At 45.2% G+C, this 63,971-nt stretch overlaps 1 protein-coding gene across 2 annotated transcripts; it reads left to right on the top strand.

The window, feature by feature from the left end:
- The first annotated feature begins 47,001 nt into the window (after positions 1 to 47,001).
- LOC122687602 lies at positions 47,002 to 50,089 on the top strand. 2 transcript variants are annotated; one of them, XM_043893199.1, is made up of 2 exons: positions 47,002 to 47,416; positions 49,183 to 50,089. In XM_043893199.1, the coding sequence occupies exons 1-2, from the start codon at positions 47,076 to 47,078 to the stop codon at positions 49,502 to 49,504; spliced, it is 663 nt and encodes a 220-aa protein (XP_043749134.1). In that variant the 5' UTR covers positions 47,002 to 47,075; the 3' UTR covers positions 49,505 to 50,089. The 2 variants fall into 2 exon arrangements, with proteins under 2 accessions (XP_043749134.1, XP_043749135.1); XM_043893200.1 differs by having other exon boundaries at positions 48,623 to 49,183.
- Positions 50,090 to 63,971: the final 13,882 nt, after the last annotated feature.

The following is a 63,971-nucleotide window of genomic DNA, read 5'->3' as shown; positions in this document are numbered from 1 at the left end:
GAGGTACCTATGGGAGAGCAAATGTTAATTTCATGCTTCTAGTGAAAACATTTAAAAACAAAGATCTTTATTGGGTGGACTTCTATTTGATGTGAATATTCAATCACTTAAAACGTTTAAGAAGTTCTAGGTAATTTGCCAAGCTTTTTGACTGCTCACCAGTGCCCTCTAAAAATACTGGTTTTTCTTCCTGTTTGTGTAATAAGACATTGCTATTTGTAGTTGCATTATTAGTAGTTATTTCTTAGTCCACTGAATGTTCCCATGTACCTTGTTTATGCCAAATTACTTGTCATATTTTACGTTGGGACCAAGAGGTTTGCCCATGGCAAACCAAAATTTATGACCTGCTGATGCCTCTCAGAAAAGTGAACATACTATGAAAACAGTTCTTTTTGGAAAAAAAAAGAAAAATAAATGTTCTTCCCTAATTGTGTTCCTGTCCAAAGTATTAACATGTAGAGGGAGCTGTATTCCTTTATACAAATTTCATGGCTCCCACTGCTCTTCTTCCTTCTGAAAACATTTGTATTTTACTAATATAGTTTGTTAATTTAGAAATCAATTCTGATGAAAGGAGGAAAAAAGCAGATGGACTTGAAAAAGATCCAAACTCCTGTTCTCTATATGAAATCTTATAATAAACTTTTTTATGAACCAGAGTTGTACCTTTTAATATGTAGTCAGCTCTCATTTCTTTGGGGCTCAGTCTTGGGACTTACCGTCCTTTGCGTTCTCTTTGACACTCCCTGTCTTTGGAGGCAGTCCCTGCCCTAGACAGCACACAGAGGTGCCAGGAGAAAGGCCAGGTGTGTTACTGTTACCCTCACTATTGCTGGTCAACTTCTCTGGAAGAGGGACCACAGCAGCCGGCGCCCCCTTACTTGGGCATCGTTGGGCCAGTTCATTCTCTTTAAATTAGACTTCTAAGGACAGTGAGTTTTCTGTCACACCAAATTAAAGTTGTCAGCAGTTTTGAGTATCAATATTATCTGTTACCCCCATAATATGCTGTTTTAATCAGTGATCCCAATTTTTGCCGTCGACTTCAGTTTTATTTACTGTATGTTCTCAGAGTGACAACATTTGTCATTTTGGCAACAAATCAAATTCTCTCTCCTTCAAAACGTTATCTTCCCACCCGTCCTCCCCTCTGGCTCTCCTCTGCGGTCTGCGCCTATCTGCTGCCTCCCATCTCCTACCCACCTTTCCTGGTCCTTCATGTGTCTCTGCTGGGTGTTTGTCTTGCCCCTCTCATTCAGTTTTAAAAATTCCACCATAAAGCAAGAGCCTTTCCCCCCTTCCTTTCTCTTCTTGCAGTGTTGGCATACATTAGATGCTCACTCTGTAAATTTGATGATTGAGTAGGCTGTATTTCAGTTTCCCCATATTGTTAATAGAGTGAGCCAGAGATTTTTCTTTTTAGACAAATTTCACATGCTCTGAAAACCTTCAAAGGTGATCGTTTTTTCACCTGGAAACCCTAGGTCCAACCTGTTAATTTTCGGAGAATGTCAGAATGAAAATAATGGGGTTATCCCATTGTTCTTTTCAAGATGTTGTAGTTATTTTAGTAAGTGACCAACCAAATTGTGATCTGAGTTAAAATAAAGCTGAAAAAGTTGTGAGTTTATGCTTCCTTCTCGTTAATAAGGATCAAGCTCTGTATCACCTAGATTTCTCTTGTCCTAACATGGGTATTCAAAAACAGACATCTGTGGTATATGTATGGAATGGCACACCCCTTTTTCACCTGTTATTGGAAACTAGAGAAGTGATTGTTGGGCAACCCTTTATCATTATGTTGTGTTTAATTTGATGAAGATTCTGTTTAGAAGCTGTTTTTCACGTGTCATGTTTTCAGCCACTAACTGCCATCACCCACCGGGGTCCTTTGTTATCTTCCATGGCTGATAGGGATAATCCAGGTAACTTTTCAGAGATGAGCAGTGAACAGGAAGCTTTCCTGCCTTTGGCTTTTGACAGCCCTTCCTTAATATTTAAGAACAGCTTTCCCATAAATTTAGTCTTTTGAAAAGAAGAGAGCATCTGTAATGAACTTCTCTGTAAGGCAGTATCAGTGGAATCTTAAATGTTGTTATCAGGGTTGGTGAGAGACGGAAGCATTTTTGTTTTTATTAAACAGAGCATTATTTACAAAGAGCCATTGTTGACAATTAGATTCCACACCATATAAATATCCATTAACCATTCTAAATAAAGGAAACTCTGGTGTTGCTATGTGTGAGATCCTCTCCTGGGGGCTTTTTTCCATAGCAATTAAAGGTGTGCTGTTTGTCAGTAGCCATTTTTTGCAGTGATTTAAAGACCAAAGTTGTTTTACAGCTGTGTTACCGTTAAAGGTTTTCTTTTTATATGTATTAAATCAATTTATCACTGTTTGAAGCTTTGAATATCTGCAATCTTTGCCAAGATACTTTTTTATTTAAAAAACATAACTTTGTAAATATTACCCTGTAATATTATATATACTTAATAAAACATTTTAAGCTATTTTTGTTGGGCTTATTTCTATTGCTGCCTCAGCAGGCCACAAGTGCATTACTGAGAAATTTTAGTTTATCAATGTATTTTCAGGTCCATATCCTACGTACCAATGCAAATGATGACTTAAAATATTAATTTATAAGTTCTTTTTTTTAAAGTATAACAGTATCCAATAAGTAAATGTTTGATCAGAGCAGAGTTTTAATTGAAAGTTCCAAGCAAGTCTAATGCATTAGTCTTCCCCGTGGTAGAGTGAATACTTCACTTTCCTAATCCTGGGTATACATACTCCGGACTAGCAGAGGACCTCAGCAAGCCAACTGAGCTGCCTCTGTGTCCCACCTTATCTGTAGAATCAGATCAGCCTCTTTAAGACTGAAATGCAAATTGAAATGGTTCTCCATGTTAATTGGTTATCAGCTAGGTCTAGTTTGATTGCAAGTGAAAGTAAAACTAAACCTAAGAAAAGTGGGATTTATTGGCTCATATAACTGACAATTCACATGTCCAGCTAGAGAGGGCCTCCCAGCAGTGTCCTCAGGATCAGAGTCTGCAGCTCTCAGCTTCAGTCTCCTTCCTGTTGCCTTCTTCAGAGCGTGTGTGTGATGGCAGAATGGCTGACTGCAATCCAGTACCCACCTTCTCCTGAGTTCAGGGAGGGGAGAGGGGAGAAAAAAACAGTGTCTCTCCCTTTCTGAATAGTCCTATCCACCCAAGGTTGCAGCTCGGAGCTCTGCCTGGGCCATGGGCCTCTCAATCCCTGGGGCCCAGCATCTCTGACACCCAGGTTGGGCCAGTCTGAACCTCATGTCTGTCTGGCCCGGAGGGAATGGAGCTGTGGACTCCATCCGGGGTAGGGATGGGGGTCAGAGAGGGAGTTAAATGAAACAAAACCGGGATTGTAACCAAACTCAGATGGCATTAGATTTTAGGCCTGTTCCTTGCAGATATGTGCTGTGATTCTGCATTGTATGTGTGATTGTAAACCATTTGAACAGGAAATAATATTTGGCAGTGAAGTACCATCTCATTCCTTACCTCATAGGCAATTTAATTTTCCTGCATTTATGAGGACTTTTTTCACTCAGCGGGAGTAACTAATGGAGTTCAGAAAGCGTCTAATAGCCTGCCTCCAGTACAGAAGGCGGTTCTGTGTAGCCAGAGCAACACTCAACTTGTTTCAAACTCCCACGGAGGTGTAGGCTGCCAGATGCAACTGGATTTCGTTTTTGTGTGGCAACCCTTCCAGCTCAAGGCCTCAAGTCTGACAGCTTTAGAAAACAATGTATTATGGTAACACCATCCATGGAGGACATGATTTCACCAGTAGCTCAGAGATTTCCACACAATTGACAGAGTTGGGTGTTAGAAGTGAGACTATACTGGGGCTCCACCCCTGGTGTTTATTTTGAGTATTTAAGCTTCATGCTCAAGGACCCATTCATCAAATCAGAGGGAAATGAAGTATTTAAGTTATGGATAATTGGATTGATTATTTAATGCCAAAGACAGCACTGGAGACTGCATAGAAGTGATCGTGGATTAAATGATTAGAACTCCACTTATTCAGCACTTATTTATTTAGTCATTTGGCGATAAGACAGCAGCTTTTCAACTCAACTCTGTTCATAGTCACTTGTGGAAGACCAGGTATGTCTTCCCAATTTGGAGGATGAGAAATGTTTGGTAAAGAGTCCGGTTTGGAGAGAAATGATTTATATGTCCGAAAACCCATCCGATGTCAATCTGGAGGCCAGACAGCAGGCAAATCTGGCGGATTCATGGATCTGCCACTGCTTTTCCCTTACAGATGTTGCAACAGCATGCACGGTACCGGGCGCCCAGATCCCCCTCTTAAAATGACCTTATTTAATCATAGACTTGTCTTCCAAAAAAAGACCCACTATCGTTTGCTTCCTAATTTTCTTTGAATTGCCTGCTAAATTCTTCAAGGTCAAACTGACAACATAAAACCTGGTGGACTTCCATTCTAAACAAATGTATTTTCAGAGTTAAAGAGCATTTGCTTAAAACGTGGATTATATCTTCCATGGATATACTCTCTGCTTATTAATCTCTTAAATAAATGATAATTAAGCTTTTTAAGCCAGTCCATAAAGGCCTTCTGAGTCATTTTTATTTAAAAAGTGTTTGTTTTGGGGGTGCTGTGGTTAGGTTGCATTCTGGGTGAAGTTTTTGTGTGCATAGCAATCACTGTGTAAATTCTGTGGGGTAATTTTTCGCTCATGCACTCATACTGAGGGCAACCAGGAGGCACTGAACACTTTGCCGTCCCCACTGCTACATCTCTTTCTCCAACAGTTGTGTAGCGGTAGCTGGCCCACCGCCTCCGTGGAAGCCCTCTGCTAGAATGACTTACCCACCTCCCAGGTAAGTCGTTCTAGGAATGCTGCTCCCTCTCCAGGGAGTCTCCACCCCCAGCTCCACCAGACATTTTTAGCATGTAATGTTCATAAATCTCTCTGCAAGTTAGAGGATGCAAATATGGTTATCCCAAGAAACGTTTCTTTATTGCAATGTTAACAGTCATTTAATTCTTGCAGTTGAATGGGTAGGCATATATATTGGGTTTTTTTAAGTTTTATTATCCTTGATTCAACAGAACTCATGCCTCCTCATATCTTTAACTATATGCCTAACTATCACCTGGGGTTGCTGCTCAACAACTATCACTGAGTGGAACAGAAAATACTACTCTGGGTCCTGTGCAGGGATATATTTGAAAGCATCAACAAATATCAGTTGTTCTCACTCCCATTCAAGGGAAGTTGTTAAAAAAAATTATTGAATCTTTATTCTTTAAGCTGATTGACAGACAGTGGTTTATTTATTAATGGCCTTAAAACCATTGTGCTTGAAATTACACAAAACATTTTTTTCAACTTTTTCAAAAGTAACAAGTTTGGTAAAATTAAACACTCATATGATTTTATGCCTCTGAAAAAGTCTTCGATGCAATCTCCCAGAAAACACTTGGTTGAAATGTGTGGCTGGAATATTTACCAAATCTCTTCCTTGGGCCTTCTGGCTGGAATCATTTACTGTGTGAACAGACCAGACTTAGTCAAGAGAGACCAGCCGGCGCTTTGCCTCCCTCCTCAAAGGCACCAGGGATTCTCCAAAGGAGTCATCATATAAAATGATGAGACGGTCTCAGAACAGGTTTTTCCTGAGTGACTGGGTCCCCCGAGAAGCCACTCAGTGGCTTTAACACACATTAATGAGGCCCACGATCCCCCACCTGAGCCAGCTTCACATTTGTGTGGCTTTTCTTGCTCCTCCAAGGATTTGGAGTGCCCCATTTGGGTCAGATGGCTGCTTTCTATGATCACAGCCACTCAAGCGCGGTTGCAGATCAGCGTGGGAGGGGAGGAGAGCAGGGCAGCGTTGGGTAAACAGCAAGGCCCCGAGGCCTGGCTCAGAGCGACCTCGCGCGAGGCCAAGATTCATTTGTTCATATAAAAAGCGGTTTCATATTTCTCCCCCTGAGGAGCAAAGCCGCCGCCACAATTTTCACATATATGTAGAAAATGTATAGTTAAGACATTCCAATAGCCTGGATGCTACCCCAGTGAGCCTCTCAAAGACACAGGTACTGATGGAAATGACATTTGATGAAGCTCCCTTCTCTGGTCCTCCTGGGGATCTTTGGTCTTCAAATTGGAGATCAAAATAAGATTTGATCTCTCAAGGTGAGGAGAGAGATGGTAGTGTGTGTTCTTCAAAAGACTCAAATAGATAATAGATTTTTTTTTTAAGCTGTGCCTGAGTGTAACTTATAGCTTCAAAGGGCTTTTTTTTTTTTAAATGAAATCTTTACAAGCAATAGTAAAGAAATCTAGAACCCCCTGGGGTGGTGGTTAAAGTCCTGTCAGGGATTTAGATCTAATTATTAGCCTGAAAGGAAAGAAGAGAGAGCCAGCCTAGTGTCAGCTGGAAAACAATAATAGCTCGTGGAGTTCAGCAGCCCAGTCATTAGTGCCTTAAAGGAGAATTCAGCAAATTTATTCTTATCCTGGAAAGAAGGCCACAGCGGTTGCAGTGTTTTCTGACAATAGTTCCTTTTTCTTTGGAGTAGAGATGCTGCCGACGCTTCTAGATTTCATCTCTTCCTATCACCAGGTAAACCTTAGGGCCAGCTCCCCAGGCAGGTGCTTAAAGGAGAGGCAGTACGCAGTCAGAGGGCCCCACACCCTGCGCGTCATCAGCTGTGTGGTCCTGAGCAAGTAACCTAACTTCTTTGGGCCCTCTGGGTCTCCCTTTTACACATGAAGATGAAATAAGATAATGCATGTGAAGTATTTAGCACAGTACCTGGCCCATGGTAGGTGCTCAGGAACTGTCAACTATTTCTCTCTTTCCCCTTCTTATTAAACTTTGGCTGGGGAGGAAAACAACTTAGCATGATAGTCTAGAGATGAGCATAACATATCATGGAATTTATACTTCCCTATGTTGGGTTACTGCCAAAGAAGCCAATCAAACGTAAACCGACTCGGCGTACAAAGTGATAGGACAAGCACTGCTACCCTGCAGACCTGACCCATCCAAACACAATGTTCTTGTTAGGTATGCCCTCTGGTTCCCTCGGGCCTTCCCAGGTGGCGCTAGTGGTGAAGAACTCGCCCGCCAGTGCAGGAGAGGTAAGAACCACAGTTTCGATTCCTGGGTTGGGAAGATCCCCTGGAGGAGGAGCGTGGCAACCATTCCGGTACACTTGCCTGGAGAATCCCATGGACAGAGGAGCCTGGAGGGCCACAGTCCACGGGGTTGCGAAGAGTCGAGTACAACTGAAGTGACTTAGCACGCATGCATGCATGCCAGATCCTTCAGTGAAACCAGAGGATGGCAAGTGGGAAAGAGAAAGGCTTTGGAAGATCTGATTTGCCCTTTCCTGGAGTGGAGACAGGAGCTTGTCCTCATAAACACGTGGAGGGTCTTTAGAACCCACTTTGCCTGCCAGCAATACTCAACTCACCCATTTATTCATTAATATCAGAGGCTGATGCTCATGACTCTGAAAGTGTGTTAAGAGCAAGACCCTTAATCACTAGATTCATGGGAGAACTCAGAGCTACCTTTAGGCTAGTAACTACCAGAGACTAAAGCCAAGTATTGATACATGGACGTGAAGGTGCATGTTGAAAATATAGAGGCCTGGTAAATATTATTTCACCAGTGGAAGTATTTCAGTCAGGGGTTTTAATAAGGCTTAGGTGATATGTAATCAGCTCACTCTCTTCTCTAAAATGATGAGAGTCTCTGCTCTACCAGTGTTCCCGGGTGTCTGCAGAGAGCAAAAAAGGCAGCCGGAGACATGCTGTGAATTGGAAGTGACTTCTATTTACTTCTTCTCCGCCTACTCATATGGCCACGGATGATGCCCAGTTCAAGGGGGAATCAAAAGCCAAGTGGGGCTGTCTGGCTGCAGTCCTTTGAGTGGAGTACAAAACGTGCTTCAGAGAGTGCTTGATTAAAAGCCCCCAGTTCGTTTGAAGGCTTGGTTTTCTATTAAGCCTTGGATGCTCAGACTGGTAGGCACTTCCCACAGAGACAGAATCTGAGCTGTCCCCGTATGTTGTTTCAGGTCCTGACTCCCGACCTGGCCAGAGGTGTGTAGTGAATCAATATGTCACAGTCTCTTAAGGTGTTTTACTCTTCCTGTTTTCTGGGTGTTTAGAGGTGCAGTAACTATAGGAGTCTTTTCTTAGCCTGTCATCTGCATCTGGAGAAAGAAAGAGTAAGGCAGAAAGCCAATCACAGCACCGTAATTATATCCAAAAGTAGGCACTTGTGTCCTTCATCAGGGACATTTCCAATCCATGCTACCCAATGAAACGTCTTTTATAGACACCTCTCTCTCATTTCTTCCTCCAAGCTGATTCCTCACTTCCTTCCACCCAAAATAAAAGTGTACTGTGAGTCATGGCATTATTGATGAATGTTCAGTAGGGAGGATGTTAGGAGCAGTGAAAAATATAAATAATTGGTTCTACACTGGAAAATAATTGGTTCTACACTGGAATTAATGGTGAAGCCAGGAAGATAAACACAGCACAATTAATTGCATTCAAGCAAGATTAACAAGAGTATTTTTCTATGGAAAGAAAAAAAATCAGCAGCGTTAATGAAAATTTAGCAATATCTTAGTGGAACAAGTAAATAAATAAATATATCTCTATATGTTTAATTAAAAGCAAGACTCAATTATGTCTCGTTTCTTACTGAGCTGCTTAATTCAAGAAAGTCTAATGTTAAACGAGAAAATCAACTCAGGACACCTTTTCATCTGCATTTAATTAAGACTTCTGTGTCTCAGACAAGCTTTTGAGACAGGTAGTGGCAAGTGTGTGTACTTGAGTCTCAAATGAACTCTCTTCGGCTTCCAGTTTACAGGTCTTTAGATTTCCTGTTTGGGTACAGAAATCTCCTAATAGTATTGAGACTGTAAAGCCCCTTCCTCTATTACCTTCACTTTGTCATTTTGATAAAAATATACCATATCAGACTTAAAAAAGCAAAGCTTATAGCTATAGCTAAAATTATTGGAATGTTCTTTTTTTTTCTAATAATAAAAGCAACACAGAAATGTTCAGCAATATGTTTACATGAGGTTTTGCTTCAATTCAGCTCAATTTCCTGCAATGTTTTAGGTCTTACAGAAAGTATTAAAGATCAGATTTTGAAAAGAAGACAGGTCTGGGAGGTCATTTCTCAGCTGTGTTGTTCCCGATGTAAGGCCTGATAATCTGAGTGGAGCCTGATGTAATAATGATAGAAGCAAAGTGCACGATAAATGCAGTGTGCTTAAATCACTCCCAAATCAACCCCCCACCCCTACCCAGTCCGTGGAAAAATTGTCTTCCACAAAACTGGCCCCTGGTGCCAAAAAGTGTGAAGACTGCTGGTAAACACTTCTCTACATCGATTCTCCTCAGCTGTTTTCTCTGTTCCTGCTGAGAGTCCAAGGTGAACTTGAGTTGCTCCTCTTTGCTGAGTTCACCTCCTAGGCGATGGAGTGGAATAGGCGGCAGAAGTCCCTCTCCGCAGAGGTACTGAAGCGGGGGTGCCCTGGAGATTCCAGGGGGGCCGGATGCTCACAGAGCAGGAAGTGGCTGTGTCTGGCCCTGGGGCGCTGTGTGTGGTCCTCTCTAAATCATTCCGTGCTTCGTGGCCTCTCACTTGGCAGGAATATTGCCAGGACTGGTGAAGAGACAAGTGAGATAACTGTCAAATACCTCAAAATCCTTGGAAGAAAGATGCTGTGGTATAAATCAAAGTCATTTCTTATTTCAGTATTAGTTATGCAAACCTCTTTCTTTTCTTCATCCTACAAGGTCTTTTTTCATCTTTCGTGAAGGTCTCATTGCTCACTGGTTTCCACAGGGGAAATGACATTATTGGCAACTCTACTGAGCACTTATTCCCGGCCAGGCACCAAGCAAAGGCCTAAGGATACAGCTGCAATGACAGACACAATCCTCCAAACTGGACTATATATTTAGTAAGTTTCTCACTTTCTCTGAGCCATGATCCCCTCATTTGTAACATAGGAAAAAAAAAAAATTTTTTTTTAAATAGGTATCATGCCTTCCAGAAATTTTTTGAGGATTACTTGAGATAGTGTATATAAAATTGTCTAGTGGAATATAACTAAGAGTTTAATCATGTTACTTCCCCCACCCCCATCATAAGCAAGAAAAGGAAAAAAAAAAAAAAACAACTAAATTCACACATTTCCCCATTTCTTAACAATTTTTTAAAAATAGATTGTTGTTTCATAGAAAGTTCAAGCTCTTCATTTAAAAGAATGCGTCATTTAGGATGAAACAGCAGATCACAGGTTAGAGATCACAGGACCAGAATCTTCAAGCCACTCTTTCCTTCCTAGGATACATTCTATTAGAAGAAGCAAATCATTCGTCTGAGTCAGAAGTGTGTGGTTTTTCATCTCAAGAAAAACCCCAGGCTCTGGGGACAAAATAAGCAAGAAGCCTCTTTTGGAGAGATCTCAGGAAAATTTTGTTCACTTCCAGGAGAGAATACTCCAAAGTTCCTCCCCACCTCTGTTTCCCTCCGGCCTTCCCCACTTTTCCCAGCCTCTGCTCTAAAGTTTGCTATTTTATGCAGCTCCAATCTGGTTTCCCCGGTGGCTCAGTGGTAAAGAATCACCCTGCAGTGCAGGAGTTGCAGGAGATGACAGCGGACCCCTGGGTTGGGAAGATCCCCTGGAGGAGGCCATGACAAGCCAGTCCAGCATTCTCGTCTGGAGAATTCTGTGGACAGAGGAGCCTGGCGGGCTACAGGCCATGGGATGGCCAAGAGTCAGGCACGACTGAAACGACTCCGCACGCATGCAATGCCCATAGCCTCCAGAGAAGGCCCGGGGGGCTAAGCGTGTCCTGTGTGGCCAGGCACAGCAGGAGATAGTGAACAGATGGGATTCATCCCTCAGCTGTCATCCACAGGCTGTGGGCCCGGCGGAGGTGTTGGGAGGTTTCCGCCTCTCTTCTTCCTTATGTGTAAAGTGAGGGACTTGGCCTCCATGCCTGAAGGGCTCACCCTAGCACTACTGGTCTGACATCTCTCCTGGGAAGTCAGTGCAAATAGCAGGGCAGTGTTCCTTTTTCAGTATCCATTGTACGAGAAGCCAGGAGGTGGCCCACAGAAGGAACCAATGCCTCAGGGTGATAGAAAGACCCCAGGAAAGAAATTCTGCTGTGTAAAGGAGACTGTACCTCTGTCCAGCCCATACCAGCCCCTGACATCCCCTAAGGACACGAGGCCCAAGTTAAGGTCAAAGACAGCTTCCCTAGTCGATAGTGAAGTCGCTCAGTAGTGTCCAACAGTTTGCGACCCCATGGACTGTAGCCTACCAGGTTCCTCCATCCAGGGGATTTTCCAGGCAAGAATACTGGAGTGGGTTGCCATTTCCTTCTCCAAGGGATCTTCCCGACCCAGGGATCTAACCCAGGTCTCCCGCATGGTAGGCAGACGCTTTACCGTCTGAGCCACCTAGTCAATGAGGATTCCCAAAACTCCCAACTTCCCAGGTGCAAGAGGAGGCACACGTGGAATGCTAAATTTGGAATAATTTAGCAAGAACACTTCAGAGTACCAGGCAGAAGCTGGGATACAAACAGAGCACAGACGGGTAGGTTTTATGTGGTGTACACAAAGATTTAAACAACATGTGCACTATTAAAAGAAAAGAAGAAACCGAAACTGCAAAAACAGGAGGCTCTCCATTAAAAAAAAAAAAAATCTGTATTTCCAGCATTTGTTAAATAAACACAGTAGAAGATCTGGCTACACTGGTTCCCATGCCCACCCCCCAACAACGGGCTCGGTGGCCCAGCGCCCGGGTTTCCACAGGGTGCAATGTGATCCTGTGGTTTAGAATTTGCTTGTACTAGAGAAATAATTTCCCTATGATCACACATTCATGAAAAATCAGAAAACAAAGCATATACACAGAAGACCACTTGTTTTACCAGCAAGTAGAGAAAGCATTGTTGTGAAAGTGGGGGAGGTAGTTAATGCTTACTCTGCAGACCCCAAGCATACTCTATTTCCGCTACCTGCCCGACTCACAAAGACAGTGAATTTCTTCTCTCCCTGGAAAACTGGGAAGATGGAAATCTGCAGATGGTCTGCAGCTTTCTTCCAGACCTTCCTCTTCCGGAGGTGTGTAAGGTCATGGTGGGGTGGGCTCGGCACCTAACCTTAGCAGGAGTCCTCTTGTCTTAAGCCCTTGCTTTGTCATCATCTGCAGCAAACTTGACAAATCTCATCCATCAGCCTTAGGGCAGGTAGGAATCTAGGAAATTAATCCATAGTTCGTTTGCTTGATACTAATAACAGGGCTTTCTCTGATGACTTTCTCTGTCTTTCACACAAATGAGGAAATTTAGGCTCAGACAGGTAAGTATCATACCCCAAGGGTGGCATCCCAGTATCAGCTGGTCTAGAAAGGGGATTGAGAAGGGAACTTTTCCTTGCTCCTTTTCCTGGGGACAGTGGGGTGCCCTTCCAACCCAGCCCTTCCTTGTTCTCCCAGCTCAGAGGCAACATGAACAAACACAGATTGTAAGGCTGTGAGCTGGCCAGCTCCTCCCACCCTCTCCTGGTGACACCCTCATTGAGCAGATGGGGTGGTGCTGGGAGAGGAGCCAGCTGCCCTCTGCCTGCTGTGGATCTGCTGCCCGTGGGATGGCCGCTGCCAGCCGCCAGCACCTGAGGCTGAGCGCTGAGAGCCGGGGCCTGGAGCCCTCAGCAGGCGTGGACAAGGATGGGCCAGAGCTCGCCCAGGCTTCTAGGCTGGGCTGCTCGGTGCTGCCTGGACCCCGGTCCAGAGGGCACTGGGAAGCGGGTAAACATTTATCCCAGCTCTGAAGTGGAACTGAGAGCAGACGCCAAATCAGTGCATCATGACGCTCAGAGGGTGCATAAACATCCTAGCAAAACATCACACCCACTGGTGTGGGTGCAGCAACGTTAGAGCCCCTGATGTGGACTCTGGGCAGCCTTGCTTCAGTGGTGATCATCTACTCAACCCCTATCTGATGAGTGTCTACTCTGTACTAGGTACCCAGAAAATATACAGTCCTCAGCATCCCTGGATGAGGCCACAGGAGCCACAGAGGAGTTTGTTTGCTGACCATGGGCCAGATCCGAAGAAAGTTCCAAGGTTTTCTATGTCTGAAGTTCCAAGTCAGCGTGGAAGCAGCAGATTCAGTTCCTATGGACTGAATGTGTCTCCCCAAAATTTCTACGTTGAAGCCTTGATCCCCCTGTAATGGTATTTGGAGGTGGGGCCTTGGGAGGTGGCTAGAGTTAGATTAGATAACGAGGATGGGGCCCTCATGATGGGATTAGCGCCTTCAAAAAAGGGGAAGGTCAGTGTCAGTTCAGTTCAGTTCAGTTCAGTCACTCAGTCGTGTCCGACTCTTTGCAACCCCATGAATCGCAGCACGCCAGGCCTCTCTGTCCATCACCAACTCCTGGAATTTACTCATGTCCATCGAGTCAGTGATGCCATCCAGCCATCTCATCCTCTGTTATCTCCTTCTCCTCCTGCCCCCAATCCCTCCCAGCATCAGGGTCTTTTCTAATGAGTCAACTCTTGGCATGAGGTGGCCAAAGTATTGGAGTTTCAGCTTCAGCATCAGTCCTTCCAATGAACACCCAGGACAGATCTCCTTTAGGATGGACTGGTTGGATCTCCTTGCAGTCCAAGGGACTCTCAAGAGTCTTCTCCAACACCACAGTTCAGGAGCATCAATTCTTCGGCTCTCAGCTTTCTTCACAGTCCAACTCTCACATCCGTACATGACTACTGGAAAAACCATAGCCTTGACCAGACAGACCTTTGTTGGCAAAGTAATGTCTCTGCTTTTTAATATGCTATCTAGGTTGGTCATAACTTTCCTTCCAAGGAGTAAGTATCTTTTAATTTCACGGCTTCAATCACCATCTGCAGTTATTTTGGAGCCCAAAAAGATAAAGTCTGTGTAGGCCTCAGCAAACCAGGAAGCTGGGTCTCACTAGACATCAGATCTGGGAAATCTGGTGGACCCCAGATCTTGGACTTCACAGGATATCCATAACTGTGAGAAGTAGATGTTTGTTATTTAAACTACCCAGTTGTGGTATTTTTGTTATGGCAGCCTGAGCTAAGATACCTCCCCAATTGAATTCTTCAGCAACAAATCCACCAAATGATCATTTTGCAGAATGAGCACTAACCTGTGAGAACCAGTCAGAAGCCTGGGCTCACGTCTTCCATCCAGAGTATATAGGGGCCTGACCAGGAAAACGGTCAGAACTTGAGTTTCTAAGTTCTAATACTGCATAGGTGCTCTTCTATGTGTTGTTATTCTATTTACTTCCAGAACTCAAGGGTAGTTTCTCCAGACATATTTTATTCCTGAGTCCTGTGAGGCTTGGAGAGGGTGAGAAATACTTCCAAGGTCACTCAGTTGCTAACTGATCCACCTGGGATTCAGCCCAGTTCCTTCTGGCTCAAAGCCCCCTCTGTTCTCTGCATGCCTGCAAAGATGGTGCTGTGGAAACATTTTTTGGTCTCATACTGTTGAATTCACCTTGAATTCTTGGAAGTGTTTTCAACCAACTGCAAACACGGTTTCTAAAGAATGTACCCATACTCACTCCTTGTGTCGATATCTTCTTCCGGATGACTGAGACACGTCTGATAAGACCAGATTAACCTGTTTCAACCTGATGGCTGGATTCTGACACACGGCGGGGAAGAAAGTATATAAAGGACAAAAACCTACAGTTACACTGAACACGGTAATGTTTCCTCTTAGGAAACCTTCAGGCTGTACAACCAAATATTTCCTCAGAACCAAAAGAAAAATAAGAATCACCATCCTTTCTTGATTCTAAGATAGGTAGTTGGGGAAGTCTGAAAGCTGGGTGTCTCAAAGTCAATGTGTCATTTAACGGGGCTGTCTTTTCTCCTCCCCACCCCAAGTGGGCTTTGAGCTTTAATCAAGAGATAGCAAAAGTTGCAGTAAAAATAATTGTGTGTTTTAAAACCAATGGTATCTTAGAAATAGAAAATATGAAATGATGATAAGTCTAGCCAGAACACTAGTTTGTTTCTATATCCCCAATATATAGCGGGCAGTATGATTTCAATATGTTTGTGAGAAGGACGAATATCTCAACAAAACAGACACTGACATTTTTTTTAATTAGAAAAAGTTTCAAACGTATACCAAAGTAGATAGTGTACTGTAGTGAACTCCCATCACCCAATGTCAGGATTTTCAACTCAGGTGATTTTGTTTCCTCCTCCATTCCCTCCCCAACCCAGGTCATTTTGAAGAAAATCACAGACGTCAGGGCATTTCAGTGATAAATGTATCTGTATATATTTGTAAACAACCAAGACTTATGCTTTTAAAAAACAATGATGCCAGCATCATCACACTTCCTAAAATCACTACTGACAATTCCTGAACTTCATCTCATATCCATTTAGTGTCTACAGTTCCCCGTTGTTGTTGCTGAGTCACTAAGTCGTGTCTGACTCTTTTGTGACCCCATGGACTGTAGCCCGCCAGGCTCCTCTGTCCATGGGATTTCCCAGGCAAGAATACTGGAGTAGGTTGCCATTTCCTACTCCAGGGGATATTCCCAAGCCAGAGATTAAATCTATGTCTCCTGCATTGCAGGCAAATTTTTTAATGCTGAGAGTCCCTTTCGATTTTCCTTTTGTGGTAGTTTATTTGCCCCAGGATCCAAACAAGGGTTATACTTTTTTTCTGTTGGTTGTTTTGTTGTTGTTGAAGAACCCAGGTCTATAGTCTGGTTGAATTCCCCACAGTTTGGCTCTGTGGGTGGCATACCCATGATGTTGTTTGGTAAGCTTCCTTTTCTCCCCGGTTTCTTATAAAGTGGTGTTTAGAGTTGGAGGTTTGTGCAGACTTAGTTTGGGGTTTGTAGTATTTCCATCAAGAGGTTCATCATTCCTGGCTGTCTCTATCTTTGGATGTCAAGAGCTACGATGATAATTGCTTAGGTCATACCATCACTTTTGAGATGACTTTCTCATTTACTAGAACTACCCCCCAAAATATACATCAAAAATCAAAAATCTGAGACATTGGATATGTTACTATTGAGTCAAAGATCCCATCGGTTACTAGTCAGAGTGATTCCCTTGGCTTGGCCCAAATAACAGGGGCCCCAGGACAGCTGTCTACAGGGATATGGGAGCTGTGTGCCTGGGCAATCTTCCCTTAACAAAGGCAGCATCATACAAACTTGTATCTTTACAAAAGAGAGGAGGAATGGGGGCCGTTGTTGTTGTTCAGTTGCTGAATTGTGTCCAACTTTTTGTGACTCCCAGGGACGGCAGCATGCCAGGCCTTCCTGTCCTTCACCATCTCCCAGAAAGCATCACTAATTCAATGGACATGAACTTGGGTGAACTCCAAGGGTTGTAGGAATTGCCGTAAAATAGTCATTGCTATAGTTTTATGTGTGCTGCTAGAACACTTAAATGTACACATAAACATGCAGTGTGAGAGTCCCTCTGGCTCTTGCTCGAGGATCACGTGTTATGTGCTCAATGGGCAGCATTTCTTCTGCATTTCCATTACTTTGAGCAGCACAAAGAGTGGTGACCTCAAGCAGCAGGTCTTTCCCTCTGCCCCAGCAAGCTACTTTTATACTGGGTGTCAGCCAGGCTACTTTTATACTGGGTGTCAGCTCATTTCCCCTAGTTAGTCAATCGTATTAAGTCCCATTTGTGGTTTGAAAACTCACGCTGTGTGCGCCCAGGGCAGCATGGGAAGCGGGGCTCTCACAGGCACCCAGCGCCCTGGTAAGGGGCCCAGGGGTGAGCAGACCTCCTGAAAATCTCGACAGGGTCCAGGGCAGCTGCCGGACCAGAGCCGTCACTATCAGTGTGCCTCTGCGCCATCAGTTCTTCCCAGCTCTGTCCATTTCTCTTTCCCAGTGGAGACTAGCTTTGTTATGCTCGTAGAGGCTCCACCCTGCACCTCTCTGTGGGTGAAATAGACATTCAAGTGTCTAACACAGTCAGCAAATGCTTTCAAACGTTTCTGGCCACTGTTGAATAGACTTCCACTGTAACTAAGTACACACAAACACGCAGGTATGGAGGTGAACGTACATGCTGTAATATAGATATATAGTTACGCACCCAACTAATCTTTCAAACTCAATGTCATCTAACTAAACACCATCATCTTACTTTGTGTGATATACTTTGATGTTTTCTTTTCTATTCTTTTATTTAAAAAAAAAAAGCTGGTTATAATCCACTAATGGCTTCCCAGGTAGCACTGAGTGGTAAAGAGCTCACTGACAATGCAGGAGACTGAGACTTGGGTTCGATCCTTGAGTCGGGAAGATCCCCTGGAGGAGGGCATGGCAACCCTTCTGGGCACAGAAGCAGGCTACGGTCAGGCCACAGGGTCGCAAAGAGTGGGCCATGACTGAAGCAACTTGGCATGCTCATGTGCAGTAACACTAAATGTATTTCAAAACCTGTCGATGGGTCATAGCTTTCATCTCAAAAACCATCCCCTACAGTGAAGGTAGAGATCAAAGGCAACAGAGAAAAGTTCTTGGGAGCTTGACTGATTTGTTATTACGCTGTGAATTAAATCAGAAATTAGAACCTGTTTACATTTGTCACGTAATAGCACACTACTGGCTCCACCTTAGGTGACCGGACAGCCCTGTGGCTGCACTTTGTGATCAGGTTAATCTGGGGAGTGAATCTATCAGGGAGAGAGAAGCCCTGCAGGCCTGCGAGCTGCCGGGAAGCCCTTCCTCTCCCATTGTTACCGTGATGGCTCTGCACTTCCAAACAGTAATCACCCATCACATGAACCCAATTCTATTTTTCTAGCTCAGCAGGGCTCAGGGTGATCTCTGAAGCTACAAAGGGGAGAAAATACTCCCTCCAATCTTTCTGCATGATGAATTCTTCCACCTCTACATAAAGCCATGCTTACAGGCCTGTCTTATGGGCTTTTTGAATGTCCCAACAATGACAAAAAAAGAAAGAAAAAAAACCTGGGCAGGAGAACAATAATGCTGTGCTGCAGCCAGCTCATATTGCCTTACATTTTTCACCTCTTTCCTTATAAGAGCTCTCAGCTAGGGGCAAAATAAAGATAAGAGGAAAGGAAAACCTACACAGTATCAATAAGTTTACCCTTGAGATTAAGTCACTTTCTCAGATGGCGTTTTCACAACATAAATGTTTTATGCATTTGTGCTTAGATTTTAAGATATTTGATAAGAAATCAAATTTCCCTCCAGCTTTTATTCAGCACCATCCCCTCACATACAAACTCACGCATACACACATGGAAACTGATTCCTAATGTCAGAGTTAATTTCTCATTTACCAGGAGTCTGGAGCTTTTTCTACAGAGTATGATCAACCTAGAGGTACTGGCGTGTGAGTTTAATAATATTTTTGATAACTAGAAAGGAGGAAATAACCCATGAGTCATGAAAAACCTGAAAAGATTATTCTGATGTTTGTTTACCTTGAACTAAATTTTCAAGGAAATAAAATTACTCTGGTAGCTAAGACTGCACACTCAGATTCTTTTGTTTGAATTAATTATACTTAACTGCTCTATAATGTCCTGATTAATTATTTCCTGTTCCAGTCAATTGATTGTGCATTTTTGATATGAAACTTGCATCATGATGAGAATCTTGGACCTATTTCTCATCCTGCTTGAGGCCTCCCGTAGAGCTGATCTGAATGAGTAGCTTCAAAGGAAGCTGCGTCTCCACCAGCGCCCTACGAGGGCTGTGTCACAGCGCAGGCAGTGACAGGGCAGCTGCGTTTTCGGCCCAGAGCATGGAATCAACACTTCCGCATGGGCAGCAATAAACCAGAGCTTTAAAGGCTGCACCATTTGTGAGAAGTGTATCCCCCACTCTGCGCAGGCCCCGCGCGCCTTCTCTCCCGCCAGCAGGCTCTTCAGAGTGACGGGCTCTACACGGGAGGGTGGACATGACTAGATAGGAGACATCTAGTCTGCTGGAGACAGGAGAAGCTGACTGTGTCATCTTCTTATCACGACTGTAACAGATTACCACCAGCTTAGTGATGTCATAGCACACGAACTTACTGTCTTAGAGTTCTCTGTTTTAGAAATCCTCTGTCCGGTTGGCAGTAGGGCTGCATTTCTTCTCAGTGCTCTAGGGCACAATCCATTGCTTCTGGAGGCTCCTGTCTCTTCCCTCCCTGAAAAGCCAGCAGAGAAGCATCTTCCAATCTCTTTCTCTGACCTCTTGCTTCTGTCATTTTAACCCTTTCTCTCACTTTCCTGCCTCCCTGCTTTTCTTCCAAGAAGCTTTGTGATTATATTGGGTTCAGATAATCCCCAACAATCTTCCATCTCAAGATGCTTAACCACATCAGTCCCTTGGTACGTAGTCACAGGTTCAGAGATTAGGATGTGGACTTCTTCTTGTGGGGACACTCTTCTACCTTTTGCACGAAGTATCCAGATCGAATAAAAGACAGTGTAGGTCAGGCCCGAGCTGCCCCGGTGGCAGGGCATGTTTCACCAGTCCTGAACCAGGCCCCAGGGAGAGGGGCGAGAGTAGAAGTCAGGGGGTGTGAGTTCTACTCTTGGTTAGAGGACTTAAGTATATCCCAAGGCCTGCCTTGCTTTTTACCTTGGTTAAAAGTTGATTTGCATTCATCTTGCCCTAAAACCATTCATGTAGCAATGACTACAATGGCCCAAGATACCAAATTAGCTTGTACCCATGGACCAAAAGACAGCAAAGAGGTGACACAGAGGACCTGAACACCAGGCGTGCCCCTGGCAAGCAATGACTAACACCTCAGCATAGTTGCTTGAATCAAGGGATGCAGTAAGCAGTTCATCCCAAGCTACAGCTAGCACTCACACATTTCAAGGAAGACTGTCAGAGTGGGGAAGGTTAATGAGCTTTGGAGAGGAGAGGTGCAAAGAGGTCAGGGTGGGCCGGGCCCTCACCAGCCCTCTTTCCCCCGACAAATCCACCGAGCTCGTCCCCGAGAAGAGATGGACACATCAGACACATAGCCTGAGGTCCTGCAGTCCTCAGGTCATGTAACTAACTGCTCTTTCCTCTGATTTCAGGCTTGCCATGAAACCCGGGGATAATTGGGCTTCCCAGGGAGGCCCCATGCAGGGAGGGGGACGGGCTGTCAATCTTGGGTCCGCTTGACAGATCGACTCTGTGTCTCAGAGAAAATTAACAAACCGGAGTGCGGACTTGCATATGTTAATGCCTGGAGAGTTTCGTTGGCATGAGTCAGCACCTCAAAGCTGTCAATCCGGTCTGTGTGCAAGATATATACTCTAATTTCTCATGAAAATTAGCAAACCAGTTATGCTGGTTAATGCCTTATGAGTTTCTTTAGGCTGAGTCAGTGTCTAAACACCGATCCCCTCCTCTGTCCCCCAGCCCCAGCACCTGTCCCAGCCCTCATTCTGGGCCACGTCCTCGCACATCCCCTCCCATTCACACACAGTACACCCTGCAAGGTGCCTTTGGAGCCGGACAGCCCTGCAGCGCTGCCCCGGGTCACCCCCAAGCCTTCTTCAGGGCGTCACTTAAATGCTGCTTCTTTTAAAAGCCTTTTGTAACCCTTCAGCATTCTTTAGACATCCCTGCTTTTTGTTTGAAGTATCCTGCACTTTTCTTTGTTGCACTCTTCACCCTCTTTTGGCATCTTTCCCACCACGAGAGGAACCAGTGGAGTTTTACTCATTTTTACATGCCCGGTGCCTGGCATAATAACTGGCATAAAGTAGGTACTCGATGAATATTTATTGAACAAATGAGAAAATGGACACTATCCTAATCACTCCTCACGCTTCTTTTCATCCGCTGGAGAGTGGAAAACAGATGCTAACACACCAAAAGATTCAAGAGTAGATGGTATAAATTAAAAGAAAGGTCACATTCAAGATAGCAGAGATGCGTTTGTAGAGCTAACAGGAGGCTGTCTTCCCAGGAGCCTCGGAGAGACAGCCCATGAGAGCCCAGTGGTGACAGGACAGGACCGCGGCGGTGACAGGGCGTCAATCAGGCGGCCCTAACAGACAGTCAGACGCTTCTGTCTGCACATCCTGACCATGCCACACGCTGCAGGTCCCAGAGCAAGCACGCAGTCCTTTATGATCTCTATGACCTCCAAGTGTTCTTATTGCTGGGTGTTTTCCAGGATCCTAACTCCGGAGTTAAGATTGCTCGGTCTTAAGATCATACCAGTTGATAAAGCAAACGCTGAGGTGGGTTTCTCGTATTACTGCTGCCTGAATTCCAAGTCACACCAAGTCTCCCACCTGGGTGACTGCAAAAAGCGTCTTGATACCTTCCAGTTTCTGGCCTCTCACTTTTTCTTACCTACGTGTGTGTGCGCTCAGTTGCTTCAGCCGTATCCAATTCTTTGTGACGCCATGGACTGCAGCCCGCCAGCCTCCTCTGTCCATGGGAGTCTCCAGGCCAGAATCCTGGAGTGGGTTGCCATGCCCTCCTCCAGGGGATCGTCTCCACCCAGGGATTGAATCCACGTCTCCTGTGTCTCCTGCCTTGCAGGTGGATTTTTTATTGCTGAGCCGCAGGGGAAACCCTTTTCTTGTCTATACTGAATCTCAAACTCTTTTCTTCAAAAACAAATACCTGGGCTCCTGGGAGGTACAGTGGTTAAGATTTCCAGCTTCTAATACAGGGGACGCGGGTTTGATCTTTGGTCAGAGAACTAAGAGCCCACATGCTCACTGCACAGTGCAACTTAAAAAAAAAACACCCACATGCAACTTATTATTATTATTATTTTGGCCATTCCAAGTGGCATGAAGGATCTTAGTTCCCCACCAGGGATCAAATCCTTGCTCCCTGCAGTGGAAGCTCAGAATCTTAACCACTGGACCGCCAGGGAAGTCCCAGTATCACTTTTACAATCTCATCTCCTTCCTCTTCTGACACCCTCCCAGCACACTGTCAGCAGAGGGTCCTGCAGCCCCGCAGGTCCTGTCCTGTCTCATCAAGCCTGTCTCTTTCAGCTTCACATCCAAGCCCTGACACCCTCCCAGCCCGTTTCTCCTCCTCCTCCAGGGCGGGCAAATCCTGCCCTCTCCTTCCAGATGCCCAGGCCCTCCAGCCTCTTGTTCAGGCCAGACTGTCTTCCCTTCTCTTTCTCCTGTTTGATGTCTTCTATACTTCACAGGTCAGCTTGAGTCTCAAGGCTTTCATAAAAATCCCTTAACTATCTCAGCTCACGCAGCAGACTGGGTGTTGCGAGAACCTAGACTTCAGAACGCGGCCCTCTTTGCAGCTCGGGAAAATGGGGCCGATGGCCAGAGACGCAGCTCCCTTTCTGAAGCTGTCGCTTTTCCTTAGTGGCTTGTCAAGGTGCTTAGTCATCATCCCACCTGTGTTCTCACCGCTTCCCGTCTTCCCGACCAAGCAGCCTGGCTCCAAGAGGACAAGGGATCTATGAGGCTCCTTCTGTCACAACCTCAACTCCCTACTCTGGGGCAGGGTTAAAAGGCTCTCAGTAAGTGACTCCTATTGAAAGAAACACAGAGAAAGCGGGTCACAGCACGTGTAAGGTAATAAAATTGCAGGAGAAACAATCTGACTGTGGGTCTTTCCAATCACTGCCAGGTAACGAGTGGCCTAATTTTCAGGGACCCATCCCAGCTTTCAACCACCAGGCAACCTGGTCTAACACAACACTCCTACAGGCTGGTTCCTTGGCTTCTGAAGGAGCTGACGGCCAGAGGCTATTTGCTGAGCACACTCTTCATAGCTAGACAGGGGAACAGGGTGAATAATGGTCCCACGAGGAAAGAATGTCCACCTCCTAAACCCGCGGTTATGCCTTTTTTTCAGAAAAAGGGTATCACAGACGTAACTAAGGATCATGATATGAGATCATCCTGGATTATGCAGGTTGGTCTTAAATCTGATGACATGTCCATATAAGGGACAGAAAAGCAGACAAGACAGAGAGGAGAAGGCCCCGTGAAGACATACACGCAGATTGGAGTTATGCAGACACAAGCCTGAGCCAACAGCGGCTGGAAGAGGCCCGGATGGACTCCACCTAGAGCCTTCAGAGGGCGTGTTGTCCTGCTGACACCTTGATTTCTGACTTCCGGCCTCCAGAACTGTGAGAGAGCACATTTCTATTGATTTAAGTTACCTAGTACCGGGGACTTTGTTTCAACAGCCTTAGGACAGTCTTACAAACAGCAAGTGCTTCCTTGAAGAAAGACCTGGGATGCCCATCTGTCTTCTTCCGCACTGTCCGCAAAGACGTTCGCGGAGCCTTCAAGCATTAAGAGGTCTGGGTAACCTGATAGCCTGGGTGTTGGGAGAGTATTCTCAGGATGCAGCATGTACCCAGAGGAGAAACTCTCGTCCAGGCAGTGCCAGAATGGGGGTGGGGGCAAGAGGGAAGGGGCAAAGAGGAGCAAGTAAAGGGGGGTGTTCAAGGAAGGCTTCTGGGAGGACAAGACTCTGCAGTGAGCAGGTCGCTGGGTGAGGGCTTGGAAGAGCTGGCACAGAGGTGGCAGAGCACAGCGGTCACAGTTAACAGGCAGCCAAGTGTGCGGTGAGGAGGCCAGGGGTCTAGGTACGGGGGTCTCTGGGGGCTTTGCAGACCATGGTAAGAAGTACAGACTTTTCTCTTAGAGGAGATTGTCAGCTGGGGAAGTAGCAGTGCATGTCTGGGCATGTGTGTTTCCATTTCTTAGTTGTCACTGTAAAGGAGAAAAACTCTTTCTTCCCTTCTAGGTTTTTTGGCTGGCCTAATAATTAAACTGACATACGATAGATCAACGGCAGTAAAACCTAATTTAATTGCACATATGTACAGAAACTCATAAAAATATGAGACTCAAAGAACTGACCAAAGCAGGCAGCTTTTATACCTTTTAGAGAAAGAAACAATAAATTTGTACGGAGCTGATAAGGCAAAGGGATTCGGGCTTGGGATCAATTCAGTTTAGTTCAGACCCTCAGTCATGTACCACTCTTTGCAACCCACGGACTGCAGCATGCCAGGCTTCCCTGTCCATCACCAACTCCCAGAGCTTGTTCAAACTCTTGTCCATTGAGTTGGTGATGTCATCCAACATCTCATCCTCTGTCATCACCTTCTCCTCCTGCCTTCAATCTTTCACAGTATCAGGGTCTTTTCCAATGAGTCACTTCTTGGCATCAGTGGTCAAAGCATTAGAGTTTCAGCTTCAGTATCACTCCTTCCACTGAATATTCAGGATTGATTTCCTTTAGGATTCATTGGTTGGATCTCCTTGCAGTCCAAGGGACTCTCAACAGTCTTCCCCAAAACCAAGTTCAAAAGCATCAATTCTTCCATGCTAAGCTTTCTTCACAGTCCAACTCTCACACCCATACATGACTACTGGAAAAAACATAGCTTTGAGTAGATGGAGTTTTGTTGGTAAAGTAATATCTCTGCTTTCTAATATGCTGTCTAGGTTTGTCATACCTTATCTTCCAAGGAGCAAGTGTCTTTTAATTTCTTGACTGCAATCACCATCTGCAGTGATTTTGGAGCCCAAGAAAAAGTTTGTCACTGTTTCCATTGTTTCCCCATCTATTTGCCATGAAGCGATGGGACCAGATGCCTTGATCTTAGCTTCCTGAATGTTGAGTTTTAAGCCAACTTTTTCACTCTCCTCTTTCACTTTCACCAAGAGGTTCTTTAGTTCCTCTTCACTTTCTGCCGTAAGGGTAGTATCACCTGCATATCTGAGGTTATTGTTATTTCTCCTGGCAGTCTTGATTCCAGTCTGTGTTTCATCAAACCCAGCATTTGGCAGAATGAAATGGCAGCCCACCCCAGTACTCTTGCCTGGAAAATCCCATGGACGGAGGAGACTGGTAGGTCCATGGGGTGGCAAAGATTCAGACACGACTGAGCAACGTCACTCCCACTTTCACTCTGCATATACAGTGGAAGTGAGAAATAGATTCAAGGGGTTAGATCTGATACGCAGAGTGCCTGATGAAATATGGACAGAGGTTCGTGACACTGTACAGGAGACAGGGATAAAAACCATCCCAAGGAAAAAGAAATGCAAAAAAAGCCAAATGGCTGTCTGAGGAGGCCTTACAAATAGCTGTGAAAAGAAGAGAAGTGAAAAGCAAAGGAGAAAAGGAAAGATATTCCCATTTGAATGCAGAGTTCCAAAGAATAGCAAGGAGACATAAGAAAGCCTTCCTCAGTGATCAGTGCAAAGAAACAGAGGAAAAGAGTAGAATAGGAAAGACTAGAGATTTCTTCAAGAAAATTAGAGATACCAAGGGAACATTTCATGCAAAGATGGGCTCAATAAAGGACAGAAATGGCATGGACCTAACAGAAGCAGAAGATATTTGGAAGAAGTGACAAGAATACACAGAAGAACTATACAAAAAAGATCTTCACGACCCAGATAATCACCATGGTATGTTCACTCACATAGAGTCAGACATCCTAGAATATGAGGTCAAGTGGGCCTTAGGAAGCATCACTATGAACAAAGCTAGTGGAGGTGATGGAATTCCAGTTGAGCTATTTCAAATCCTAAAAGATGATGCCGTGAAAGTGCTGCAATCAATATGCCAGCAAATCTGGAAAACTCAGCAGTGGCCACAGGACTGGAAAAGGTCTGTTTTCATTCCAATCCCAAAGAAAGGCAAGGCCAAAGAATGTTCAAACCTCACAATTGCACTCATCTCACATGCTAGCAAGCTAATGTTCAAAATCCTCGAAGCCAAGCTTCAACAGGACATGAACCGTGAACTTCCAGATGTTCAAGCTGGTTTTAGAAAAGGCAGAGGAACAAGAGGTCAAATGGCCAACATCCGCTGGATCATCAAAAAAGCAAGAGTTCCAGAAAAACATCTATTTCTGCTTTATTGACTATGCCAAAGCCATTGACTGTGTGGATCACAATAAACTGTGGAAAATTCTGAAAGAGATGGGAATACCAGACCACCTGACCTGCCTCTTGAGAAATCTATATGAAGGTCAGGAAGCAACAGTTAGAACTGGACATGGAACAACAGACTGGTTCCAAATAGGGAAAGGAGTACGTCAAGGCTGTATACTGTCACCCTGCTTATTTAACTTATATTCAGAGTACATCATGAGAAACACTGGGCTGGATTAAGCAAAAGCTGGAATCAAGATTGCTGGGAGAAATATCAATAACCTCAGATATGCAGATGACACCACCCTTATGGCAGAAAGTGAAGAAGAACTAAAGAGCCTCTTGATGAAAGTGAAAGAGGAGAGTGAAAAAGTTGGCTTAAAACTGAACATTCAGAAAACTAAGATCATGCCATCCAGTCACATCACTTCTTGGAGAATAGATGGGGAAACAGGGGAAACAGTGGCTGACCTTACTTTTTTGGACTCCAAAATCACTGCAGATATTGACTGCAGCCATGAAATGAAAAGACGCTTGCTCCTTGGAAGAAAAGCTATGGACAACCTAGACAGCATATTAAAAAGCAGAGACATTACTTTACCAACAAAGGTCCATCTAGTCAAAACGATGGTTTTTCCAGTAGTCGTGTATGGATGTGAGAGTTGGACTATAAAGAAAGCTGAGTATCAAGTAATTGATGCTTTTGAACTGTGGTGTGGAGAAGACTCTTGAGAGTCCCTTGGACTGCAAGGAGATCCAACCAGTCCATCCTAAAGGAGATCAGTCCTGGGTGTTCATTGGAAGGACTGATGCTGAAGCTGAAACTCCAATACTTTGGCTACCTGTTGCGAAGAACTGACTCCTTGGAAAAGACCCTGAAGCTGGGAAAGATTGAAGGTGGGAGGAGAAGGGGATGACAGAGGATGAGATTGTTGGATGGCATCACCGACTCGATGGACATGAGTTTGAGTAGGTTCTGGGAATTGGTGATGGACAGGGAAGCCTGAAGTGCTGCGATCCATGGGGTCTCAAAGAGTTGGACACTAATGAGCAACTGAACTGAACTCTGTGTATTCTTGCCACCTCCTCTTAATATCTTTTGCTTCTATCAGGTCCATACCATTTTTGTCCTATATTGTGACCATCTTTGCATGAAAGGTTCCCTTGGTATCTCTAATTTTCTTAAAGAGATCTCTAGTCTTTCCCATTCTAATGTTTTCCTCTATTTTTTTGCATTGATCACTGAGGAAGGCTTTCTTATCTCTCCTTGCTATTCTTTGGAACTCTGCATTCAAATGGGTATATCTTTCCTTTTCTCCTTTGTCTTTCATTTCTCTTTTCTCAGCTATTTGTAAGGCTTCCTCAGACAACCGTTTCGGCTTTTTGCATTTCTTTTTCTTGAGGGTGGTTTTAATCACCACCTCCTGTACAATGTTACGACCCTCCATCCATAGTTCCTCAGGAACTCTGTCTATCAGATCTAGTTCCTTGAATTTATTTTTCACTTCCACTGTATAATCATAAGGGATTTGATTTAAGTCATACCTGAATGGTCTAGTGGTTTTCCCTACTTTCTTCAATTTAAGTATGTATTTGGCAATAAGGAGTTCATGATCTGAACCACAGTCATCTCCCGGTCTTATTTTTTCCTGACTGTACAGAGCTTCTCCATCTTCGGTTGCAAAGAATATAATCAATCTGATTTTGGTACTAACCATCTGGTGATGTTCTATGTGTAGAGTCATCTCTTGTGTTGCTGGAAGACAGTGTTTGCCATGACCTATGTATATTCTCTTGGCAAAAAACTCTGTTAGCCTTTGTTCTACTTCATTTTGTACTCCAAGCCCAAATTTGCCTGTTACTCCAGGTATCTCTTGACTTCCTACTTTTGTATTCCAGTCTTCTATGATGAAAAGTACATCTTTTTTTTGGTGTTAGCTCTAGAAAGTCTTGTAGGTCATCATAGAACTGTTCAACTTCATCTTCTTTGGCATTAGTGGTTGGGCGTAGATTTGTCATATTGAGTGGTTTGCCTTGGAAACAAACAGAGATCATTCTGTTGTTTTTGAGATTGTATGCAAGAAATGCATTTCAGTCTCTTTTGTTGCCTATGAGGTCTACTGCATTTCTTCTAAAGGATTCTTGCCCACAGTAGTAGATATAATGGTCATCTTAATTAAATTTGCCCATTCCAGTCCATTTAAGTTTACTGATTCATAAAATGTCAGTGTTCACTCTTGCCATCTCCTGTTTGATCACTTCCAATTTACCTTGGTTCATGGACCTGATATTCCAGGTTCCTATGCAGTATTGCTCTTTGCAGCACAGGGCTTTACTTTCATCACCAGTCACATTCACAGTGGTGTGTTGTTTTATCTTGGCTCAGCCTCTTCATTTTTTCTGGAGCTATTTCTTCACTCTTCGTCAGTAGCGTATCAGGCACCTACCAACCTGGGGATTTCATCTTTCAGTGTCATATCTTTTTGCTTTTCATACTGCTCATGGGATTCTCAAGGCAAGAATACTGAAGTGATTTGCCATTCCCTCTTCCAGTGGACCATGATTTGTGATCCAAACATGGACTGTAAACTGATAAATAAATGATACATTTTCTTTATATAGCTTTCTTGGCCCTAAACTTCCTATGTCTGGTGTAAAGATAACTTTCTTCTTCCTGGTCCAGGGAGGGTACATTTCACGGGGACTATTTATTTCCTGTTTTCAGGGGAACAAAAGAGGATTGGAATGTCCTTCCTGCACTGTTGTTTACAAAGCAAATTTAATTCAATTAATCAATGTGCCAAAATGGTGTATTGTGTGGTGGTGCATTCTGCCCCCTCCTTAAATGGAGCAGGACCCTGTGGGGCCCCGCAGGTACAAATCCTCTTTATGTCCCCGTTTCTTGTTTGTAGGAAGCACACTCCATTCAGCCTCCTTGACCTTCCCTGAGTTTCACAGGGCAGCTTATCAGGGGAGAGAGGGAATACGGAAACTAAGGAGGAGCAGTCGAGAAACAATAATGCTGCCCTGGGATAGGACCCTGGCTCCGCCTCAACAAATATATGTATTTATTATGTATATATATGTATATAATATATATGTGTGTGGGGGGGGGGGGGTTATATTCAAAGATTTTATACAAAGAATTCCTTGGTTCCTACAACCTTTGAATTCTTTGTAGGAACCAGGGCCCCCACCCAGATGGAGGGTGGTAATTCCAGGCTGAGCACAAGATTTCTGGAGCACCACCCTGTTACCTCACCACCGACCAACCAGAAGAAAGTCTGTACACCGTGTAAGATAAAGAAGATGCTGGCTGACCTCCTCCCTAAATGATCCTCTCTTTAAAAACTTTTATGGTTGATCAAAATCTTTGGAGTTGGTTTTTGAACACAAGTCCACCATCTCCCCAGGTCACTGGCCTTCAGAATAAAGCAACCATTCCATTCCTACCAGCACTTACCTCTTGAGCATTGGCTTTCATATCTGAGCAGCTGAATTACATTCAGTAACACTCCTCAGCTGGAGAAGGCAATGGCAACCCCACTCCAGTACTCTTGCCTGGAAAATCCCATGGACGGAGGAGCCTGGTGGGCTGCAGTCCATGGGGTCCCTAAGAGTCGGACACGACTGAGCGACTTCACTTTCACGTTTCACTTTCATGCATTAGAGAAGGAAATGGCAACCCACTCCAGTGTTCTTGCCTGGAGAACCCCAGGGACGGGGGAGCCTGGTGGGCTGCCGTCTATGGGGTCGCACAGAGTCGGACATGACTGAAGCGACTCAGCAGCAGCAGCAGCAGCCACACTCCTCAGCACAGTGAGATTTTCTATCAGCATTTAGTAGCATGCTTACGGAGATGCTTAATGTCCTGCAATGTGAAGAGACAATCCAGCACAATGAAGACCTTCTCGTCCCTCCCAAACTTTCAAAAGAGCCCTACCCAGTTGGGAAAACTGCTGGCCATAATAGAAAATCCCCGAAGGGGTTTAAACACGGAACTGACAAAATTGGGAACTGCAGGCAGATGGCTGTGGTACAATGGGAGTGTAAGATTCAGAAAGACAGAGAGAGGTAAAGTGTTGAGAAAAATTAGGAGGCCATAGTTCAAGTACAACGAAAGTGTGAAAAAGATGAAAACTTGAGCCGGCTGGGGAAGGAAGGATGGCAGGAAACAGACTGGGGAGGGGATTGGGAGGGAAATTCAGCAGATATTTAGGTTAAAAATGCATGAATTTGCATTTGAATAAGAGATTGCATCTCAAATTTCTAGTACAGAGGTGTCACTAACAGATATAAAGAATGAAAAAGGAGTTATCAGATCATAATTCAATTTGGGGATTGTTGGTATGCCTACGAGATAGCTAAACAGAAATGCCCATTAGGCAGTTGAAATCTACTAACATTTAAAGGACAGTGTGAACATTGTAATCTCTAAGGAGAGTATTTTCAAGCAGACTAGCAGAAGACATTTTCCTTAAAAGGACAATCTGAAGCCTGGAAAATAATGGACTGGGTGCTTATAATTTAGTGTAAACCACAGACTGGTTGAAACCAGAAGGCTGAAGGTTGAGATTCCTGGAATTTCACCCTGTTACCTCATCACCTGCCAATCACACACCTTGCAGTCCTCCCCCCAGTTTTGCCTCTAAAAATTCTTCCTGGAAGACTATGAGGGAGTTCGGGTGTTTGGGGCACAAGCCATCCATTCACTGTGTGGTTTCTTTAAATAAAAGACCAAAGAAACCCTTGAACTTTAAATGAAGGGCTTTGTTTGCACTCAGATTAGTTTACAAAGCAAGAGGCTCAGGTGCTCAGGGTTCTGCCTCTTGACCAATAAGGAACTAGATTGTTCTTATGAAACAGTCAGAGAAACACAAAGCATTAGAGTATTTAGACAACTAAGACTGGAATAAAGATTGACTCTTGGCCTTCAAAAGAAGAATCTAGCCCAAAAAAGATGGTATTTCATTTTCAAAATATTTTTCTTCACTGTACTTACTACCTAGAGTACTTGAGATATTTCTATTATCTTATCCTTGATTGTAAAAATATCTTCAGTATTTTGCTTCACTTTAGTGGGGCTAAGTTTTCTCATACTGCTCATTTTCTTTAGCTATTTCCCATCCATGAAAGATTCCAAAAGGTCTAAGAACTTGTTCTCACATCTTAATTTGGTAGCTTTACGTAAAACCCATGGAGACCGAGATCAGATCTGCCTGGTTCACACTGAATCCCCAATAGCCAGCACACGATCATGCATCTAGTGGGCATGAAACTGCACAGGACCCCGTGGGGCCCTCCCAAGCACAAAAGCCTTTCTGTGCCCCTCATTTCTTGTTTGTAGGAAAAAGGCTTCCGTCCCACACCTTCCCTGAATTAAATAGTTACTAATTAGGGAAGTGAGGAGTGCAAAGACAAAGGAAAAGCACTCAGGAAACAACAGCACAGCAGTAAAAAGTTCTAGTTCCTCCTCAGGAGATAAAAACAGCAAACCTGATACATTTATCCCAGTTTTACAGGAACTAGGCACCTACCCAGGATGGGTAACTTCCACCTGAGAACAAGCACCTTGGAAACCCCACACTGGTTGAAACCAGAAAGCTGATGGTTGGGATTCCTGGAATTTCACCCTATTACCTCATCACCAGCCTACAGCCCTCCCTGCAAGTTTTGCCTTTAAAAACTCCTCCCTGAAGACTCTGAGGGAGTTTGGGTCTTTGGGGCACAAACCACACATTCTCCTTCAAATGAGCTGACTCATTTGGAAAGACCCTGATGCTGGGAGGGATTGGGGGCAGGAGGAGAAGGGGATGACAGGGGATGAGATGGCTGAATGGCATCACCGACTCAATGGGCATGAGTTTGAGTAAACTCCGGGAGTTGGTGATGGACAGGGAGGCCTGGCGTGCTGCAGTTCATGGGGTCTCAAAGAATCGGACACGACTGAGCGACTGAACTGAACTGAACCCAATAAGAAAATGATTTCTAAAGAACACTTTCATTCCAGTAAGTGAGAGAGATGGGTGTTAAACAATTAACTGCAGCAATAAATCCTGAATTGCTTTTTGATGAAGTCTTCCAAGGGGAAGAACAGGTTGCTATGAGAAGGGACAGCCTGTAGCACTGATCTTTTCTGGGGAGAGTAAGCCTCAGGAAGGATCATTTGAACTTAAATTTAAAGGCTAAAATGAATAGCTGTTAAGACAGGAGGCAGGAGGAACAGAGGCAGTGGTAGGTAGGGGCTATGGCAGATGGTACAGACGTGTGATGTAAATAGGAGATTAGGAAAGAGAAAGAGGCATGACTCTGTCAGCCTCAATTTTATGAGCTGTAAAGAGGAGCTGCACTCTGAGGTCTAAGCTCTTTGACTATGTGGGGTGGAAATAATCAAGAGAAGCTGCATGAAGGCCTTGGACTGAGTCTGGGTTCCGAAAATAATAGATCAGGCTTCAAAGGAAAGAGGGGATGAGAGGAGGGAAGACTTACTTGGGTGGAGACACTCTGAGCGAATTCACAGGGGCAGGAAGGAGCATGGGCCTTCTGGAGAGAGAGGGATACGATTTGCCTGTTCAGCAAGGGGAGGAGAAACTTAGAAATAAAGGAAGACAAAGACACATGGTAGAACATATTAGGCCAAATCATTTACTGAGCCAGGAAGAGGTGATCTCATATAACATCACAAAGCTCTCTGAGACCAGGAGTGTACCCTTACGGTCCTAATTTTACAATTGAAAATATTGAGGCACCAAGAAGTGGAAGAACATGTCCAAAGACATATGACAATCGCGTGATGGGGCCGGGAGTGCCACGTGGGTGATCCCACTCCCCAGGAACCCCTGAAGGACAGGGGCAGAGGGCCCTGAAAACCTGTGTGGTGCGTTTCTTATCACAGTCCTAAACACGTGCTTCCCAGCATGGCCAGGTTTTTAATCTCCTTTCTCCCCAGTAAGCTTACAAGTCCTCTGAGCACAAGAAGAAAGATCCTATCTTATAATTTATTATAGTTGTAGAGCCTGGACAAGGACTCAACCCTAAATTTTTTATTGGAGAGAAATCTAGAAATCTGTCCCTTCCCTATGAAGTGAAACTAAGCAGGACTGTCTGGGGCTTCTGGACACAGAAGCCTTTCTGTGTCCCCCGAGAAGTCTGTATGTAAGTCAAGAAGCAACAGTTAGAACTGGACATGGAACAACAGACTGGTTCCAAATACGGAAAGGAGTACATCAAGGCTGCATACTGTCTGTCACCCTGCATACTTATATGCAGAGTACGTCATGAGAAATGCCGGGCTGGATTAAGCACAAGCTGGAATCAAGATTACCAGGAGAAATATCAATAACCTCAGATATGCAGATGACACCATCCTTATGGCAGAAAGTGAAGAACTAAAGAGCCTCTTGATGAAAGTGAAAGAGGAGAGTGAAAAAGTTGGCTTAAAACTCAACATTTAGAAAACTAAGATCATGGCATCTGATCCCATCACTTCATGGCAAACAGATGGGCAAACAATGGAAACAGTGACAGACTTTATTTTGGGGGGCTCCAAAATCACTGCAGATGGTGACTGCAGCCAAGAAATTAAAAGACGCTTGCTCCTTGGAAGAAAAGTTATGACCAACCTAGATAGCATATAAAAAGCAGAGACATTACTTTACCAACAAAGGTCCATCTAGTCAAAGCTATGGTTTTTCCAGTAGTCGTGTATGGATGTGAGAGTTGGACTATAAAGAAAGCTGAGTGCCGAAGAACTGATGCTTTTTAACTGTGGTGTTGGAGAGGACTCTTGAGAATCCCTTGGACTGCAAGGAGATCCAACCAGTCAATCCTAAAGGAAATCAGTCCTGAATATTCATTGGAAGGAAGCTGAAATTTTAATACTTTGGCCAGCTGATGCAAAGAACTGACTCATTGGAAAAGACCCTGATGCTGGGAAAGATTGAAGGATTGACAGAAGGGGAGGAAAAGGGGACAAAGGAGGATGAGATGGCTGGATGGCATCACCGACTCGATGGACATGAGTTTGAGTAGGCTCTGGAAGTTGGTGATGAACAGGGAACCCTGGCATGTTGCAGTCCATGGGGTCGCAAAGAGTCAGGCATGACTGAACGACTGAAGTGAACTGGACTATACAGTCCATGGAGTTTTCCAGGCCAGAATCCTGGAAAGGATGTTCCAAAGGCCAGGTTCAGACAGTTGCTTTTCAGGAAAGGGAGGAGAATCAGCGACCAAGTGGGAACAGTCAAGAAACAATAGTACAGCCTTGGGACAGGATCCTGGTTCCCTCTCAAGGGAAACATACACATAACAATATCGTCTATCACTTCTGCAGAATTAAAACTCCCAGTGAGTGCATGATGTTAACTACTTGAGGAAGCTTTCTTCAATCCAGAGAGCAGGTCACAGTTTGATAACTTTGAAAACCAGGGGAACTTCTCAGGAGAACACCTGAGTCCAGATTAAAGGCAGGCAGGCCCTGTACGCACCCTGGGGTTTAGCAGCTGCCCCACCTTTGAACTATTTCTATGTGGGACTTCCCTCGTGGCTCAGACGGTAAAGCATCTGCCTGCAATGCGGGAGACCCAGGTTTGATCCCTGGGTCAGGAAGATCCCCTGGAGAAGGAAACGGCAACCCACTCCAGTACTCTTGCCTGGAAAATCCCATGGATACAGGAGCCTTGTAGGCTGCAGTCCTTGGGGGTGCAAAGAGCCGGACACGACTGAGTGACTTCACTGAGTGATTAAAGGAAGGTAGGCCCTGCGCACACCCTGGGGTTTATCAGCAGCCCCACCTTTAAACTATTTCTAGATAACTCCTTATCAGATCCCTTGTGGGTTGGGATAAACAGTTTTGGCAGTTACATCTCAATGTATCCCCCCTTTGCCTGGCAAAGCAATAAAGCTATTCTTTCTCAACTTCCCCGGAAACTATGTATCTGAGAGGCGTTTAGGCACCAGTGCGCAGAGATTGCATCAAGACCCACTTCTGTTTCTGCCCACTGCCGGCCTGGCGGGAAGTGGATGCCTGAGTCAGGGTTAGCCTGTGACCCTGAGACTAATTATTGGTGGGGTTCTTCCTAACAAAACTCATCTCTGTTAGACGGTATCCATGTCAACAGGATCAGACTCTGTCTTGTGTAGGGTCTGAAAATGAGATATTCAGAAAAAATCATCAGTCAGCCGCAAGACAGAGGCCAAATGACATTCAGAAAGAAGGCAGTAAGCGGAAACTGTAAATCAGAAAAAGAGAATAGAGTCACCGAAAAGTCAAATAAGGAGACGATGAAGCAGGGATAACTGTCAGCTGGTGGAATCCACTAGGACAGAGATGGTGTGGCTTCTTGCACGATGGATTTTGTGGATGTGTGACCCGTGCAGTCTCTGAGTCCTGAGCTCAGAGAACCTCCCACAGGCTATCATCACCTTAAACTTTTTGATAACTTTTAAAAGAGGGGCTCCACACTTTCATTTTGCACAGGGCCCTGAAAATTATAATAACAAAAGTGATTACAATGACAACAGTGATTACTATTAAAAAAAAAAAACAAAACAGAGCTGAGGACTTGGGCAGACTTGAAAACTGAGGGATGTTAACACTGTCTTCTCCTCCATCCCCTCCACCCTCAGTTCTCCAGACCCACCAATCGGGGCCCAGGTAGGACTCTGTCCATTACCTCCAGGATAGTCTGCTTAGAACACAGGCCACACCACTCCATTTAAAACTCTCCAGTGGCTCCCAATGCCTTTAGGTAAATGCCACAAATGATCATGAACTTGACACTCTCCAATTCACTCATCCTTGTCTCACAGACAAGTTAAAGACCAGCTTGAAGCAATTCCACTGGAGAAACCTCTGTGAGAGATGCCAAAATACAACCTGGAACCAAGCTGTCACCCAAGAGGGAGGGCATTTATGTACACACATAGCTGACTTATTAGGTGGCTCAGATGCCTGCAATGCAGGAGACCTGGATTCGGTCCCTGGGTTGGGAAGATACCCTGGAGAAGGCAATGGCAACTCACTCCAGTACTCTTGCCTGGAAAATCCCATGGATGGAGGAGCCTGGTGGGCTACAGTCCATGGGGTTGCAAAGAGTCGGACACGACTGAGCGACTACACTTCATAGCTGATTCACTTTGCTGTGCAACCAAAGCTGAGGCAATATTATAAAGCAACTGTTATTGTCAGTGTTGTTCAGTGGCCGGTCACGTCCAAGTCTTTGCAGCCCCTTGGACTACAGCACACCAGGCCTCCCTGCCCCTCACCATGTCCCGAAGTTTGCCCAAGTTCATGTCCAAAGCAACTACGCTCCAATTGAAGAAACAGACAACTCGCACATGGAGAAGTATCTTCTCAGGGATTACTCCACTCCAGTGTTCTTGCCTGGAGAATCCCCATGGACAGAGGAGCCTGGCAGGCTGCAGTCCACGGGGTCACAAGGGTTGAACACGACTTAGCGACTAAACCACCACCATAGAGCTTAAGACCTCTGAGAGTGTGAGCAGGGAAATCATGACTCTCAAGAGCGGTAAGGAGAGGGGGAGACTGCCCCAAGGGGACACTGTAGGGAAAAGAGCTGATGGCTAGAACGAGATCTGAGGCCGGCTGACAGGCACAGTGTGAAGACGGAAGAGCCTGGTTACCACAGAACCTCTGCCTGGCTGAGTTGTTTGTGATGCCTGAGGTCACAGCTAAATCAGGATTGTGAGATAAATGAGCACAACTTCCTCTTCTGCCTTTTTCCCAGGCAGCACTCCGCCTCTCATGTAAATAAATGTTGAGTAAATGTTTAAAGAACAAAGCTTTAAAGGGTGCCAAGTTACTGGACTACAAACCCGGGCATGTTTCAGGCCAGCCATGCACACCCCTTGCTTCTCCCTCTCTGTTGGCTGGCTCTCTTTCTCTGAACACCCTCCTTTTCTGAGTCCCTGGAGAAAGCTACCTTAGGGACTTCTCAGAGGCTCTTTTCTTCTGCCTAGAAAGTTTATTCCTTCAGCGTTTGTGGTCCAATCAGCTGTGGACGCAACGGCAGGTTCAGGAGGACAGAAAGAGTTGCAGGGGTGGCAGGCACCAGGCAGGATAAATTTCTCTCCAGTTCCAAACGGAAGCCCCCAGAACTGCAGAGAAGGATAAAAAGCATGACGGAGTTTGGGTTCTTACTCTGAGACATCCACACGGACCGTGTGCTTCTCAGGGATGGAGGCGGTATCTCTCGGTTCTCTCTCCGCCCTCCATTCCCAGCAGTGGCCAGCTGCACAGACAGAAGCACCGGGTCTCCCTGTTGGATTCCCGGCCTCGCCACTCACTGTTTATGTGTCCCTGGGCACGGTTCTCTTTCTGTTCCTTTGTAAAATTCATCCTTCTGCCTGGTTTCTCATCCATAAACCTAGGATAACAGGAGTGCAATACTAACATTAGAGCTGATCATATTAAATGAGATAATCCAGCACCATACTTGCATAAACATTTTAAGTATTAATACAGTGTCTAACACCTGGTATTCCTTTGAATCACTCAGCTCAATAAGTACCTCGTAGATGTCCCTTGCATTGAATTGGATTGAATGCTGAGTCCCAGAAGCCTCCTTTCACTGTGTCCTCACAACTCTCTAATTTCATCCCCTCCCTTGCCAGAACTACCTGAAGTCAAGAAAAGAAGGAAAGGAATTATCCAACTTCTCCATTCTTAGATCCCATAAGATATTTTGAATTACAAACAGAAGCAGACTGTTGTCTGATGGAATAGTCTATTATATTATTCTGAAAGGTTCTGTAGCAGTAAAAAGGAAAAAAAAAAGGGCGGGGGGGAATGAGGGTTTTTTTTTTCTTTCCTTTTCCTGAAGACAAGGACGATAAAGAGAAGAGCGAACAGGCCTGATCATTCCCAGCGTTTTTACTTTCTTCCTGACTCTACAGGTCTGTAACGAAGTTTGCTTTTCTGCCCCCTTGCCTCTGCAGGAGCCGCACTTTGCCCCTGTTTCCCATTAAATAGGATGTTAAATATATCCTGTATCCGGTGTTTACCCTTACAAGACTCTTCCCCTTATGGTTCTTCTTTTTGCAAATCAAAAAGAAGGCCACAGAGCCACTGAACTGCCAGACTCAGTTACGGGGTTACCGATGCCAGCCTATGACTGTCTTTGAAACAAAGTTAGAGGAAGAAATCAAGATCCTAACACCTCTGTTCCTCATTAGTGACTCCTGACTGAGAGCCTTCATGGTATATAAGCCCCAAGACTCCTCATAAAGGGAGGGCGTGGAAAGGTATTCCCCTTTCTACCAGCTGACAATTAAGGCCACCTTTCTATTACCTCCAAACTCTGTCTCTGTACTTTTTATTTGGCTTCAGTGGGCAGAGAAAGCCAAGGTTTTGGCCAGCAACAGGTCTGAAAATATTCATCCACCACCATACTCAGTAAAAGAGGTCTAGGCGCGGGGGGGAGGGAGGGAGGGAGGGTGGCGCGGGAAAAAAAAAAAAAAAAAAGAGGTCCAGTTTGCAAAGCAGGTAAAAGATACTCTAAAGTTCTCTGTTAAGCAGAAGAGCGTCAGTTTGTGGGAATTTATCATGTGCAGTTCCCGAGGCCCCAGGGCCGTGATGTTGCCGTTTAAACGTCGGCAGGAATAGCACGGAGAGCAAAGTTGACATCTGTAAGAATGAGTGGGCCCCGGTGCTGCTTTTTTGTTTGCCTGGAAAGATCACAGCGTATTAATCAGAGCCTCTCCTAGTTCTTCCTCAGCGGCTGCCACAACCGTCTGAACACACCAGCCTTCCGTCCTCTGGATGGTTTATATGGTGATAATGGAGCGAATTTTAATAAGGTCCCTCTTTCCTTCCTGGGCTTCCCTGGTGGCTCAGCTGGTAAAGAATCCGCCTGCAATGTGGGAGACCTGAGTTCCATCCCTGGGTTTGGAAGATCCCCTGGAGAAGGAAATGGCTACCCACTCCAGTATTCTGGCCTGGAGAATTCCAGACTGTACAGTCCATGAGGTCGCAAAGAGTCTGACACGACTGAATGACTTTCACTTTCATTTTCCTTCCTTCCTTTCTCTCCTTCCTCCTCTCTTTCCCCCTCCCTTCCTTCCCCCTTTCCTTTATTAATTTACTCAAGAATATGCAAGCCCTTGCTTCCCTGTAGCTCAGTTGGTAAAGAATCCCCCTGCAATGCAGGAGACCCTGGTTCAATTCCCGGGTTGGGAAGATCCGCTGGAGAAGGGATAGGCTACCCACTCCAGTATTCTTGGACTTCCCTTGTGGCTCAGCTGGTAAAGAATCCGCCTGCAATGCGGGAGACCTGAGTTCGATCCCTGGGTTGGGAAGATCCCCCTGGAGAAGGGAAAGGCTACCCACTTCACTACTCTGGCCTGGAGAATTCCATGGACTGTATAGTCCATGAGGTCGCAAAGACTCAGACACAACTGAGCGACTTTCACTTTCATGCAAGCCCATCAATCAAGAACCAGGCAGTAAAACAAATGTATCTGATACTTACCCTCCTGGTGCTTACAGTCTAGCAAGGAATATAGGCATTGAGTGCTAGTGAACTAGAAATGGCCTTGACAGTGAGAAGATACTGGACCCAAGCTGGTGAAAGAAAGCCTCCTGGAAAAAATAATTTTCCTCTGAAAGTCGAAAGTTGACCAACCCAGAGAAACACCTGGGGAGGGTGGGGTGTGGGGGTCAGTAGGGCAGTGGGAGAGCTCCAGGGGCCCCCCTGAGCTAGAGGGCGTGAGCGCCCCCGCCTAAAACGCAGCTGCCCCGGGAAGCTCAGGGCCCCTCCCTCCTCTGCTGGGAACGACTGCTGTCGGGTGAGATCAGCCCTCCTGGCGTGATGCGAGGGGCCACGACACTCCTCCCCATCTCGGTGGGGATCGGTGACCACCTCCAGCCTGCCGGGCATCTCCAGGAAGCGGAGAAACCTGCTCCAGGCTCAGTGCTCCTGTCGCAACTACTGAAGCCCGCCGGCCGCAGAGCGTGGGCTCCGCGACGACAGAAACCACTGCAGTGAGAAGCCCTTGAACCGCATGGGAAACCCAGTGTGGCCAAAATAAATAATAAGTAAATAATTAAAAAGCAAAATCAGAAGCTGGAGTTCAAGCTCAGGACTGCGTGGTGTCTTTAAAATATGTGCCCAGAGGAAGGCTCAAGAGGGCGGGGTACATACATATATATATATAATTATGACTGATCCACATTGTTGTGTAGCAGAAACCAACAGATCGCCGTAAAGCAATTATCATCCGATTAAAAAATAAAATAAATAAAATATGTGCCCATTCCGCAGGAGTAAGACAACTCCCAGACGTTCCTGGGTCGGTCCCCACCACCCCCCAAAATAAATAGCATCTACACGCTAACCTCTGCAATTCCTCCGCCAGAAAGAAGTTAATACCTTAAAAACGAAAGACTGCTTCTTTCCTCCTGCCCCTCTTTTACAAACACTGAGCAAGCTCTGGAATGTTGACAAATGCTCATGACAAAGAAAAGGGGACCAGACACCTCTTAAAGTTTTGTCCTTACCACTTAAATCATGAAAACTTCCATATCTTGAGTTCTTTTATACCTTAAACAAATACATAATAAAAACTTTAAAATCCTCTGGGGCTTCCCTGCTGGTCCAGTGGCTAAGAGTCCGCACTCTCAATGCAGGTTAGACCTCCAGTCAGAGAACTAGATCCCAAGTGCTCCAACTCAGAGCTTGTAAGCTGCAACTAAAGATCCCGCGAGCTGCAGTGAAAATCGAAGATCCTGCATGCCGCAACTAAACCAAAAAATATTTAAAATTTTTTAAAAGGCAAATTACTCCTTGGGAGAAGTCACTTATGAAATCAGTAATACTTAGGAGTGTATATATTTATCAGGAAATTTTCACTCGAACAAGAGAAATGAGGGCAGCACATAAATTATGGGCTTCCACAAAAGTTTGAGATACAGAGGCAGAGCTTATAGTGCTAAATATAATTGTCATGGTCTTCAGGATTTCACGTTGTGCCAACTCTTCTAAGTTATTATAAACTACTCTTCTCTCCCCAAGCCTAGCTCACATTTCTGCTGGACATTAGCTCCAAGTCTTCTCTGTGGGTGGAATATTTTCTAACCCTTTGATATAGATTTTACCTCCCTGAGGGAAACTGCAGATCTCCTGAGTCAGAAATCACCTATGCCCTTTATTTTTCTCATACCATGTAGTGATGTCTCTACTATTAAGCCCTTATTGCATTAGTATTTGTCCTGAAGTTAACTAGGCATGCACCTGACTCCCCTTCTAAGTTGGGAATACTCAGGAATCACAGTGCGTTAATCTGTGCATTTCCCATAATGTCCTGCTTAATACTGTGTACATAGTAGGGACTTAATACATCTTTAAAGACTTGAAAGAAAAATATGTTCTTTCTGGCTAGAGTAAAACTTTAGTAGAAATTTCTCCATAAATATCCATAATGAAGAGTCTTTTAGCTTGAGACATTTGCCGGATTGCTTTGGCCTTGATGAATTTTCTTTGATAGAAAAAAAAAAAAGTAACCTGAATACTCTTTCCTGTGATAAGAGTCATAATTTCGAGAGACAGAGCTGTTCAGAGGCAAACATTTTGAATTCTGTACTATGTTCTGAGCCAATTAGAAGCAATTGGGTTTATGAATTTTTTATTTTCCTGATTGATTTTCTATTTAGTTTCTCCTGAATAAGTACTTAAAAATCTTTCCGTAACATTCACCCTTTTCGTTGATTTCTAGCCTTACAGAACTTACCTTTCAGCAATTATATAGGCCCTTCACACATTTTTTCTTTTTTGCATTCCACTTCTTTTAAAGTAGTTTATTGAAATCCTCTCCAGATAAAAACCTTGAAATCATTAAGCAGATCACTGTTGAGAACCACGTTAATTCTTCTAGTTTTCTCCTTAAAGGAGATGGCTGGTGGACGGCTCAGAATAGCAATGAGGAATGGTGTTTATCTATAACACCTCTTCCATGATGAATAACTAATTTATTCAAAATCCCATTACTCGGAACACTTCAAGCATGGTAGAATGAGGTCTCTGATTTGGGTTCTGGTGAGTTTAGAAATGGCGTCCTTCCCTGGGGACATTGAGAGATGCTAAGGCCAGCTGGTGATACAGACTGAATGTGAACACTGCAACGCTGGGAATTTGAGCAACAGCTCCCTAATTCCTGGCTCAGAATAGCCTTCGAGGTCTGGGGCCGTGCCCACCTCCGTCTCCTCCAGGAATTTCAGCCCTCCTTGCAAGGCTCCTCTCCCTGCCCTAAACCCTGCCGCGGCTGTCCTGATGGCCTTACTGTCTGCAGGGATTGGGCTTGGTCAGCACTCAGAACTACTCAAGTATGAAGCGCTCAGACTCCAGGTACCTCCTCCCAGACCACAACCTTGAAGCTCCAAGAAGCTGGGTTCTTAAACCTTATCACAGCATCCACCACTGCTTCCTAACTCACAGAGGAAGAGCCGTGGGTCCTAGCGGTGGCCATGGCCCTTGGGGAGCAGCCCGCTCAGGGATTTTAGCTCAGGACCCTTTCCCTCAAATGAAATCACATGTGGACACCCCGTAAGAAAGAAGAAACAGAGCTACTCAGGCTGAAACGGCAGTGTAGACCCCTATCACTCATTCTGTCTTGTGCTGTGGTTTTATTACAGAAGAAGTGAAGTGAAGTGAAGTTGCTCAGTCGTGTCCGACTCTTTGCAACCCCATGGACTGAAGCCCACCAGGCTCCTCCCTCCGTGGGATTCTCCAGGCAAGAGTACTGGAGTGGGTTGCCATTTCCTTCTCCAGGGGATCTTCCCAACTCAGGGATCGAACCCAGGTCTCCCGCATTCCAGGCAGACATTTTAACCTCTGAACCACCAGGGAAGCCTTTATTACAGAACGTATGTGTGAATACATGGCATTTTGATTAAATTATGCTTATAGCTTAGGCGTTAATTCTTATCTGTGACATGGAGCCTCAGCACCCAGTAAATCCCCCTCCACAGGCATCCCTTCCCCTAATACTCTTGGAAGGCTCCAGAGAGTTTCCCTGAGTAGCTCATGAATGAAATCGCTCAGTTCCCCACACGGGTCCTCTGTGCGGTCTCCGCTCGTTTCCCCTGTCCCTCTGCCCTTGCTGCCCTCCTGGCTCCTTGCAGGATGCTCCTAGATCCCACAGGCTGCGCTGCTGCCTTTGCCGGGCACGGCCGCCAGCCTCGGCAGGCACAGCTCAGCCGGTAAACACGGGGGGACCCTGCTGTTGACCAATCTCCTTCATGCATTCCTTCTGCTCAAAGGATACCAATGCAAGCTCTTTTCTGAGAGAATCATTCATGAAAATAGCCCTCTTATGTTTGTTTACAGACTTCTTTCTCCCAGGACCTGAAAACTGAGTCAATATAAGGTTGGGATAAAGACCCCTCTTTACTGAGAGCTAAAGCTTTAGACTTGGGTCTGCTGAGTCAGCCGTGCTACGCTCTCTGTGAGGAGTCCCATCTTCCGGCTCTTCAGTTTCTCAGACAAATTGTTTCTTCTGGCAGTCCGCTAGGTGATAGCCTCCAGCAGCGGTTCAGACATAAGCAGGGCCATCTCCTTGGCCCGATCCCGGACTCACCCAAAATCACTTCTGTCTTTAAACGCGCAGTAGAGAAAAAGGTTGTAAGTAACTCAATTTAAACTGATTGATTTTTACCAAAATGAGAAAGCAGGGTATTTTGAGAAAATACAAGCTTCGATTGGCAAAAATAATGAAAATTGTATTGATCATAACTGTGCATCAGTGAGAACTGATACTTGAGCAATTAATTTAAAATTTTGATAAAGTAAACCAATAATCAGGCAGGATCTGAAAAGAGCACAAGGATAAAGCTAGTCACTAAGAAATGTGGGAACCACATACACACACGCACACACACACACACTCGTGCACGGACACACATACTTCCCTAAACCAGAGGGAAAAGGAGGGATCTTTCCCATTCCCATTTTCTCCTTTTAGAATTGGCTTAAGGCTTTGCAACTTGTGAAATAGCAAGAAATTTATACATTGGTCTCTGCCCCACCCCCACCCTCTACGCTCCCAACTCCATCCCCATCGCAGTTCCTGACACGGAGCTCCTGAAACTCATAAATGCTTAAGTGATACAAGCATTAGGAGCATCTTTGTTCTAATGAGGAGACTGAGTGGGCTCCGCAAAGGACACTGGTCACCAGAAAGACCCAGTCATGACGAGAAGCTTGAAATCTTCAGCCCCACCTTCCCATCTCCAGAGAGGGGCAGTGGTTGGAAATGGAGTTAATAACTGATTATGCCAATGTGATAAAGTTTCCATAAGAAGCCCCAAAATATAGGATTCGGGGAGCTTCCAGGTTGGTGAACATATCCACATATGCAGGGAGTGGGTGGGCGATACACCTCAACTCCATGTGGATAAAAGTGCGTTTACTCAGGGCCCTCCTGCACAATCGCCCTGTCTCATCTGACTGTTCATCTGCATTCTTTATCATATCCTTTAATAAACTGGCAAACATAAGGAAAGGCTTCCCAGGTGGCACAGTGGTAAAGAATCCACCTGCCAATGCAGGAGACTCAGGTTCAAGCCCTGGGGAAGATCCTTGGAGAAGGAAATGGCAACCCAACTCTAATATTCTTACCTGGGAAATCTAATGGACAGAGGATCCCAGTGGGCTACGGTCTATGGGGTCGCAAAGAGTCAGACACGACTGAGTGACCGCACGCATACACACACACAAGCATAAGTGTTCCTCTCAGGTCTGCGAGCTATTTGCAAAATATTGAATCCAAACGGAAGGAGCTCATGGGAACCTTCAATCTGAAGACCAGTTGGACAGAAGTTGTGGGTAACCTGGAGACCTGCCACTTGTGATCCAGATCTAAAGTTGGCGCGGGAGGGCTGTCTCATGGAATTGGGCTCTTAACCTGGTGGGGGCCTGATGCTATGTCCAGACTGGTAGTGTCAGAATTCTGCTGAATCATAGGACACCTAGCCGGTGTCACAGAACTGCTTGGTGTGGGGTAAACCCACACATCTGATGTCGGAAATGTTTTGAGTGTACTAGGAGTGTAAGGGTAAAAGAGAAACATAGGAGGAGGACTGGAGGTTTTTTCAACGTACAGTTCAAAATTCCGTCCACACACCAGCCACACACCAGCAGGACCGGGGAGCGGATTAGAGATGTATGATCTTAGCTCCTCTCCAGGGCGGCTGATCCAGACTCTGCAGCTTGGCGCTGTGGGCGATGCGTACACACTTGGACTCCGTGAAGCATCCTTACGTGTGGTGCTGCGCTTCACTCTTTTCCCCCCGGGGGACTGTGGCCCACCAGACTCCTCTGTCCTTGGGGTTCTCCGGGCCAGAATACTGGAGTAGGTTGCCGTGCCCTTCTCCAAAGTGCTCTTTTACAAGTTATCAAGCGCTTACACGTACAGAATACGTGTCTCAGACCCTTGCAGTGCTCACATGTGGCTGCGATACAGGAGGAAAGAAGTGCCTGAGAACTCAGCGAGGACCAGAGACAAAAGCGCTTAAGAGGAACGCTGGAAACATCCTGGGGGGAGAAAAGCTTCGTACTTCTCTGCTTTGCCCAAGATTGGCTCCGGGCACCAGCCTTTATAGTCGAAGCCAAGAGAAACATCATCCAAGTGTAAAATTCGAATGGGAGCAGCAAGGCTTCCTCCAACTCCAGTGCTAGGCAGAGATCAGGAGCAGACCAGGACCCCAGCTTCCCTGTTCCTGACTGATTACAGTCCTAGAAGAATTGTTTAAGAAATGGATAACCAGCTTGGCAAAAATAAGACATATTCACTGTTGCATTCCCCTTGAATGGAGTCAGTGAATGCTCTGCCTCAAGATTAATTTCCAACCCCTAACAGCAATGTTCAAGACATGCAGATGGGGTGAGCAAATTCTAATTCTAAGTAGGGAACAGGGATACAGTGCAAGTTTCTTTCTGTTTAAAGCTCCTCATGCTGAGGTGGTTGGAGAGCTGCAGAATCGGAGGGAAGTGCATGGCTCCTAAAACAATGCTTTCTCATTTGCAGAAGACAGGTGAAGGTCAGCAGAACGTCTCCAAGTGACACGCATCCCTCTTCTGGGTGCTTCTAGGCATGCTGTCCTGATGATGGATTTCTCGCTGGGAAAGCACCAGACGTGGCATCTCAGGAAGTGGGGGTGGGGTGAGACCTGCACAGGTAGGCTTGTCTGCGCTCTCCCATGTCCCGTCAGAGAGAGGAGCCCAGCCACACCTCTCCCTGGGCTCACACCCTGTTCTGGGTATGTGCCATTGCCCTGGCTTTCTTTCCTTTTCCACTCAGAGCAGCGGGTTTGGTGACCCAGGAAAGCCAGGGCTTGCAGCCAGACTCTGCGCTGTGAACACGGTGCCTCTGCTTGGCCAAACAGCTGCCTGTAACAACACGGAATTCAAAGTGGAGCTGGGGCGATCCGTCACTCGCCACTCTCAGACAGGCTGCTATTAATCACGCCGGCCACATCCATCAGGCTCTTCTCATTTGGCCACGGCTCATAGTCACAGAAGCGCAGCCAGGGTCTCCTGATAAATCAAACCCAACAGTTCTATGATAAGGATGACACAGGTGAGTGGGGGACAAAAGTGTACAGTCTTAGCCATGTATCCACAAAATTCAAAAAGTGCAGGAAGGAAATGACTGCTGACTGCCAAGAGCCAGAGGCTGACTTTCTTCTTTCTTTCCTTCTTCCTTCCTTCCTTCCTCTCTCACTGTCTACTTATAACCTCCCTAAACCTCCACCATGTGTGGGAGTTAGTATTACCACTGTGCGCAGATGAAGAAACCAAAGCTCAGAGGGGTTGAGAAATGTGCACAAGATCACAGATCTTGTGGTAGCAAAGCTAGAAATTCAGGTCTAGGCGAGTGGCAGAAATAATTAGAATAGAGGAAGATAAATAGTAAGGAGCTGAGTCAGGGGCATAGAGAAGATGAAAAGAGAAAGAAGAAGAAAGAGAAAAAAGAATAGGAAAAGTGCAGGGGCAGAAAGCAAACTGCCTTCACAGCCAAGTTCCTCTGCTGGACCCTCAGCTTGGCCACATGCAGCCTGGTGACCCAGGACAAATCCTGTCACTGCAGCCTCTTCGTCTGTGCAACGCGGTCAGGGTCAGCCAGCCAGCTGTGACACTGGTTTGTTTTCAGGATCAAAAGACTCTGTGTGGGAAGTTCTACATCACTGGGCATGCTGGCCACATGGAGGCTCTGCAGACGGTGTTTAGAGGATGGATGAGCCTCGGAAGGCCAGGCCCCCAGGATGTAGGGAATGAGAACGTCCCCCAAATGGTGAACAGAGCTGTGAGCAGCCCCTGCCCAGGATGTGGAGCCAGCTGGGATAACCATCTGCGGGTCTGCTTCACCCAGAATCGATCCCAACGGTGGAGGTGAGTCTATTGACCCAGGCACTTACTCCAGGTAGAGACAGCAGCTCACTGAGGTTTCAGGAAAAAGGAAACCCCTTCTCCCAAACCTGTATGGGAATCAAGAGGGATCGCTCCCTTTCTTTCTGGACCAGGAGCATGTCGTTGAGATGGCATCACTAATAACGGCTGGGAAGACAGTCATAAGTGAAAATGCGGTGAATATTGGGTGGAGAGGGGATGGGTGAAGATGTGTGAGGAAGGAAGCTGGGAGTTTGGCCAATCCCACATGGAGGGTTCATGTGACTCGGTTCAGAAATCAAGGAAGGGGTAACTGAAGAGGCTTTTTAGTGAAATAAATCGAGGAAGAAGAAACCAGAGGGCAGGAAGTTAGTTGGAGAACCTTCTCTTCCTTTTCTGTGCAGAGCAGAAGGCCAGAAAGGAGAAAGGCTCCTGTGAGCAGTTTCTTTGAGGTGAGAACCATGAAGGAATTTTGGGCTCCCGAGGCTGGGGGGCTCCAGAGAGCGCTACCTGGCCTGAGACGGAAATACGGAGGCCTGGCTGAGTCTGTTCATGGTGCTCAACCAACAGGGCCGCAAGGCTGTGTCTGTGATACCCTCCTGTTTGGCATGTGCCTCCAGGCTTCTGATTCTTCTGTAGCTGGGCCCAGAAGGTGGAGGAAGATGCTGTAGAATGAGGGAGCAAGGCCCAGATCCCAGGATGTGCTCCCAAGAGGAGGAGTCAGAAAGCTCCTCTGTGCTTCATCCTGCCTCCCCTGGGAGGGAGATGAGGTGGGCTGAATGGTGACCCCAAAGATATGACCACGTCCTAATCCATGGGACCTGTGACTTAGTACCTGATGCAGGAAATGGGTCCTTGTGAAGAGGGTTAATTGAAGGGCCTTGAGATGAGGGGATCATCCTGGATCATCCGAGTGGGACCTAAATGCCATCACAGGTCACCTGGAAAGAGTGAGACGGAGGGAGAGTGAAAGGGCACTCAGAAGAGCAGTCAGTGTGAAGTCAGAGGCAGAGCTTAGACTCACGTGGCCTTAGGAGAAAGAAGGTCTGGAGCTGCCAGAACCTGTAAGAGGTGAGGATGGATTCACCCCAGAGCCTCCGTGGGGAGCTCGGCCCTCCCAGCACCTCGATCTCAGAGTTCTGCCCTCCCAACCTGTGGGAGAATGCATTTCCATTGATCTCCTTTGTTTTTTTTTGGTGCGCCACACAGGATCTTAGTTCCCAGATTAATAGACCCAGCCAGGCCCGTGGCAGTCAAAGCGCAGAGTCCTAACTATGGGACCGCCAGGGAATTCCCATACACTTCCGCTGTTTTCGGCCATCATTGGAAACTAACACAGGCTGCAATGGGAAAGTTACCTAGAGGCAGAAACACCTCCTAGTCTTCTGACTTCCCTCTTTGGGGAAGGTTCGGGACAGGGTTCATTTGCCAGAACAGGACAGAGGTGGAATTGGACCAGCACCCACCCTGTGAGCACCCATCGTGCAGAGTTTCAAAGGGAGGCCGACCACACAGGTGTGCTTGCTGCAGGGGATGAGGGCTGAAGCAGAGGACCAGAGGTGTACGTCCAGGGTCTCATCAAATCTCCAGAGGTCCCGTGAGCTGGAAGTGGAAGCTCAGCGTTCAGCGCAAGAGAAAAGTCGCTCAGATTTGGGGTTGAATTCCAGCTCCCCCATTCAATGACCATGCGACCTGACACCCACCCCCCCAACCCACCCCCAACTCTCGCCTTTTATCTGTGAAACTGAAATTATGACACCTACCTACAGGCTTGTTGCTCTGAGGTTTAAAGCCCTTCACAGAGCTCTCCGCTTCCTGAACGACCTGGTGAATAGTTCTTGCTGTTACGGCCCAGGATCCCAGAGCAGCCAGACAGGCCTGAGTGATGTGGGAGCCTGGGGCGGACGCCCCCTGCAGGGATCAGCCTGTCGACGTGGAGGTGCTCATTTCAGCCCACCACAACACTGCTCTGCGTGGGCTGTTGCCTGCTGTGTTCAGCGCCAACCTCTCAGCGCTCCCCAAACCACAAGGGCTAGAAGCCTGAAAACTGTGTCTCTCAGACTCCCCCCTGCCAGCAGGGTTCCAGTTTAGATCCTGCCTTTGGAAGGCTTTTGCCTGAGAGCAGGAGGCAGAGAGGGAAACTGTTTCTCTGGCTCCAGACTGGGAGGCAGCCGTGGGTCTGACCCTCCTGCGGAGGCAGAGCTAGCAGCAGCGGAAGCCTGCAGGGCGGCGGCTGGCTCCTGCCAGCCTGAGAAGGGCAGCGGGGCTGTTGGAGTCCTGCGTGCTCAGAGACAAGTAGGTTCCTACCGGGTTACGGTGGCTGACTGCAGAGCGGGATCTCTGGGTAGCAGCACCGTTCCCATCCATAGTTTTGCTCCTTCCCTTCCAACAACTAGGAAACTTCACTCCCTATATTAAATTTCACTGTGTTTGAAATACCTATAGTGACTTTCATTTTCCCAACTGAATCCCTGACCAGTCCATCAGTCCTCTGAGGTGCAGGGGCCGAGGGGTACAGAGCATTAGGGGGCTCAGAGGGCCATCTTTACCAGGAAATATGACCTTATATTTCCCATTAGAGATAACCCTTATAATGAAAATACACCATGTCTGCTAAGTCACTTTAGTTGTGTCTGACTCTTTGTGACCTCCTGAACTATAGTCCACCAAGCCTCTCTGTCCATGGGATTCTCCAGGCAAGAACACAGGAGTGGGTCACCATGCCCTCCTCCAGGGGATCTTCCTGACCCAGGGACCAAACCCACATCTCTTAAGTCTCCTGCATTTTCGTGCAGGTTCTTTACTGCTGAGTCACCAGGCCAGGGAAAGCTATAATACTGGCTCAAATGCTGCCTATAGGGAGTCGTTGGCCATATCATAGCCTGTCTTTAGTGAAAGTTTTGTAAATGGGGAAGAGTGTTAAATACAGTAGGGCAGAAAGCTGGGATGAAAGAAGGGGACAAGAAAATCCCTCAAAGGGAGGAAAAATATCAGAGAGATATTACAGAGAGAAATACAGGTTTGCCCAGGCAGCGGCATATTGCTTGACTTCTTTATTTTTAATATTGTGGTAAAATATACCCAGCAAAGAACTTACCATTTTAATTGTTTTTAAATGTACAGTTCAGTGGCATGAAGTACATTCACGTGGTTATACAACCATCACCACCATCCATCTCCAGAACTTCTACATCTTTCCAAACTGAAACTCCATTTCATTGTACAATAACTCTCCCCTTCCCCCTCCCCCAGGCTGTAGGTATCACCTTTTCACTTTGTGTCTGTGAATTTGGCTCCTCTAGTACCTTAGGTAAGAATCACACAGTATTTGTTCTTCTGTGTCTGGCTTACGCCCCTCAGCCTAATGTCTTCAAGGCTCATCCACATTGTAGCATGTGTATAGAATACTGTTCTTTTTTAAGGCTGACTAATATTCCATTGAATATACACACATACCACTTTTTAAAAAATTCATCTGTGTTGAATTTAAAAATTCAACTTGTGTTGCTCATACATTCTGGCTATGGCAAATAATGCTACTATGAATATTAGTGTACAAATGTTTGTTCAATCCCTACTTTCAGTTCTTTGGGGTAGAAAAATTCTACCTAGAAGTAGAATCGTTGAATGACATAGTGATTTTAGGTTTAATTTTTTGAAGAAGCTCCATATTGTTTTTCACACTGCCTGTATCATTTTGCATTCCCACCAACAGTGCACAAAGGTCCCAATTACTCTACATCCTCTCTAATACCTGTTATTTTCCTTTTTTCGGTAATAGCCATCCTATTGGGTATGAGGTGGCATCTCATTCTGATTTGTGTTTCCCTCATGATTAGTGACGAACATCTGTTCATGTGCTTATTAACCACTTGTGTGTCTTCTTTGGGGAATGTAACGACTTTTTACAGGAATTTTTAAAACAAAGAGACTTAAGTCGGTAGGAAGAAAAAAATATGACTCTCTATCCCTCCTCATACAAGCTTCAGAGAGTATGGAAAAAAATTTTTTGAATGTATTGGGTCACGTTTTCTGTGTATATTGGGTTCAAATGGATGCAGAATGCTATTTTTCTGCCTAGTCAAATAAATTTATTCAGAAGGCAGATTCAATATAATTCAAAAAAGTTATGAAATAAAATGTATTAAAACACATCAATTTCTACTGAAGGATGCATTAAAAAAAGTAAAACTCCCCTTGTCATTCAAATTATAATTGATATGTATCTGGGCTCAGGAGGTGGGAAGCTGCACTTTAGGGTCATGGAGTGAGGAGGGAGGGGAGGAGGGAGGGCAAATTTAGAATAGCAATTCAGTGAGAAGAATAAAAAGAACTGCTTCCTGGCTTCTCTCTTTCACACCTGACTTGAGGCCCACACAAGTGATACTCAAAACTGTAGAGGGGGGATGTTTCTCTGCAGGCGGGGGGAGGAGGATTTCCTGCTCACGTTTGTTAAGGGTGTTTGTCTAAAATGAGTGTGTGGGAGAGGGTCTGCCTTCAAACCTAGACACAAAAGAGATCTTATTTGCTTTCGCGATTCTTTTTCCCCTCCCTCCTCAGATTTTTACTCAAAAGTGTGTGCACATGTTTTCAAACATCTGGGACCTGATTCACCATCATCTCTCTATAGCTTTTTTTTTTTTTAAGTTTTGTACCATTTACAAAAGAATAGCAATGATGTTAGTTAATGGCCAAATTAGTTGAAATCTTTATTTCATAAGATTTCTCTCTCAATGTTTTTAGCAAAAAAAAAACAAAACAATTGCACCAACACTAACAGTGAATGGAGTGGCTGATACATAGCAAGATGCTCAATATATGTGAAGGAATGAACACTTGGAAACCTGAGTCCCCATCATTTCTTCCGTGAACTGTTATCACTGCTTTCTAACTGCACTCTCTTCTTGCATCCCATATTGTTGCCGTCCACCAGATCATGTAACTGGGAGTCACCCTGGACCCCCCCTTTCTCCCTCTCCACCAGTCATCCACAGCCAGAGACTGTTGTATTGTACAGAAAACTGAATCTGCACCATTTCTGCTCCTTTCCAAGCTCCCTGACACAGGTTAGTTGGGCCCCTGACCAGTTACCACCTGGATATTTTAATAGTCTTCTAACTGTTCTCTTTTCCAATAAACCCTCTACGTTCTAATACTTCCAGTAGAATTCCAACACAACGATCTTCCTTTCCAAACTGAATGACACCAGGAGTACTGTTTCTAGATGCTTACACAGCAGAAACTGGAAGCCTATGTCACAAACAATAGGCGTGAATACATGGAGAATACATGTATAATGATATTCTTTGCATCATAATTTGTAATACCAAAAAATTGCAAACAAACCAAATATCACTTTGTACAGGAATGATTAAAGAAATTGTTTGTCTACAAATGGAAGACCATGTAACTATGATAAAGAAGTAAACCTACATGAACTGGCATGGGAAGATATCCATGATAGTGTCATCTTCAAAAACTGCATACATACTGCTGCTGTCTAAAAGCAGAATATATATAAACAGAGCATGTTGTAGAAAATGCATACATCACGTGAACTGCGTAGGAAAGCTAATTTAGCAGGCCCAACTGTAATCCTTTGAAAATCCTACTTACAAGGTTGGCTCTTGGTGGGTATCTAGGAACTTGGACTTCAGGAGAGTTCACACCATTCCCAGTACATAAGACGCGTCACCATGCCTACACTCTTTGTTAAAACAAAATGGCTTGTGCTAAGCACTTGTTTTCCTTCTGAGAGTCTGAAATTTTAGGATATACCTTCTAGAGGCTGCCTATGTAACCAGCCCCCAGTAAAAACCCTGGATGATGAATGTCTGGAGAGCTCCACTAGTGGACAACATTTCACAACTCCTTGAGGGGGAATTAGGCAGGGCCTGTGTGATTGCACCAGGAGAGGACCCTAGAAGTGCCTGGTTGCTCCCAGACTTTGTACCATGAACCGTCTCCCTTTGTTGATCTTGTTCTATACCTTTACACTATACTAAATATTAGCCATGAGTACAATGATCTGCTGAGTCCTGGGAGTTCTCCTAGCAAACTGTAGAAATTGGGGATGGTCTTGGGGTCCTGTGAATACATAGCTTTACTTATATTGTTGTTGATTAGTCACTAAGTTATGTGTCACTCTTTTGTGACCCCATGGACTATATATAGCCCACCAGGCTTCTCTGTCCATGGGATTTCTCAGGCAACTACACTGGAGTGGGTTTCCATTCCCTTCTCCAGGGGATCTTCCCAGCCCAGGGATGGAACAGGTGAAAAGTGCAGAATAACTGAGAATTTTTAATTCTTAGTAGTGTGCTGAAATTGTCATTTTACCTCTCACTATAGAATATTTTTAAACTCTGGGAATAAAATAAAATTGTAATTTCATGAGTCTTCAGTGATGTACTATGTTGCAATGATTGCTTACCTGTATGCCCCCACATTATGATGAGTCCCCATGGCGGCGGGGGAGGGGGGGGAGTCCTGTCTTATTTTTCAACGTCTACAGTGATTAACATAGTCCTGGGACATACTGGGTGACAGAAATGATGATGCTAACTGAATTTGAAAGGAAACTAAGCAAAGGGGCATAGAGATGATTTCAAAATAAACTGAAAGGTAATATTTACATGCCAGATCTCCTTTTCTTTCAAGCATCAGATTTTCAGTACCTTTGACTTCCCAGTTACTTCAAGCCTCTCCCATGTTCATCCCTCTTTAGAAGAAGATAGGGAAAAGCCAAAAATGTAGAACAACAACAAAAAAGAGGTGAGATAGAATTAGATGAGGTTAGAAAAATAACTACAGTTTAAACTTCCTCTCTTCTCAGCTTAGCCAGAGGCAAGCAGTTGGCCCTTTCATTTAACATAGTTTATCCTAAAGAGGACGGTATGTGTTCTCTCAAAGAAATCTCTGTTGGCAGCATGGCTGCTATATCAAAGGACGTCAGATGTATAGTAGGAAGGGTATAAAACAAATGCAAAAAGCCTTAAAATTTTCTCCCTTTTTAAGGCACGGCTTTGTAAGACGGACTAAATACCTGAGTAACTACAGGGCGGCACTGTGAACATAAGCTAAATCAAGTGTTTGCTCACTGCTGGACAAACACAGAACAGTTGGGTGCTTTTTTTTTTTTTTCATTTTACCTGGTACATAAAAACAAGCCATCATAAAGTCAAATTCTGGCACCAAATTCTGAAGACCTGTCAGAACACAGATTTTGAGGCAATGTAAGTAATTGAAGAAACATATACAAACCCCCAACTACTAGGTAAAAAAATAGGTTTGCTCCGAAACAGTATGAGTTTTAAACTCTGCCTTAGCTTAGCGTCTGTAATTCAAGCTGGCACCGAGTCAGTGTTTTCTAAATGTCTTCTTGCTTAATCATAGATGGATCATGTATGATATAGACAGTCACATGTTGAGATGGTGCAGAAATACATACCTGACAAATGTGTATGAATTTTTTTAATTTCCACATTGCAGCCAACTGGCAAAAATATTCTTACTTGAAAATTAGCATATTCAAATAGTTAGGCTAGCCCTACCCAGGTTCAGAGAATAATTTAGAGGCATCCAAACCATTCTTTAATATCCATTAAATTCTTCTCTGAGCTACTGCTACCAAGGGCTTCCAGCCAGAGAGACTTGAATAGGTTTTTATCCTAGTGAAAGATCAGAACCTGTTTTACATGCTGAAGCTTTGTGAAAAGGTGAATCCATCTACTCTGGTTATAGAAAGTCAGAGTTTGCTTGACATTTTCATTACTAACGGCTATTTTTCAAAGTAAATTCACACTTCAGTTGGTTCTCAGTAGTCATAAATGGTTGTCAGAACTTGCCCTGGGTTCATCTAGATATTCCTTTGAGATAGACTTATTAGTGAGTGGATAGATTTCTTCCACATGCCATAAGATATAGCCCACATGTAGCCAAATACAAAATATCATCTGTGTGTGTGTGTGTATTATTGTGTCATATCTTAATGAAAAATTCTCCAAAGAAGACATACAGATGGCTAACAAACAATGAAAAGATGCTCAACATCACTCATTATCATAGAAATGCAAATAAAAACCACAATGAGCTTCTCGGCCTTTTGGCTAAGATCAAGTGTAGTAAAAACCACAATGAGGTACCTTGTCATGCCAGTCAAAATGGCTGCTATCAAAAAGTCTACAAACAATAAATAAATGCTGGAGAGGGTGTGGAAAAAGGGAACCCTCTTACACTGTTGGTGGGATGCAAACTAGTACAGCCACTATGGAAAACAGTGTGGAGATTCCTTAAAAAACTGGAAATAGAACTGCCATATGACCCAGCAACCCCACTACTGGGCATACACACTGAGGAAACCAGATCTGAAAGAGACACATGCACCCCAATGTTCATCGCAGCACTGTTTATAATAGCCAGGACATGGAAGCAACCTAGATGCCCATCAGCAGAGTAATGGATAAGGAAGCTGTGGTACATATACACAACGGAATACTACTCACCTATTTAAAATAATGCATTTGAATCAGTTCTAATGAGGTCGATGAAATGGGAGCCTATTATACAGAGTGAAGTAAGTCAGAAAGAAAAACACCAATACAGTACATTAATGCATATATATGGAATTTAGAAAGATGGTAACAATGACCCTATATGAGAGACAGCAAAAGAGATACAGATGTAAAGAACAGACTTTTGGACTCTGTGGGAGAAGGCGAGGGTAGGATAATTTGAGAGAATAGCACTGAAACATGTACATTACCACACGTGAAACAGATCACCAGTCCAAGTTCGATGCATGAGACAGGACACTCAAAGCACCTGGGATGACCCTGATTGATGGGATGGGGAGGGAGGTGGGTGGGAGGGTCAGGATGGGGGACACATGTACACCCACGGCTGACTTATGTCAATGTATGGCAAAAAACACTACAATATTGTAAAGTAATTAGCCTCCAATTAAAATAAATAAATTATATGAATATTAAAAAAAGTGAGGGGAACTGTCTGTGTGGATTTGGGCCAATTTCCCCCTTTTACATATAGGTTTAACTCATGAATGAGAAACAGAGTTTTAAAGTCAAATACCTGGATTTAGAATTCAATGCCATGCACAGCTACTGAGCAATTCACTGTCTGAGCAAAGCCCAAAGGCTGTGAGCTCTGAGTGTATTTGGGAGGAGAGAGTTCCAGGCAAAGGAAGGAACAAGCAAAAGGCCCTGTGGCTGGAGTGGAATGGGTCCCAGGAAAGGCGCAGACAGTCGTTCAGAGAAATCCCAGGTCACCTGTCTCACAGGGCCTTGCAGCCATGTACAGACTGATTTTACTCTCAGCAGAGGTGCATAACCACAGTGCCCGCATGCTAAACTGCTTCAGTCATGTCCGACTCTTTGCAGCCCTATGGACTGTAGCCCGCAGGCCCCTTTGTCCTTGGGATTCTCCAGGCAAGAATACTGGAGCGGGCTGCCATTGCCTCCTCCAGGGGATCTTCTTGCCCCAGCGATCAAACAGAGTCTCTTCCCTCTCCTGCATTGTCAGGCGGGTCCTTTACCACCAGCGCCACCTGGGAAGCCAACCAGACCCAAACTGGCCTTATCCGGTTTCTAACAAGACAGTGAGCTTCTTTTCAGAGACAAGTGATCAAAAGCACAAGTCATGCAGGTGAGGCATGCACAGAGGAGACAATATTCATCTCCACAGCCGGAACCAAAGTTTCTTCCCCTCCACAGACCTGGAACCTGAACATGGGAACCCTTTCAGAAGCGAAGGGTCTGTTGTCCAGGAAGACCCCTTTACCGTCCTCACTGTGAATGGCCAGGTTCCAAAAGCCTCCTGCCACACCTGCTCCGCCAGTGCTTCTGCACCGCAGTCCTCGCCCCCTAGCTCAGAGCTGTGAGCGAACCCCAGGTCAGGGAGGCCGGTTTGAGTCCTGCGTCCTGTCTCCTAGCTCATTGACTTTGCAATAAAGCATTCTCTTTTCTCAAAAGCCGGCGCCATAGCTTTGGCTTCTATGCACATCACTTGGGGGCAGGGAGCCCCTGGCTTGGTAACAGTGGGAAGCCATTGGAGGGAAAGTTCTAAGCGGAGGAATCGCCCATCTGATCTGACTTTGGCAGCCTCCCTTTGCCACACACACTAGACCACAGAGCCGCAAAGGTGGAGGAAGGGAGCTTCGAAAGAGACAGTGGTGTTGGAGTAGAGTAGAAGCAGGAAAGGTGGCCAGAAATGGTCAGACTCTGCCTCTGTTTTATTTTATTCTATTTTTAATTATTTATTTATTTATTTTTTATTAATGAGATATTTTAATAAACATTTATCAGACACCTAAGATGCTCCAGTCAACTCTTGTACATGGAGATACATAACTGAACGTAAAATCGTCCTTCACCTCATGAAGTACACAGCAACGGGCATATAAGTAGTGATAAAGACAAAAGCAGCGATAGATCCCATGGGTCCCGCGGGAGCCTGAGGGGGAATGCCTAACTCAGAGGGGATGGGAAGCAAGTGGATAGTGAGTGCAAGTTTCCTTGACAAACCAAGGATGGGGAGGCACAGCCTAAAAGAGAAAGAGAAAAACAGAATGAAAACAGAGAAGTCAGAAAAGCTGCTCAGTATTTCTGAAGCCCAGAGTTTATGCTGTGTGCGATGATGGTAGTTTAGTCACTAAGTCATATCTAACTCTTGTGATCCCATGGACTCTAGTCCAGCAGGCTCCTCCATCCATGGGATTTCCCAGGCAGGAATACTGGAGTGAGTTCCCATTTCCTTCTCCAGAGGATCTTCCTTACTCAGGGATTGAACCTGGGTCTCCTGCACTGCAGGCAGAGTCTTTACCGACTGAGCTGTTCTTTACCTTTCAGGTAAAATTGGTACACCAGGGCAGACCATGTGCCATGTGGGGAAGGTAGAAGTCAAAGCACGATCACCTTGTTTCCTAGGTTATGGAGTTTGTCTAGAAGGTAATGGAGATCCTCTAATCAATGTCTGCCTGTGTTTTAAAGGTAGAACCCTCAGGATTTTGCAGGCTGGTAGACTAAGGGATGGGAGAGGAGGCAGAGACAATGCCAGAGCTTCAGTCAGAGCAGTTGGAAGAACGAAGCTGGCGTTGCTAAGTCTTCTCCATCTAATTTCATCCTTCAGTAAACTTTTCAGCGCTCTCTTTTGCTGGAGTGATGAAGACACAGCCTCAGTGAGCAGATGGGCTGACAGCCCTTCTCAGACACAGGCAATTCCAGGGGTGCGTCTGGGGACCCGGCTGGGCACACCCAAGCTGCAGCCAGGCCAAGCCCAGGCTTGTGCTGCCCGGAGGCAGCCTGGAGGGGGCCAGGCCAGGAGTCTGTTTATCTGAGGAAGAGAGGCATTTCCCAGAAGAGAGCTCTCCCCAGGAAAGAGAAAGTGAGAGTCCTCAGACCAGTGACAAACAGGTGGAGTAGAATTTCAGAAGTGGAGTAGAAAACAGAAGCAACAGCGTGGAGGGGAATTCCCAGAATCTTTGTGTACTGCTGATGCCAGGTTCTGCCCCAGCCCAGGCCTCCACTGACTTCCGTCTGGATCCCAGAGAGAGTGAGAGCAAGAACGAGGGCAAGAGAGAAAAAAAGAGAGATGAGAATAATGCCTGAAAGACAGCAGCTCTCACTGAAGTCTCTGAAGGACCCCTGGGCTGAGCCGTCCCCACTTGGGAGCCTGGAGCAGAGGGCCTCCTCTTCCTCACCAACCCCAGGGGTGGCCTGTAGTCACCCAGAAGAAGAAAAATAAATCAGCAGGGGATCAGTGTAAGTGAATGCAGGGCTCTCCTGGGCACGCTCAGGGTGGGAACCAGTGGAGCCAAAGTGACTCATTTGGGCTTAAGGATTATACCAGTGAAGCTCAGACTGTGCGAGTCTTCAATGAAATGGTGATTTCGAAGGCGACAAAAGGCCCACATGCCACACAAAGTTTGCTGGAGAGCCTGCCCTCCCACCCAGACCTTGGCAGGGGCTTGGCAGCCCACCTTCAGCTGGGATAGCCCCGGGGGAGAAATGTTAGGACCACGGGGAGCGTGGACATGCACACCAAAGATGTGTGTATGTGTGTCTGTGTGCCCACTCGTGTCTGACTATTTGTGACCCGTGGACTGTAGCCCTTCAGGCTCCTCTGTCCATCGGATTTCCCAGGCAAGGATACTGGAGTGGGTTGCCTTTTCCTTCTCCAGGGGATCTCCCCAACCCAGGGACTGAACCCACATCTGCTGCATTGGCAGGCAGATTCTTTAACACTAGCGCCAAAGACAGGAGCCTTCAAAGCACTAAAACACAGAGATCAAAGGGTTTCTACCTTTTTTATGAAATTGAAATGAAAGATTTTTTTACCTCTTTAGTGAGGATTAAGTAGCAAGGTGATAGCAGCTAGGATGTGGAATGGAGATGAGCGGATCACAGCTCAGGAGCAACATTGCCATGGGCTTGGGGCACACTTAGTCTCTGCTCTGGTCCAGCTGCCAGGACACCAGCCCTTGGGATCTGTGACCTTGGCCTTCTGCACAAACGCAGGCAGGAGAGTTAGGCAGGGCTCCCACTCCCTCTAACCCTCAAAATGCTTCTACCTGTCTCCAGGGTCCTAAAATGCTTCTTGTATGCTGATTGTCCTTTTACAAATAAGTAAAAGGAAGCTTCCATTGCTCCCAGGACTCATTATCTGGAGGGGTTATGATGGAATGGCTCCAACTGGGTGCTGGAATGATCAGAGAATTGTCAGCCAAAGGAGGAGGTATAACACTTAGGAGTAAATTGGGGTCAACTCTTTCAAATCCCAACCTCACTCCTCAACTTCTGTGGATCTTAGTCAAAATATTCCATCCAGTGCCATGGATCTCAACTTTGACTACAATAAATTCACCTGGCGAAACTTTTAAAAATCTCAGTGCCCCTGGATACAAGGGTTTTGGGAGAAAGAAGGAAGGGCTGACTAGGCAAAGCACAGCGGATTTTGAGGGCACTGTTCTATGTGGGAACTATGCTATGTGACACTGTAATGGTGGATTCTTAACCTTATGCATTCAGCAAAACCATGGACCCACACATGAAGCTCAGTTCAGTTCAGTCACTCAGTAGTGTCCGACTCTTTGCGACCCCATGAATTGCAGCACGCCAGGCCTCCATGTCCATCACCAACTCCTGGAGTTTACTCAAACTCATGTCCATTGAGTCGGTGATGCCATCCAACCATCTCATCCTCTGTCAGCCCCTTCTCCTCCCACCTTCAATCTTGCCCAGCTTCAGGGTCTTTTCAAATGAATCAGCTCTTCGCATCAGGTGGCCAAAGTATTGGAATTTCAGCTTCAACATCAGTCCTGCCAATGAACACCCAGGACTGATTTCCTTTAGGATGGACTGGTTGGATCTCCTTGCAGTCCAAGGGACTCTCAAGAGTCTTCTCCAACACCATAGTTCAAAAGCATAAATTCTTCGGCACTCAGCTTTCTTTATAGTCCAACTCTCACATCCATACATGACTACTGGAAAAACCATAGCCTTGACTAGACAGACCTCTGTTGACAAAGTAATGTCTCTGCTTTTAAATATGCTATCCAGGTTGATCATAACTTTCCTTCCAAGGAGTAAGCGTCTTTTAATTTCATGGCTGCAGTCACCATCTGCAATGATTTTGGAGCCCCCCAAAATAAAGTCAGCCACTGTTTCCACTGTTTCCCCCTCTATTTCCCATGAAGTGATGGGACCAGATGCCATGAGCTTAGTTTTCTGAATGTTGAGCTTTAAGCCAACTTTTTCACTCTCCTCTTTCACTTTTATCAAGAGGCTTTTTAGTTCCGCTTCACTTTCTGCCATAAAGGTGATGTCATCTGCATATCTGAGGTTATTGATATTTCTCCTGAGAATACACTGATCCTAGCAAACACTCTTTTCTAACAACACAAGAGAAGACTATATATGGACATCACCAGATGATCAACACCGAAATCAGATTGATTATACTCTTTGCAGCCAAAGATGGAGAAGCTCTATACAGTCAGCAAAAACAAGACTGGGAGCTGACTGTGGCTCAGACCATGACCTCCTTATAGCCAAATTCAGACTTAAATTGAAGAAATCAGGGAAAACCACTAGACCATTCAGGTATGACCTAAATCAAATCCCTTACGATTATATGGTGAAAGTGGGAAATAGATTTAATCTTTCTAGATCTGATAGAGTGCCTGATGAACTATGGATGGAGATTCGTGACACTGTACAGGAGACAGGGATCAAGACCATCCCCATGGAAAAGAAATGCAAAAAGGCAAAATGGTTTTCTCAGGAGGCCTATTAAATAGCTGAGAAAAGAAGAGAAGCGAAAAGCAAAGGAGAAAAAGAAAGGTATACCCATTTGAATGCAGTTCCAAAGAACAGCAAGGAGAGATAAGAAAGCCTTCCTCAGCAATCAATGCAAAGAAATAGAGAAAAACAAAACAAAAAAAAAAAAGAAATAGAGAAAAACAACCGAATGGGAAAGACTAAAGATCTCTTCAAGAAAATTAGAGCTATCAAGGGAACATTTCCTGCAAAGATGGGCTCAATAAAGGACAGAAATGGTATGGACTTAACAGAAGCAGAAGATATTAAGAAGAGGTGGCAAGAATATACAGAAGAACTGTACAAAAAAGATCTTCACGACCCAGAAAATCATGATGGTGTGATCACTCACCTAGAGCCAGACATCCTGGAATGCGAAGTCAAGTGGGCCTTAGGAAGCATCGCTACAAACAAAGCTAGTGGAGGTGATGGCATTCCAGGTGAGCTATCTCAAATCCTGAAAGATGATGCTGTGAAAGTGCTGCACTTAATATGCCAGCACATTTGGAAAACTCAGCAGTGGCCACAGGACTGGGAAAGGTCAGTGTTCATTCCAATCCCTAAGAAAGGCAATGCCAAAGAATGCTCAAACTATTGCACAATTGCACTCATCTCACAAATTAGTAAAGTAATGCTCAAAATTCTCCAAGCCCGGCTTCAACAATACGTGAACTGTGGACTTTCAGATCTTCAAACTGGTTTTAGAAAAGGCAGAGGAACCAAAGATCAAATTGCCAACATCTGCTGGATCATTGAAAAAGCAAGAGAGTTCCAGAAAAACATCTATTTCTGCTTTACTGACCATGCCAAAGCCTTTGACTCTGTGGATCACAGTAAACTGTGCGAAATTCTGAAAGAGATGGAATACCAGACCACCTGACCTGCCTCTTGAGAAATCTGTATGCAAGTCAGGAAGCAACAGTTAGAACTGGACACAGAACAACAGACTGGTTTCAAATAGGAAGAGGAGTACGTCAAGACTGTATATTGTCACCCTGCTTATGTAACTTATATGCAGAGTACATGATGAGAAATGCTGGGCTGGATGAAGCAAAAGATGGAATCAAGATTGCTGGGAGAAATATCAATAACCTCAGATATACACATGAAGAGTGAACCCTAATATACACTATGACTTTAGCTAATACTCAAGCTTCCCTACTGGTTCATCACTGTAGTAAATGTACCACACTTATGCAATCTGTGACTAATAGAGGAGTCTGTGTGTAGGGAAAGGGGGAATTTGGGGATTCACTATATTTTCTGTGCAGTTCTCTTAAGACTGTGTTAAAGAATGATGTCTGTTAAAGAAAAAAAAAAAAAAAACACCAAAAGCCTCAGGAAAAAAAAAAAATTCCAGTGCCCTAGGCATCATGCCAGGTCAACCAAATCAGTATATATTTAAAGCTCTCCATCTGATTTCCACGCAGAGCCACCATTAAGAGCCATTAGTTGTCCTGCTCCACTTTCAGGCAACTGAAACAATCTCCGTGGGAGGCCACGTTTTAGAAAAAACTCCTGTGTGCTTATCACATGCAGTTAGGGCTGACAACCAATCACAGCCTCTGTTGTTAGTAAGAAGGTGATCGCTCTTAATTCATTAGACTGTCGTTGGGATTAAGCAAGGTAATATATGAAATGTGTTAAACATAGTGCTTGGTTCTTAATAAGCACTTAATAAATGGTAGGATTTTTTATAAAATTATTGTTGTTGTTATTATTACCCACAAGAGGACAAAGGGATACAAGGAGAGAGATTAAAGATTATAAACATAAACCTAGGCCTTCCCTGGTGGCTCAGACAGTAAAGAATCTGCCTGCAATGTAAGAGACTGGAGTTCGACCCCTGAGTTGGGAAGACCCCCTGGAGAAGGAAATGGCCACCCACTGCAGTATTCTTGCCTGGAGAATCCCATGAACAGAGGAGCCTGGTGGGCTACAGTCCACGGCGTTACAAAGGGTAACACTTGCACAGAAGCATTCTAGGGAGGACAAACCTCACTCCACCGACCTTTATGTTGGGGTTAGCAAAGCCCAGTGAAACCCCAGAACTCTGACTTGGCAGCTTGTCCGGAAACATCTCAGTGTCCAGGGCAAAACCTTGATCTCTGACCACAGCCATCACCCCTGTTCGGCACTCCATTGGCCTAGTTCCAGAGGAGGAGTCAGGGGAGGGAACAGCGCCCTGGGTTGTGTCCTAAAGAGGAAAGGGAAGTTTGAAAAGA

The sequence above is a fragment of the Cervus elaphus genome, chromosome 31, assembly GCF_910594005.1.
Source record: "Cervus elaphus chromosome 31, mCerEla1.1, whole genome shotgun sequence".
Lineage (NCBI taxonomy): Eukaryota > Metazoa > Chordata > Mammalia > Artiodactyla > Cervidae > Cervus > Cervus elaphus.
The sequence above is the reverse complement of the archived record's forward strand: the minus strand, read 5'-3'. Positions and strand labels throughout refer to the sequence as shown.

What these genes read in the sequence shown, in the direction of transcription:
- LOC122687602 (XM_043893199.1), top strand. Translation starts at nt 47,076, where the DNA reads ATGCAGCCTGGTGACCCAGGACAAATCCTGTCACTGCAGCCTCTTCGT. An exon ending in AATCGATCCCAACGGTGGAG is followed by an intron (nt 47,417 to 49,182) that starts GTGAGTCTATTG and finishes ACCTACCTACAG; the next exon opens with GCTTGTTGCTCTGAGGTTTA.